The 72,089-nt window shown below is 46.5% G+C and overlaps 2 protein-coding genes across 4 annotated transcripts in view; both read left to right on the forward strand.

Moving 5' to 3' along the window:
* Positions 1-2,216, forward strand: part of kif1aa (kinesin family member 1Aa) — a 219,331-nt gene extending 217,115 nt beyond the window's left edge. Inside the window, 1 exon segment of the mRNA XM_065009343.1 lies at positions 1,177-2,216. Within this exon segment, the coding sequence (XP_064865415.1) occupies positions 1,177-1,210 (34 nt within the window). The 3' untranslated portion in view covers positions 1,211-2,216.
* Positions 2,217-18,918: 16,702 nt separating this feature from the next.
* On the forward strand, positions 18,919-38,543 carry scly (selenocysteine lyase). Of its 3 annotated transcripts, XM_065009344.1 has the most exons (13): positions 18,934-19,046; positions 19,663-19,910; positions 20,130-20,239; positions 20,989-21,089; positions 21,250-21,445; positions 21,713-21,840; positions 23,340-23,492; positions 23,743-23,849; positions 25,855-25,891; positions 30,521-30,604; positions 30,900-31,002; positions 33,930-34,005; positions 37,758-38,543. In XM_065009344.1, exons 2-13 carry the CDS (start codon positions 19,666-19,668, stop codon positions 37,909-37,911), a joined length of 1,494 nt encoding a protein of 497 aa, XP_064865416.1. In that variant the 5' UTR covers positions 18,934-19,046; positions 19,663-19,665; the 3' UTR covers positions 37,912-38,543. The 3 variants fall into 3 exon arrangements, with proteins under 3 accessions (XP_064865418.1, XP_064865417.1, XP_064865416.1); XM_065009345.1 differs by lacking the exon at positions 33,930-34,005 and having other exon boundaries at positions 18,929-19,046; positions 37,758-37,879; XM_065009346.1 differs by lacking the exons at positions 25,855-25,891; positions 30,521-30,604; positions 30,900-31,002; positions 33,930-34,005; positions 37,758-38,543 and adding an exon at positions 25,294-25,831 and having other exon boundaries at positions 18,919-19,046.
* Positions 38,544-72,089: the final 33,546 nt, after the last annotated feature.

Here is a 72,089-nt window from a genome sequence, read left to right on the forward strand (position 1 = left end):
AAGAATGAAAGTGGACCTCCTCGATTTTAGCCGCTGAAAAACGCATAGACGTCATATTCCACCTTCTTTCACTTTTACTACTACCCCGTGGTCCCTAGCGTATCGGTGGACTGTGCTCTACCAGTGTTTTTCAGGTTAATTACCTAACCTCGTTTTTTTTATCCCGGGTCGACTTTTTTCCCATTGACGCACCTTGGAGAATATGTTTTTTTTACCCTGTTGCTTTTCCCCTAGAAGGACATCCCTGTTGTTGTTCAGTGTGTGCAAAGCTGTCATACTCTTCGCTCATTGGGCTACCACCCTCGAGTTGGACTTTCTCTTTTCGACTGTATCCTGACGATTCATGGGGGATCAAAAAAGGAAAGGAGGACCAAGGCACTCTTCATATAATTCATTTAAATGCCTTTATTTATTAGGGCATGTTCAATGGAAACAAAGTTTTTTTTTTTTTTTTAACTCAGACGTGTTTCGGCTGCACGGTCTTCGTCAGGGAGTACAACGAAAAAATGATAAAACCATTGTATTTATCTTAGGAAGGACCCTCTACTACACAGGAGGTGACCACATGGGACATGTCTAATTATGCTGAGACTGGAGCTTTGTACTGGGCTGTCCCTCACTTAGTTATGAGGTTTTTCCTTGGGGGGTGGGGTTGTCTTTGCACCTTGGTGCTTACTCTTCTGAGGGTTGCTACGTTGGGACTTCCCTGGCTTCGGAGAGAATATTTATTGCGATCATGGTGTTTGCCATATCCCTACATGATACATCTTAACAAGAGTATTTGAAAGAGAACTTGCGTAATCCCAGTTCTCTGATAATCTGAGTGAGACGTATCACCGCATTCCCCATGCTTGCAAGAGCTTGAGGAAGAGAAGCATGCTTGAGAATAACCATGAGGGTGGGAGGGTGGCTCCTTTTAATGGAAGTGAGCGTCTCTACCTATCTGTCTCAAACAAAAAAATTTGATTGGTACTTCCAAGAGTAGGCGGTTCTTAGCAAACCCCCCCCGCATGTGATCAGAGAACCGGGGTTACGCAAGTAACCTTACCTTTTATTTACTGTATGTTATTATGCAGTATGTTTCGATGCTGTAAATATGAAGAAAACCCAAATGGTTGGTAATTTTGAATCAATATACAATATATTCTCTCTTCCCCCCTTTTTTGTCTCCACCAGATCAAAGCTCTCCAGAAGGAGAGGAAGGATGTGAAACAAACAATCGAACAACAACACGTCTTATAAAGAAGATAGAAAACATTAGAACGCAAAGAGACTAACCTGTACATAAATCCCTGATTACTCCTATGCTTATCACACCGCCCCGCCTTCCATCCTACACTAGTAACCTGCTCTTCTTCCTTCTGCACACGCTCACTTTATCACAAGCTGACCACCTGTGTATCTGAGGCCTCCATCATCGTTGTGTGTCTGTTAGGCCTGTACTGCTGTCTGTCTGTGTAGGCTTTATCATCTGGTTAACCCCTCTCCAAGGCTGTGACCCAAATGGCACCCTATTCCCTATACAGTGCACTAGTTTTGGCCCAAATGGCACCCTATTCCCTATATAGGGAATAGGGTACCATATGGGTCAAAACTAGTGCACTGTATAGGGAATAGGGTACCATATGGGTCAAAACTAGTGCACTATATAGGGAATATGGTACCATATGGGTCAAAACTAGTGCACTGAATAGGGTACCATATGGGTCAAAACTAGTGCCCTATATAGGGAATAGGGTACCATATGGGTCAAAACTAGTGCCCTATATAGGGAATAGGGTGCCATATGGGATGCTTCCTGAACCTCGTCCTTCCCTTTCGGAGCTGGTGGAACAGAGTAATGGGTAGTCATCTACCAGTTCCTTATTTTATCGACTTACATTGTGATGTACTCTGTATGGTAGTCAGCAGTAACACGTCAATTATTAAACAACACACATTTATTTCCTTTGAGAAAAATAAAATAAAATAAAATCAGGAGTGTTGCCAGTAAATGGTTCTGTCTGAAACAGCGCTGTTCACATCACTACATTACTGCACCTCAGCTTACCTTAAGGGGACGAGAAACAGAGATGGAAGTATTACCATGGAAATAAGACTACTGTTGACTCCAGATATGTGGTCTTGGTTATATTGCTGCTCTTATTGTTACTCATACAATGTTAAAAAAACAACAACAACAGGTTCGTATTCATAGTAAACACATTTTCACCAAACTAGGGTTTCGGCAGTTCTGCTCAAATATATAAGGCAGAAAAAAATTACAATTGACAGTTAAGTTTAATGTAACTCTTCTGTTTACTTTTCTCTTTCTGTCCCTATTCTCTTTCCATACCAGCTCAACTCTGTTCAGCTCTGTTGGGCAGGACAGAGAAACTCTTTTTGTCCCTATTCTCTTTCCATACCAGCTAGGCTCTGTTGGGCAGGCAGAGAAACTCTTTTTGTCCCTATTCTCTTTCCATACCAGCTCAACTCTGTTCAGCTCTGTTGGGCAGGACAGTGTAACTATTTCTGTCCCTATTCTCTTTCCATACCAGCTCGACTCTGTTCAGCTCTGTTGGGCAGGACAGAGAAACTCTTTTTGTCCCTATTCTCTTTCCATATGATCTCAGCTCTGTTGGGCAGGACAGAGAAACTATTTTTGTCCCTATTCTCTTTCCATATGATCTCAGCTCTGTTGGGCAGGACAGAGAAACTATTTTTGTCCCTATTCTCTTTTCATATGATCTCAGCTCTGTTGGGCAGGACAGAGAAACTATTTTTGTCCCTATTCTCTTTCCATATGAACTCAGCTCTGTTGGGCAGGACAGAGTAACTCTTTCTGAGTCTTGACATAATTTAATCTCCAAGTCCTGAGATGTCAACACACACACTTTACATCCCACGTGGCACCCTATTCCCCATATAGTGCACTACTTTTGATCAGGACCCTATGGGCTCTCGTCAATAGTAGTGCGCTATAAAAGGAATAGGGTGCCATGGGAGGATGCACCTACAGCTGGGCTACAAGAGAGAAGGGTTGGCATTGATCAAGTGACCACATGTTCATGCTGGTGTTCTGATAAAAGCACTTCCCAAAGTAGCTGTGAAGGAATCTACAGTAACTATGAAGGTATCTACAGTAGCTCTGAAGGTATCTACAGTAACTCTGAAGGTATCTACAGTAGCAATGAAGGTATCTACAGTAGCAATGAAGGTATCTACAATAGCTATGAAGGTATCTACAGTAACTTTGTAGGTATTTTAAGTAGCTATGAAGGTATCTACAGTAGCTATGAAGGTATCTACAGTAGCTATGAAGGTATCTACAGTAACTATGAATGTATGAAGGTATCTACAGTAGCTATGATGGTATCTACAGTTGCTATGAAGGTATTTACAGTAGTTCTGAAGGTATCTACAGTAACTATGAAGGCATCTACAGTAGCTATGAAGGCATCTACAGTAGCTCTGAAGGTAACTACAGTAACTGAAGGCCTCTACAGTAACTATGAAGGTATCTACAGTAACTATGAAGGTATTTACAGTAACTATGAAGGTATCTACAGTAGCTCTGACAGTAACTACAGTAACTATGAAGGCATCTATGGTAACTATGAAGGTATCTATGGTAGCTATAAAGGTACCTACAGTAGCTACGTCCTCCCAAATTTAACCTTGATTCATCTCTAAAGTCTAATGATTTTTCTTTGTATTAATATGGGGATATATTTAAATATTTAACAACATGATTATTTATTTCTGCGTGTATTTATTTACAAATACATTTATATTTCTAAAGTAGTTACAGTGCAACTTCTGCACACAGCACCTTTTAAGTTTTGATAACATGACCTATGACCCATGACCTCTACCCCCTAGCCCTTCTTACTGTGGTCAGTTGTGAATAGTGCTAACCCCCCAAAAAAAAACTAGACAAATTGATACAGGGTCATCTCCTATGTGCTATAGTATAACAGCTACATGTTACTTGAATTAAACCATCAACATCACATAGATAGATTTTGAAGTGTTGTACCTGAGCTATTTGCAACCCGATTTCACTCACGATACAATATTTTAGAAGCTCGAGAGAGATTGTGAACATAATGGAAATGAATTATACTTCAAAGCTGGGAGATGGGAAACAGATGGGTGCGTGAACAGAACGATCCCGATCCCTTACATCGTGAACAGAACGAGGGAAAATGAAAACGAGCTGTTTGTAGCGCTCTAGGGATAAGACAAGAAACAAGGTTTCTGAACAAGGATTTGTACATATCCTCTGGTCAAACAGTATATCTGCAGTCCCTCAGTTGCTTTGGATCTACTTCATCATGTCCCAAATGATTCCATATTCCCTGTGTAGTGCACTACTTTTGACCAGAGTCCTATGGGCTCTTGTTAAAAGTAGTGCAACTACATAAGGACTAGGGTTCTATTTTGTGACTCTGTCTTCATCACGTGGCTGTTTTTGTCTAGCTAATCATCATCTATTTATGTACACAGTAGGCTAATATACAGTGAGCTGCAAACCTATTGGTACAGTGGACATTTCGTTTGCTGTTGTTGTTGTTTTAGCTCTGTACTCCAGCACCTTGGATTTGAAATCATAAAGTGAATTTATCCCAATACTTTTGGTCCCCTAAAACGGAGGGACTATGAACCAAGAAAAAAGTGCTGTAATTTCTAAACATTTCGCCCGATATGGATGATAATACCCTCATATTAAAGCTGACAGTCCTGCACTTTGACCTCATAGTCATTTATCATTTCACATCCAAAGTGCTGGGAGTACAGAGCCAAAAAAAACAACAACAAAAATTGTCGGAGATCGATATGAGCGTATATGCACTTAAAGACAATGAATATGAGTTTTCATATACCGTACGCCATTTTATAAACTATAAACATATTATCGAGTGATAGCACAGGATGATCCATTATCTATAGAAATATACTACTGATATTCCATTGTAGACATTTTCTGTATAATAACCAGATTGAATCCGGCAAATTATATGGCGCTCACGTCCTCTTCGATTGCTCCTTTTCTAGTTCATCTCATGTGAAGTTCAATTATGTGAGTCTTTAGTCCCTTTTTGTTTTTCCGTTCAACAGCACTCATTGTGTACACGTGGATGTATACATCAGTGTTGCAGCTACTCTACGTGAATGAATCGTGATCAATGGTAAATGTATGGGCTGTATGTTTTGTATCGAGCAAACATTAGTCATCGTAGTGGGTCCAGTCCAGACAACAGGGAAGCAGAATGATGTTTTGTATCGAGCAAACATTAGTTAGTCATCAACAGGGAAGCAGAATAGTGGGTCCAGTCCAGACAACAGGGAAGCAGAATGATGTTTTGTATCGAGCAAACATTAGTCATCGTAGTGGGTCCAGTCCAGACAACAGGGAAGCAGAATGATGTTTTGTATCGAGCAAACATTAGTCATCGTCCAGTCCAGGGTCCAGTCCAGACAGACAACAGGGAAGCAGGATGTTTTGTATCGCAGAATGATGTTTTGTATGTTTTGTATCGAGCAAACATTAGTCATCGTAGTGGGTCCAGTCCAGACAACAGGGAAGCAGAATGATGTTTTGTATCGAGCAAACATTAGTCATCGTAGTGGGTCCAGTCCAGACAACAGGGAAGCAGAATGATGTTTTGTATCGAGCAAACATTAGTCATCGTAGTGGGTCCAGTCCAGACAACAGGGAAGCAGAATGATGTTTTGTATCGAGCAAACATTAGTCATCGTAGTGGGTCCAGTCCAGACAACAGGGAAGCAGAATGATGTTTTGTATCGAGCAAACATTAGTCATCGTAGTGGGTCCAGTCCAGACAACAGGGAAGCAGAATGATGTTTTGTATCGAGCAAACATTAGTCATCGTAGTGGGTCCAGTCCAGACAACAGGGAAGCAGAATGATGTTTTGTATCGAGCAAACATTAGTCATCGTATTCCAGTCCAGACAACAGGAAGCAGAATGATGTTTTGTATCGAGCAAACATTAGTCATCAGTGGGTCCAGAGACAACAGGGAAGCAGAATGATGTTTTGTATCGAGCAAACATTAGTCATCGGGAGTGGGTCCAGTCCAGACAACAGGGAAGCAGAATGATGTTTTGTATCGAGCAAACATTAGTCATCGTAGTGGGTCCAGTCCAGACAACAGAATGATGAAGCAGAATGATGTTTTGTATCGAGCAAACATTAGTCATCGTAGTGGGTCCAGTCCAGACAACAGGGAAGCAGAATGATGTTTTGTATCGAGCAAACATCAGTCATCGTAGTGGGTCCAGTCCAGACAACAGGGAAGCAGAATGATGTTTTGTATCGAGCAAACATTAGTCATCGTAGTGGGTCCAGTCCAGACAACAGGGAAGCAGAATGATGTTTTGTATCATCATTAGTCATCGTAGTGGGTCCAGTCCAGACAACAGGGAAGCAGAATGATGTTTTGTATCGAGCAAACATTAGTCATCGTAGTGGGTCCAGTGGGTCCAGTCCAGACAACAGGGAAGCAGAATGATGTTTTGTGAGCAAACATTAGTCATCGAGTGGGTCCAGTCCAGACAACAGGGAAGCAGAATGATGTTTTGTATCATCAGTCATCGTAGGGTCCAGTCCAGACAACAGGGAAGCAGAATGATGTTTTGTATCGTCCAGCAAACATCAGTCATCGTAGTGGGTCCAGTCCAGACAACAGGAAGCAGAATGATGTTTTGTATCGAGCAAACATCAGTCATCGTCCAGTCCAGACAACAGGAAGCAGAATGATGTTTTGTATCGAGCAAACATCAGTCATCGTAGTGGGTCCAGTCCAGACAACAGGAAGCAGAATGATGTTTTGTATCGAGCAAACATCAGTCATCGTAGTGGGTCCAGTCCAGACAACAGGAAGCAGAATGATGTTTTGTATCGAGCAAACATCAGTCATCGTAGTGGGTCCAGTCCAGACAACAGGGAAGCAGAATGATGTTTTGTATCGAGCAAACACATTAGTCATCCAGTCCAGACAACAGGGAAGCAGAATGATGTTTTGTGGGTCCAGTCATCGTAGTGGGTCCAGAGACAACAGGGAAGCAGAATGATGTTTTGTATCGAGCAAACATTAGTCATCGTAGTGGGTCCAGTCCAGACAACAGGGAAGCAGAATGATGTTTTGTATCGAGCAAACATTAGTCATCGTAGTGGGTCCAGTCCAGACAACAGGGAAGCAGAATGATGTTTTTGTATCGAGCAAACATTAGTCATCGTAGTGGGTCCAGTCCAGACAACAGGAAGCAGAATGATGTTTTGTATCGAGCAAACATCAGTCATCGTAGTGGGTCCAGTCCAGACAACAGGGAAGCAGAATGATGTTTTGCAAACATCAGTCATCGTAGCAAGACATTGAGTCATCGACAACAGGGAAGCAGAATGATGTTTTGTATCGAGTTAGTCATCGGGTGGGTCCAGTCCAGACAACAGGGAAGCAGAATGATGTTTTGTATCGAGCAAACATTAGTCATCGTAGTGGGTCCAGTCCAGACAACAGGGAAGCAGAATGATGTTTTGTATCGAGCAAACATTAGTCATCGTTTCCAGTCCAGACAACAGGGAAGCAGAATGATGTTTTGTATCGAGCAAACATCAGTCATCGTAGTGGGTCCAGTCCAGACAACAGGGAAGCAGAATGATGTTTTGTATCGAGCAAACATCAGTCATCGTAGTGGGTCCAGTCCAGACAACAGGGAAGCAGAATGATGTTTTGTATCGAGCAAACATTAGTCATCGTAGTGGGTCCAGTCCAGACAACAGGGAAGCAGAATGATGTTTTGTATCGAGCAAACATTAGTCATCGTAGTGGGTCCAGTCCAGACAACAGGGAAGCAGAATGATGTTTTGTATCGAGCAAACATTAGTCATCGTAGTGGGTCCAGTCCAGACAACAGGGAAGCAGAATGATGACTGAGGAGCCTGTTTTGTGCTTTTTTTTTTTTTTTACAAGTTGGTCATCAGTTGTATTGTGTATTTACTATGCTATTACCCTGCTATATGTTTCACTCACAGTGGGAAGAGTACAGGACAGCTGTCAATATGCCCAGTAGTCACTACTCACAGTTGGAAGAGTACAGGACAGCTGTCAGTGTGCCCAGTAGTCACTACTCACAGTGGGAAGAGTACAGGACAGCTGTCAGTGTGCCCAGTAGTCACTACTCACAGTGGGAAGAGTACAGGACAGCTGTCAATATGCCCAGTAGTCACTACTCACAGTTGGAAGAGTACAGGACAGCTGTCAGTATACCCAGTAGACACTACTCACAGTGGGAAGAGTACAGGACAGCTGTCAGTGTGCCCAGTAGTCACTACTCACAGTGGGAAGAGTACAGGACAGCTGTCAGTGTGCCCAGTAGTCACTACTCACAGTTGGAAGAGTACAGGACAGCTGTCAGTATACCCAGTAGACACTACTCACAGTGGGAAGAGTACAGGACAGCTGTCAGTGTGCCCAGTAGTCACTACTCACAGTGGGAAGAGTACAGGACAGCTGTCAGTATGCCCAGTAGTCACTACTCACAGTTGTAAGAGAACAGGACAGCTGTCAGTATACCCAGGAGTCACTACTCACAGTTGTAAGAGTACAAGACAGCTGTCAGTATACCCAGTAGTCACTACTCACAGTTGGAAGAGAACAGGACAGCTGTCAGTATACCCAGTAGTCACTACTCACAGTGGGAAGAGTACAGGACAGCTGTCAGTGTGCCCAGTAGTCACTACTCACAGTGGGAAGAGTACAGGACAGCTGTCAGTGTGCCCAGTAGTCACTACTCACAGTGGGAAGAGTACAGGACAGCTGTCAGTATGCCCAGTAGTCACTACTCACAGTTGTAAGAGAACAGGACAGCTGTCAGTATACCCAGTAGTCACTACTCACAGTTGGAAGAGAACAGGACAGCTGTCAGTATACCCAGTAGTCACTACTCACAGTGGGAAGAGTACAGGACAGCTGTCAGTGTGCCCAGTAGTCACTACTCACAGTGGGAAGAGTACAGGACAGCTGTCAGTGTGCCCAGTAGTCACTACTCACAGTGGGAAGAGTACAGGACAGCTGTCAGTATGCCCAGTAGTCACTACTCACAGTTGTAAGAGAACAGGACAGCTGTCAGTATACCCAGGAGTCACTACTCACAGTTGTAAGAGTACAAGACAGCTGTCAGTATACCCAGTAGTCACTACTCACAGTTGGAAGAGAACAGGACAGCTGTCAGTATACCCAGTAGTCACTACTCACAGTTGGAAGAGAACAGGACAGCCTTCAGTATGCCCAGTAGTCACTACTCACAGTTGGAAGAGAACAGGACGGCTGTCAGTATGCCCAGTAGTCACTACTCACAGTTGTAAGAGAACAGGACGGCTGTCAGTATGTCCAGTAGTCACTACTCACAGTTGGAAGAGAACAGGACAGCTGTCAGTATACCCAGTAGACACTACTCACAGTGGGAAGAGTACAGGACAGCTGTCAGTATACCCAGTAGACACTACTCACAGTTGGAAGAGTACAGGACAGCTGTCAGTATACCCAGTAGACACTACTCACAGTTGGAAGAGTACAGGACAGCTGTCAGTATACCCAGTAGTCACTACTCACAGTTGGAAGAGAACAGGACAGCTGTCAGTATACCCAGTAGTCACTACTCACAGTTGGAAGAGAACAGGACAGCCTTCAGTATGCCCAGTAGTCACTACTCACAGTTGGAAGAGAACAGGACGGCTGTCAGTATGCCCAGTAGTCACTACTCACAGTTGTAAGAGAACAGGACGGCTGTCAGTATGTCCAGTAGTCACTACTCACAGTTGGAAGAGAACAGGACAGCTGTCAGTATACCCAGTAGTCACTACTCACAGTTGTAAGAGTACAGGACAGCTGTCAGTATACCCAATAGACACTTATTTCATGGCATGCAGGGTTCTTCTTGTCCTTCTTTATGTGAGTCTCAGGAAGTATAGCATACCTAGGGACATGGTGTTTAACGGGCTCATTTACCAGCCATTAATGTAGTGACAGAGACCAAATTGATTGATTGACACACTGCTACCTGTAGCTTTTGATAAGAAGCATGCCTGAGGCCAGCCAACCTACAGAGCATGCTCAGTATGAGCAGGAAATGGCATAGCACTTATAGGTTATGTCTCAAAGGGCACCCTATTCCTTATATAGTTAAGCAGTAAGGCCCGAGGAGGTGTGGTATATGGCCAATATACCACGGCTAAGGGCTGTTCTTATGCACGACACAACGCGGAGTGCCTGGACACAGCCCTTAGCCGTGGTATATTGGCCATATGTCACAAACTCCCGAGGAGCCTAATTGCTATTATAAACTGGTTACAGTCGTAATTAGGGCAGTAAAACTAATTGTTTTGTCATAACTCTGGTATACGGTCTGATATACCATGGCTTTCAGCCAATCAAAATTCAGGGCTCAAACCACCTAGTTTATAATTCCTTATGTACTGCTCTACAGTGTATAGGGAATAGGGTGCCATAGGGTCCTGGTCTAAAGTAGTGCACTATATAGGGAATAGGGTGTCATTTGAGATGCACAATATTATTAAGAGAAGGAAGAACTGTAATGCCAATACTTGTATTGCTGTGGCTCTGCTGTTCAATACAACGGAACACAGCTGTGGCTCTGCTGTTCAATACACGGAACACAGCTGTGGCTCTGCTGTTCAATACAACGGAACACAGCTGTGGCTCTGCTGTTCAATACAAAGGAACACAGCTGTGGCTCTGCTGTTCAATACAACGGAACACAGCTGTGGCTCTGCTGTTCAATACAACGGAACACAGCTGTGGCTCTGCTGTTCAATAACGGAACACAGCTGTGGCTCTGCTGTTCAATACAACGGAACACAGCTGTGGCTCTGCTGTTCAATACAACGGAACACAGCTGTGGCTCTGCTGTTCAATACAACGGAACACAGCTGTGGCTCTGCTGTTCAATACAACGGAACACAGCTGTGGCTCTGCTGTTCAATACAACGGAACACAGCTGTGGCTCTGCTGTTCAATACAACGGAACACAGCTGTGGCTCTGCTGTTCAATACAACGGAACACAGCTGTGGCTCTGCTGTTCAATACAACGGAACACAGCTGTGGCTCTGCTGTTCAATACAACGGAACACAGCTGTGGCTCTGCTGTTCAATACAACGGAACACAGCTGTGGCTCTGCTGTTCAATACAACGGAACACAGCTGTGGCTCTGCTGTTCAATACAACGGAACACAGCTGTGGCTCTGCTGTTCAATACAACGGAACAGCTGTGGCTCTGCTGTTCAGCTGTGGCTCTGCTGTTCAATACAACGGAACACAGCTGTGGCTCTGCTGTTCAATACAAAGGAACACAGCTGTGGCTCTGCTGTTCAATACAACGGAACACAGCTGTGGCTCTGCTGTTCAATACAACGGAACACAGCTGTGGCTCTGCTGTTCAATACAACGGAACACAGCTGTGGCTCTGCTGTTCAATACAACGGAACACAGCTGTGGCTCTGCTGTTCAATACAACGGAACACAGCTGTGGCTCTGCTGTTCAATACAACGGAACACAGCTGTGGCTCTGCTGTTCAATACAACGGAACACAGCTGTGGCTCTGCTGTTCAATACAACGGAACACAGCTGTGGCTCTGCTGTTCAATACAACGGAACACAGCTGTGGCTCTGCTGTTCAATACAACGGAACACAGCTGTGGCTCTGCTGTTCAATACAACGGAACACAGCTGTGGCTCTGCTGTTCAATACAACGGAACACAGCTGTGGCTCTGCTGTTCACACAGCTGTGGCTCTGCTGTTCAATAAACGGAACACAGCTGTGGCTCTGCTGTTCAATACACACAGCTGTGGCTCTGCTGTTCAATACAACGGAACACAGCTGTGGCTCTGCTGTTCAATACAACGGAACACAGCTGTGGCTCTGCTGTTCAACACAACGGAACACAGCTGTGGCTCTGCTGTTCAATACAAAGGAACACAGCTGTGGCTCTGCTGTTCAATACAACGGAACACAGCTGTGGCTCTGCTGTTCAATACAACGGAACACAGCTGTGACTGTGGCTCTGCTGTTCAATACAACGGAACACAGCTGTGGCTCTGCTGTTCAATACAACGGAACACAGCTGTGGCTCTGCTGTTCAATACAACGGAACACAGCTGTGACTCTGCTGTTCAATACAACGGAACACAGCTGTGGCTCTGCTGTTCAATACAACGGAACACAGCTGTGGCTCTGCTGTTCAATACAACGGAACACAGCTGTGGCTCTGCTGTTCAACACAACGGAACACAGCTGTGGCTCTGCTGTTCAATACAACACAACGGAACACAGCTGTGGCTCTGCTGTTCAATACAACGGAACACAGCTGTGGCTCTGCTGTTCAATACAACGGAACACAGCTGTGGCTCTGCTGTTCAATACAACGGAACACAGCTGTGGCTCTGCTGTTCAATACAACGGAACACAGCTGTGGCTCTGCTGTTCAATACAACGGAACACAGCTGTGGCTCTGCTGTTCAATACAACACAGCTGTGACTCGCTGTTCAGCTGGAACACAGCTGTGGCTCTGCTGTTCAATACAACGGAACACAGCTGTGGCTCTGCTGTTCAATACAACGGAACACAGCTGTGGCTCTGCTGTTCAATACAACGGAACACAGCTGTGGCTCTGCTGTTCAATACAACGGAACACAGCTGTGACTCGGCTGTTCAATACAACGGAACACAGCTGTGGCTCTGCTGTTCAATACAACGGAACACAGCTGTGGCTCTGCTGTTCAATACAACGGAACACAGCTGTGGCTCTGCTGTTCAATACAACGGAACACAGCTGTGGCTCTGCTGTTCAATACAACGGAACACAGCTGTGGCTCTGCTGTTCAATACAACGGAACACAGCTGTGGCTCTGCTGTTCAATACAACGGAACACAGCTGTGGCTCTGCTTTCAATACAACGGAACACAGCTGTGGCTCTGCTGTTCAATACAACGGAACACAGCTGTGGCTCTGCTGTTCAATACAACGGAACACAGCTGTGACTCGGCTGTTCAATACAACGGAACACAGCTGTGGCTCTGCTGTTCAATACAACGGAACACAGCTGTGGCTCTGCTGTTCAATACAACGGAACACAGCTGTGGCTCTGCTGTTCAATACAACGGAACACAGCTGTGGCTCTGCTGTTCAATACAACGGAACACAGCTGTGGCTCTGCTGTTCAATACAACGGAACACAGCTGTCTGCTCTGCGGAACACAGCTGTGGCTCTGCTGTTCAACACAACGGAACACAGCTGTGGCTCTGCTGTTCAATACAAAGGAACACAGCTGTGGCTCTGCTGTTCAATACAACGGAACACAGCTGTGGCTCTGCTGTTCAATACAACGGTCATCCCTACTGCCTCTGATCTGGCAGACTCAATAAAAACATATGCTTTGTTTGAAAATGATGTCTGAGTGCCCCTGGCTCTCCGTAAAAATAAAAAGCAAGAAAATTGTGCTGCCTGGTTTGCTTAATATAAAGGAATTTGAAATGATTTATACTTTTACTTTTGATACTTTTAAGTATATTTTAGCAATTACATTTATTTTTGATACTTAAGTACATTTTAAAACTAAATACTTTTAGTCAAGTAGTATTTTACAGGGTGAATTTCACTTTTACCCGAGTCATTTTCTTTAAAGGTATCTTTACTTTTTCTCAAGTATGACAATTGAGTACTTTTTCCACCACTGCCTACATGCGTATCTCTTCACATACTGTACCATGTTGAAAGGGCTCTGTGTGTAAATGATATTAGATTTGACAGTAATGATTCAATCTAATGAAGGTTGTGATATAAGGTCATTTTACCCACATCAATGTATCTTACTGTATAACTACAGGGTATACACTGCTTGCAGTAAATGCGCATTTTAAAACCGTTATCATTCCTTTGGCGTTCCAGGGGAAGTCAGGTCTACCCTTTACCAGTGGGTCAGAGGTCTAGCCTGTACCAACGGGTCAGAGGTCTAGCCTGTCAGAGGTCTACCCTGTACCAGTGTGTCAGAGGTCTACCCTGTACCAGTGTGTCAGAGGTCTACCCTGTACCAGTGTGTCAGAGGTCTACCCTGTACCAATGGGTCAGAGGTCTACCCTGTACCAGTGTGTCAGAGGTCTACCCTGTACCAGTGTGTCAGAGGTCTACCCTGTACCAGTGGGTCAGAGGTCTACCCTGTACCAATGGGTTCTACACCTGTTGGGTCTAGCTAATTTCCTCACAGTTTGTCTTGTTCCATTGATTGAATCAGAAAACCCAAATAGTCATGGATGGTGGTGGTGCATCACTGAAATCTCACATACAGTCTGGTAGAATGTAAATTATTATTATCATACTATATTGGATTGCAGTGTGTGGGCCTATTGAGCAGGTTATGGTTGTCTCCTTCCCAGTTTACAATATTAAGGGCACTACACTGTATATGACATAAAAGACCCTTACCTACGAGGAGATGTGTTCATATGGCCTTTTGAATGTAGCCAGGAGATCATGTAGACTGGGTCATTAGTCCCAAATGGCACCCTATTCCCTTAATAGTGCACTACTTTTTATGGGATCTGGTCATAACTAGTGCACTGCATAGGGAATAGTGTACCGTTTGGGACTCGGACAATGTCTGTCTGTCTGTCAATCCTATTTCACTGTCTGGCCACAAACATCCACATCCCCTCTTAGTCATCACCATCACAGAATTCACAAAGTAGCTTTTGAACCATCAAGTGTGCTTCCATATTTAATCAGAACTGATTGTGTTGTTTCTATAGCTCTGTCAAACTGCACCCATTAAAGCCTTTTTCTATTTGGTTTTCTTCATGTTCTTTTTGTTGTTGTTGCATTGTATATAAAACAACATGATTGCTGTGAGCAGTACACCATACAGCTGTAACCTGTTGAAACACCATCTTAAATGTTCAGTAGTTAAATCAATGTCTCTATTTGAGTGTTGGAGTTGAAGCATAAACAGTTGGTGTACATTAAAACACATTGTCAATTGATATGAAATAAACGTGGAACTTATGAAACACGACCCAAAGTACATGTCTATTTTTTGTGTTGATATTGTTCCCTGCAAGCTGGAGATTATCGGCCTCTTTTTATTGATCTATTAAATTCTATTCTGATAGATTATAGTTTAGGATTTGATAGAATACGTAGGATTTAGTATGAAATATAGGTTCGAAGAAACCACCCAGCAAACCAGGAACATTCCCAGAACATTAGCTGAGAATCCCATTAAGTTGTAGTTAGGGTTTTATCTAACATTAGGATGATAACATCCCCAAAACACACAATGTTCCCGCAACCTAGAAAAATGTTTTTGCAATATTAGGCAAATATTTTTTGCGACCTAATAGAAACATTGTAATAATCAGCACAAATGAACAGTTTTTTGTGTTCTGGGAACCTTCAAAGAACCAAATTTGATTGGCTGGCCAGCAACTTTCGATTTGTATTTTTTTAGATGTATTTTTAAATGAACAAATATCAACAAACAAAAGAAGAATGGTCACATACAAACTATTTACATTGTCAGGAATCCTAAACAAACAAATCATATTCATTAACAATACAAGAAGTTTTAGTTGCCTTTTTGCTTTTCATTTTAGTTAAAGTAGTGACATATTGATCACCCTGTGGCAGGGTCTACAGTCAATCACGGACTACAAGAAGAAACGCAGCCCAGTCACGGACCAGGATGTCTTGCTCCCAGGCAGACTAAATAACTTTTTTGCCCGCTTTGAGGACAATACAGTGCCACTGACACGGCCTGCAACGAAAACATGCGGTCTCTCCTTCACTGCAGCCGAGGTGAGTAAGACATTTAAACGTGTTAACCCTCGCAAGGCTGCAGGCCCAGACGGCATCCCCAGCCGCGCCCTCAGAGCATGCGCAGACCAGCTGGCCGGTGTGTTTACGGACATATTCAATCAATCCCTATACCAGTCTGCTGTTCCCACATGCTTCAAGAGGGCCACCATTGTTCCTGTTCCCAAGAAAGCTAAGGTAACTGAGCTAAACGACTACCGCCCGTAGCACTCACTTCCGTCATCATGAAGTGCTTTGAGAGACTAGTCAAGGACCATATCACCTCCACCCTACCTGACACCCTAGACCCACTCCAATTTGCTTACCGCCCAAATAGGTCCACAGACGATGCAATCTCAACCACACTGCACACTGCCCTAACCCACCTGGACAAGAGGAATACCTATGTGAGAATGCTGTTCATCGACTACAGCTCGGCATTCAACACCATAGTACCCTCCAAGCTCGTCATCAAGCTCGAGACCCTGGGTCTCGACCCCGCCCTGTGCAACTGGGTACTGGACTTCCTGACGGGCCGCCCCCAGGTGGTGAGGGTAGGCAACAACATCTCCTCCCCCCTGATCCTCAACACGGGGCCCCACAAGGGTGCGTTCTGAGCCCTCTCCTGTACTCCCTGTTCACCCACGACTGCGTGGCCACGCACGCCTCCAACTCAATCATCAAGTTTGCGGACGACACAACAGTGGTAGGCTTGATTACCAACAACGACGAGACGGCCTACAGGGAGGAGGTGAGGGCCCTCGGAGTGTGGTGTCAGGAAAATAACCTCACACTCAACGTCAACAAAACTAAGGAGATGATTGTGGACTTCAGGAAACAGCAGAGGGAACACCCCCTATCCACATCGATGGAACAGTAGTGGAGAGGGTAGCAAGTTTTAAGTTCCTCGGCATACACATCACAGACAAACTGAATTGGTCCACTCACACTGACAGCGTCGTGAAGAAGGCGCAGCAGCGCCTCTTCAACCTCAGGAGGCTGAAGAAATTCGGCTTGTCACCAAAAGCACTCACAAACTTCTACAGATGCACAATCGAGAGCATCCTGGCGGGCTGTATCACCGCCTGGTACGGCAACTGCTCCGCCCTCAACCGTAAGGCTCTCCAGAGGGTAGTGAGGTCTGCACAACGCATCACCGGGGCAAACTACCTGCCCTCCAGGACACCTACACCACCCGATGTTACAGGAAGGCCATAAAGATCATCAAGGACATCAACCACCCGAACCACTGCCTGTTCACCCCGCTATCATCCAGAAGGCGAGGTCAGTACAGGTGCATCAAAGCTGGGACTGAGAGACTGAAAAACAGCTTCTATCTCAAGGCTATCAGACTGTTAAACAGCCACCATTGAGTGGCTGCTGCCAACACACTGTCATTGACACTGACCCAACTCCAGCCACTTTAATAATGGGAATTGATGGGAAATGATGTAAATATATCACTAGCCACTTTAAACAATGCTACCTTATATAATGTTACTTACCCTACATTATTCATCTCATATGCATACGTATATACTGTACTCTACATCATCGACTGCATCCTTATGTAATACATGTATCACTAGCCACTTTAACTATGCCACTTTGTTTACTTTGTCTACATACTCATCTCATATGTATATACTGTACTCGATACCATCTACTGTATGCTGCTCTGTACCATCACTCACTCATATATCCTTATGTACATATTCTTTATCCCCTTACACTGTGTATAAGACAGTAGTTTTAGAATTTTTAGTTAGATTACTTGTTGGTTATCACTGCATTGTCGGAACTAGAAGCACAAGCATTTCGCTACACTCGCATTAACATCTGATAACCATGTGTATGTGACAAATAATATTCGATTTGATTTGATTTGATTAAATTAATTTATAAAGTTAAAAAAAGTTAGGTTTTGAATTAGACCATTTGCATTTTTGAATATGAAATTTACCTAATATTATTAGCAGTTGAATTAAATATACCATAATCTTGCTGAGGGAATTGTAGTATCACAAACAATATTCCTAATCTGTTTATTACTACATTTATCTTTGATGTTAATATTGCCAATTAATATATTTTCATGTAAATCTGTTACTTACATCAACCACAGATTAATTTTAAAAAAGACACAACCCCTCTTGGAATCGCATAAAAAAATATTGTATATTATTTCGGGGTTATTAGAATTTTTAATTTATGAAGAAATTCCGTAATATGAGAGTAGATATCCATCGTCATTCAGTAACTGACCAACCAAAATAATTGTATTCTCAAACCAGTTACGAAAAAAAGAGACTCAATTTTAAATCGTATATATCTTTGTTGTTCCATAGAAAGTATATGTGAGGGGAAAATATTGTGTTTATGCACTTAACATCAAAGCTAAAGGCTGTTAATGGAATTTGGCCAATTTTACTGGGATTTTACCAACATCAAAATTACACCCAAAGCAGAAATTCTAAAACAAAAACAGAGTCAAATAAATACTTAGGATAAGACATTCCAAATACGGTTCTGTTTCTTAACATACTTCAGAATCCAATTTATTTTAAAAGTATTATTTAGAGTATTGAAATCTAAAACGTCAAGACCTCCGTGTTTTTTTAGTGAGAATATCTTTCTGTAGATAGTGAGGCTTGTTCCTCCAAATAAAATGATAAAGAATCTTATCTAAATCCTTTACAATTCTAAGGGATAATTCAAGTGATAACGAGACATAAAACCGATCTGGATAACCCTTCAGCTTTGGACAATAAAACCCGACCATTTATCTCTCTCAGCAACCTTTCAACAATGAGGTTAAAGTTTAAGTCACTCCTTTGTTTTTCATCCTTGCCTATAACAATTCCAAGATAAGTAACCTTATCTTTAATTGTGATACCATATACTTCCTGTAAAACACAATCTAAGACTGACTTATTGATATTCATTTTCAAAACCCGAAACTAAGGAAAAGTCTTCAATACAGGAGTGTGTTTTTTCAGACTCTGCAACATGCACTACAGGCGTCACACTAAACAAGGAAGGAACGGGTTCATTCATGGACGGAACCGGAAACCTGGTATTTCCTGGTTGAGGAAGAAGAATCGACTTTTGGGAGTCGTTGACAGTAGAGCTATCTTCTTCAGTCTCATCCTCCTTCGCCTATCTAGCCAAGGTATTTAGCTAACTACAGTGACGTTCAAATTGATGAAAGAAACAATATATTTTGTTTTATACCAACATAGCCAGCCAGCCAGCCAGCCACAGTAAATGACGTTAGCTAGCTTAGCAAGCTTTTTTTTTTTAGCTTGTTCTACAGCCACGTATTAGCTAAAGTTATGTCACTCAACGAATGATGCAACGAATGTTGTCTACTAGCTGGTTATCAAGATTAATGCTGTTCTGGATGAAATGGGGTTCATTTTAAGAAACGACACGGCTGGTTAGCTTTCTTTAGAGCTAGCTAGGTCATTATACGTGTCCTTGGAAAGTCTACATATTAGCTAGTTAGCTAGGCATGACACGTTAGATTGTATCTGACTGTGTCGGTGACATAGTAGATAACAGGTGGCTAACAGACTGACGTTTTTAGCTTCATGAGTTTGTTTACAAACCCATCCTTGACCCTATAGGACCGTTGCCCTATATAAATAGGACGTGTATCCCATTTATATAGGACAACGCCAACCCTATAGAATGACTTAACATTATGTTACACACTTTACCTGCAGGTATTTTTTTTTGTGGGGGGACTTAATCTAAAGTCATATAAACCTTGGCTTTTCCATAAGGTCATGTCTGAACCAGTGAAGGCCAGCTCCGGCACAAGGGACCCGAGGGACCACAGTCACCGCTTAGTAGACGGTCGTCCATTCTCTCACCATTCAGCTGCATCCGATGGCCATACGGTCACTTCCTTGGATGACCACCACGCACTCTCACATCATTCAGACACAGGTGGTGCCAATGGACATACGCACTCAGATCTTCCATTTGACGGCCATATACACACGTATATTCCAGACATGGACGAGGACAGGTAAGTGTTATCACTGTTTGTCACAGAGGGGTCGATGGGAGATCACTACAACCCATTGAGTTCCTGTGGTTCCTCATGCTCTTATCTATTTGGCTTCGAACGATTCCACGGGATTCCCTCCCTGTAGACATATTGTTTTACTAGGCCTATTTCATGGCACATCCTGTCTTCTCCCAACTCCTTACTAATGGGTTAATGTACTACCTCTCTGTAATACAGGATCTACATGGACTATAACGCCACCACCCCACTGGAGCCACAGGTGATCCAGGCTGTTACTGAAGCCCTGCACGAGGCCTGGGGAAACCCCAGTAGTACCTACACACCAGGTGAGGGGTTGGCACGAGGCCTGGGGAAACCCCAGTAGTACCTACACACCAGGTGAGGGGTTGGCACGAGGCCTGGGGAAACCCCAGTAGTACCTACACACCAGGTGAGGGGTTGGCACGAGGCCTGGGGAAACCCCAGTAGTACCTACACACCAGGTGAGGGGTTGGCACGAGGCCTGGGGAAACCCCAGTAGTACCTACACACCAGGTGAGGGGTTGGCACGAGGCCTGGGGAAACCCCAGTAGTACCTACACACCAGGTAAGGGGTTGGCACGAGGCCTGGGGAAACCCCAGTAGTACCTACATACCAGGTGAGGGGTTGGCACCGGGTGAGGGGTTGGCACCGGGTGAGGGGTTGGCACCGGGTGAGGGGTTGGTACCGGGTGAGGGGTTGGTACCGGGTGAGGGGTTGGCACCGGGTGAGGGGTTGGCACCGGGTGAGGGGTTGGTACCAGGTGATGGGGTTGTTACCAGGTGAGGGGTTGGTACCGGGTAAGGGGTTGGCAGGCACCGGGTAAGGGGTTGGCAGGCACCGGGTGAGGGGTTGGCAGGCACCGGGTGAGGGGTTGGCAGGCACCGGGTGAGGGGTTGGCACCAGGTGAGGGGTTGGCACCAGGTGAGGGGTTGGCACCAACCTTGGAAGTATGTTTTTTTAATGTTCTGTTTTGTCCATCTTGTCACCCCCGCTGATTTTATTAACGTCTTTAGCTTTGTGTGTTTGAATTTAGTCGTCTCTTCCTTGTTCCAGGAGTGAAAGCAAAGAAGATCATTACCCAGGCGAGAGAGAATGTGGCTAGAATGGTGGGGGGGAAAGCAGATGACATCATCTTCACCTCTGGTGGGACTGAGGTAGACTGACAGTCTCGTTATACTGTACATGAACACAACATGACATCTGGCTTATTGTCTGGCTCAAAACAACACAATGTGATTGGTGCGCGCTCTATCAGCGATTTATAACCTACCGTTGGAATTGCCAGCGATCTTTACTTTCCTCCGTTCTCTTCAGGCCAATAACCTGGTGTTCCACAGTGCCCTGGAGGCCTACAGAGAGAGCTGCAGGACAGCAGAGCAGAGAGGGGAGAGACGTCGCCATGAGAACAGCGGAACCTCAGCCTGGCCTCTACCTCATATCCTCGTCTCTAACGTAGAGCATGACTCTGTCAGACTGACTGCTGAACACCTGCTGAAGGACGCCACGGCAGGTAGGGTTTAACACTGTTCTGGATTTATATTTATTTAACTATTTAACTATTTAACTTTATGAAGATGATGATGATCAATCATATATATTGTTTTATTAACGTATAACACTGAAGTTGAACGAGAACTTTAGTCACTCAGTACTGTACGTACATATATCATTATACTGTAATAAGGATCGTTTGTATTTCCAGTAACTGATAAATACACCAAATGTTGTCCTTAACAGTCAATGACTTGACATAGGCCTATCTGGGTTGTTGTCTTAGACGTGACGTCAGTGGCGGTTTCCAAGGTGACGGGGAGGGTGGAGGTGGAGGATGTGTTGGCTGCTGTCCGCCCCTCCACCTGTCTCATCTCTATCATGATGGCTAACAACGAGACAGGAGTCCTAATGGTGAGGGACACACACACTCGGACGGACAGACGGACGGGCAGCATGGCCTCGGTTTTCACACTTAAATGGTCCTAACACACACACACACCACACACACACACACACACACACACACACTTGTCCACAGATCCTAAGTCATCGTAGTAGATGTGAGTTTCTCCTTCAAACAATTCCCTGGCCTTGTACACAGCTAATATCTAACATTCGCCAAAGCAAGCTACTGATAGTGCAACCCTAGTAACAGTACATACGCCGATGAACAATGATCAGGCCTACTGTTCATTTTACTGTAGAAACTATTGTTGAAAACTAGTCTAGCTTGGAACTGTTGCTGTTAAAACAGAATAATAATTGTTATTCTGAACTGGAATAAACTGATGAAAGCAAGATGCTTTTTGAGGTGAACCCCCTCACACAGTTCTGGGTTGTTCCATCTACAACAGGAAGTTGTCTCCTGCCTGACTGAGAACCCCCCTCACACAGTTCTGGGTTGTTCATCTACAACAGGAAGTGGTCTCCTGTCTGACTGAGAACCCCCTCACACAGTTCTGGGTTGTTCCATCTACAACAGGAAGTGGTCTCCTGCCTGACTGAGAACCCCCCTCACACAGTTCTGGGTTGTTCATCTACAACAGGAAGTGGTCTCCTGTCTGACTGAGAACCCCCCTCACACAGTTCTGGGTTGTTCATCTACAACAGGAAGTGGTCTCCTGTCTGACTGAGAAAGCAGTAGATGTTCTGGTCCAGTTTGGTACCACATACCTGTGTGAGTCAGGGTTCTCAACTCTGGCATACTTAAGAACAAGTACAGAAACAGACTCAATGCTGAGCATCACCTCTGGGTTGCAGTGTCCAAAACTGAGCCCAGAATAGACATGGACAGAATAGACCTCTCATTAGGTGTGTGTGTTTTCTGGTCCACATCATGTGACAATGGTGTGGAGCTGGTTTAGGCTAGGCCCCTTAGTTCCAGTGAAGGGAAATGTTAACACTACAGCATACAATGACATTGTAGACAATTCTGTAAGTTCTGTCTTCTCCAAACTGTGAGGCAACTGTTCAGGGAAGGCCCTTTCCTGTTTCAGCATGACGGTGCCCCCGTGCATAAAGCGATGTCCATACATCGATGGTTTGTCGAGATCGATGTGGAAGAACTTGACTGGCCTGCACAGAGCCCTGACCTCAACCCCTTTGGGATGAATTAAAACTCAGACTGCGAGCCAGGCCTAATCGCCCAACATCAGTGCCCGACCTCACTAATGCTCTTGTGGCTGAATGGATGCAAATCCCTGCAGCAATGTTCCAACATCCAGTGGAAAGTATTCCGAGAAGTGGAGACTGTTATAGCAGCAAAATGGAGACCAATTCCGTATTCATGCTTTTGGAATGAGATGTTGGATGAGCAAGTGTCTACATACTTTTGGTTATGTAGTGTATCTTAATCACAAATATTACTAACAGAATTATTACTTGACTACCTTGTGTGTTTTTCCTGACAGCCAATCAGAGAGCTCTGTCAGAGGGTCAGCTTTGTCAACAGACAGCGTCAACATAGAATCCTCCTGCACACTGACGCGGCCCAGGCCATAGGCAAGGTGCGGGTCGACGCCCGTGACCTGGGAGTGGATTACCTCACCATTGTAGGACACAAGGTCAGGACTCTTCTGGACTTTAGGCAAATCTGAAATGTGTTTCCTTGATTCCTCGTGTGTTTCTTAAAGCGTATTGGAGGAGAGGGGAGACACCTAAGATCTTTTACATCCAAATGCATTTTGAGAAGGAGTCAAGATGCGAGGAAGCAAAGGAAATAAAATTTAGAATCACCCGTGGGATACTGTGATTATCTTCTATTGCATTCTGGGAAGATGAGTTCTTATATAATTTTCCTATTCCGTCACACAGTTCTATGCACCGAGGATGGGAGCGTTGTATGTGAACGGCCCAGGAACAACCACACCCCTCTACCCCATGTTGTTTGGAGGGGGACAGGAGAGGAACTTCAGACCAGGGTATCGTTCAAGTAATTATGTCTAATTATGTTGTCTTCCTCAATGGCAACCCTATTCCCTATGTAGTGCACTACTTTTGATTAGAGCTTATAAGGCTCGGGTCAGAACTAGTGCACTCACTATATAGGGAATAGGGTGCCGTTAATAATCAATTACTTGCCACACTGAAATATTTTGACAATTTTTAAATGGCTATTATGTTTAGTACCAGTCAACAGTCTGGACGCACCTACTCATTCAAGGGTTTTTCTTTATTTTTACTAGTTTCTACATTGTAGAATAATTGTGAAGACGTCAAAGCTATGAAATAACACATATGGAATCGTCTAGTAACCAATAAAGTGTTAAACAAATTAAATTAGATTCTTCAAAGTAGCCACCTTTTGCCTTGATGACAACTTTGCACACTCTTGGCATTCTCTCAACCAGCTTCATGAGGTGCATTTCAATGCATTTCAATTAACAGGTGTGCCTTGTTAAAAGTTAATTTGTGGAATTTCTTTCCTTCTTAATGCTTTTGAGCCAATCAGTTGTGTTGTAGGGGTGGTATACAGAAGATAGTCCTATTTGGTATAAGACCAAGTCCATATTATGGCAAGAACAGCTCAAACAAGCAAAGAGAAACGACAGTCCAGCATTACTTTAAGACATGAAGGTCAGTAAATGCTGAACATTTTTAAAAAGTGCAGTCGCAAAAATCATCAAGCGCTATGACGAAACTGGCTCTCATGAGGACCGCCACAGGAAAGGAAGATCCAGAGTTACCTCGGCTGCAGAGGAAAAGTTCATTAGAGTTCGGTTTCTCTAGGTTTCTTCCTAGGTTCTGGCCTTTCTAGGGAGTTTTTCCTAGCCACCGTGCTTCTACACCTACATTGCTTGCTGTTTGGGGTTTTAGTCTGAGTTTCTGTACAGCACTTTGTGACATTAGCTGATGTAAGAAAGGATTTATAAATACATTTGATTGAGTTACCAGCCTCAGAAATTGCAGCCAAAATAAATGCTTTACAGAGTTCAAGTAACACACACATCAAAACTTCAACCCCTCAGAGGAGACTGCGTGAATCAAGCCTTCATGGTCGAATTGCTACAAAGAAACCACTACCAAAGGACACCAATGAGAAGAAGAGACTTGCTTGGGCCAAGAAACTTGAGCAATGGACATTAGACCAGTAGAAATCTGTCCTTTGTTCTGATGAGTCTAAATTTGAGATTTTTGGGGTCTTTGTGAGATGAGTAGATGAACGGATGATCTCCATGTGTAGTTCCCACCGTGAAGCATGGAGGAGGAGGTGTGATGGTGTGGGGGTTCTTTGCTGGTGACACTGTCAGTGATTTATTTAGAATTCAAGGCACACTTAACCAGCATGGCTACCACAGCATTCTGTAGCGATACGCCATCCCATCTAGTTTGCGCTTAGTGGGACTATCATTTGTTTTTCAACAGGACAGTGACCCAACACACCTCCAGGCTGTGTAAGGGCTATTTGACCAAGAAGGAGAGTGATGGAGTGCTGCATCAGATGACCTGGCCTCCACAATCACCCGACCTCAACCCAATTGAGATGGTTTGGGATGAGTTGGACCGCGGAGTGAAGGAAAAGCAGCCAACAAGTGCTCAGCATATGTGGGAATTCCTTCAAGACGGTTGGAAAACCATTCCAGGTGAAGCTGGTTGAGAGAATGCCATGAGTGTCTCAAGCTGTCATCAAGGCAAAGGGTGGCTCCTACAATGAAGAATCTAACATCTAAAATATATTTTGATTTGTTTAACACTGTTTTTTGTTGGTATGATTGTTATCTGTTGTTAAGTAGTTTTTATGTCTTCACTATTATTCTACAATGTAGAAAATAGTAAAAATAAAGAAAAACCCATGAATGAGTAGGTGTTTTAAAAATTTTGACTGGTCCTGTATTAAACACCCTCTGAAGTTATAATGAACAACAGATGAAGATGTTACAAGTAATAAAGGAAAAGCACTGTATTTTCATGTTTGTTTTGTTTTAGCACTGAGAACACACCAATGATCGCTGGCCTTGGAAAGGTACAGTCTTGAATCATTACAGTATTAATTAGCCTATTTGTGTAACAAAACATTGACCCTTAATCCTACCGTGTATATTTAGCTAAAACTGGTGGCCAAATACAGTTACAGTGGCTTGCGAAAGTATTCACCCCCCTTGGCATTTTTCCTATTTTGTTGCTTTACAATCTGAAATTAAAATGGAGTTTTGGGGGGGATTGTATCATTTACAACACGCCTACCACTTTGAAGGTGCAAAATATGTTTTATTGTGAAACAAACAAGAAATAACAAAAAAAACTGAAACCTTGAGTGTGCATAACTATTCACCCCCCCAAAGTCAATAATTTGTAGAGCCACCTTTTGCAGCAATTACAGCCACAAGACTCTTGGGGTATGTCTCTATAAGCTTGGCACATCTAAGCCACTGGTTTTTTGCCCCCATTCTTCAAGGCAAAACTGCACCAGCTCCTTCAAGTTGGATGGGTTCCTTCAGTGTACAGCCATCTTCAGGTCCTAACACAGATTCTCAATTGGGTTTAGGTCCTGGCTTTGACTAGGCCATTCCAAGATATTTAAACGTTTCCCCTTAAACCACTCGAGTGTTGCTTTAGCAGTATGCTTAGGGTCATTGTCCTGCTGGAAGGTGAACCTCTGTCCCAGTCTCAAATCTCTGATGACAAACAGGTTTCCATCAAGAATTTCCCTGTATTTAGCACCATCCATCATTCCTTCAATTCTGACCAGTTTCTAAGTCCCTGCAGATGAAAAAACATCCCCGCAGCATGATGCTGCCACCACCATGCTTCACTGTGAGGATGGTGTTCTTGGGGTGATGAGAGCTGTTGGGTTTGTGCCAGACATAGTGTTTACCTTGACGGCCAAAAAGCTCACTTTTAGTCTCATCTGACCAGATTACCTTCTTCCATATGTTTTGGGAGTCTCCCACATGCCTTTTGGCGAACACCAACTGTGTTTGCTTTTTTTCAGGCCACTCTTCCAAAAAGCCCAGCTCTGTGGAGTGTACGGCTTAAAGTGGTCCTATGGACAGATACTCCAATCTCCGCTGTGGAGCTTTGCAGCTCCTTCAGACTTATCTTTGGTCTCTTTGTTGCCTCTCTGATTAATGCCCTCCTTGCCTGGTCCGTGAGTTTGGGTGGGCGGCCATCACTTGGCAGGTTTGTTGTGGTGCCATAATCTTTCCATTTTTAATAATGGATTTAATGGTTCTCCTTGGGATGGTCAAAGTTTTGTATATTTTTTTCTTAACTCAACCCTGATCTGTACTTCTCCACAACATGGTGCCCCTTGGTCTTCATGGTGCCCCTTGGTCTTCATGGTGCCCCTTGGTCTTCATGGTGCCCCTTGGTCTTCATGGTGCCCCTTGGTCTTCATGGTGCTCCTTGGTCTTCATGGTGCCCCTTGGTCTTCATGGTGCTCCTTGGTCTTCATGGTGCCCCTTGCTTAGTGGTGTTGCAGACTCTGGGGCTTTTCATAACAGGTGTATATATACTGAGATCATATGACATGAGATTGCACACAGGTGGACTTTATTTAACTAATGATGTGACTTCTGAAGGTGATTGGTTGCACCAGATGTTATTTAGGGGCTTCATAGCAGAGGGGGTGAATACACACACACACCACTTTTATGTTTTTATTTGTTTTCACATTTCTTTGAAACAAGTTTTTTTTTTTTTTCACTTCACCAATTACATACACTATTTTGTGTTTGTCCATTACATGAAATCCAAATAAAAATCCATTTTAATTACAGGTTGTAATGCAACAAAATAGGAAAAAAGGGGGATGAATACTTTTGCAAGGCCCTGTATTGTCAATGGGAACATTTACTGTATATAAGTATTGTTAAAGCAGACCATATTCATGGTGTCTATATGGCGGGATGATGCAGAGCCTGTAGCTGAACTAAAGAGTTGTCTCTCTACCAGGCAGCAGAGCAGGTGAACTAACGGCAGCAGAGCAGGTGAACTAACTTATTGTCTCTACTAGGCAGCAGAGCAGGTGAACTAACTAGTTGTCTCTCTACTAGGCAGCAGAGCAGGTGAACTAACTAGTTGTCTCTACTAGGCAGCAGAGCAGGTGAACTAACTAGTTGTCTCTACTAGGCAGCAGAGCAGGTGAACTAACGGCAGCAGAGCAGGTGAACTAACTTATTGTCTCTACTAGGCAGCAGAGCAGGTGAACTAACTAGTTGTCTGTACTAGGCAGCAGAGCAGGTGAACTAACGGCAGCAGAGCAGGTGAACTAACTTATTGTCTCTACTAGGCAGCAGAGCAGGTGAACTAACTAGTTGTCTCTACTAGGCAGCAGAGCAGGTGAACTAACTAGTTGTCTCTCTACTAGGCAGCAGAGCAGGTGAACTAACTTATTGTCTCTACTAGGCAGCAGAGCAGGTGAACTAACTAGTTGTCTCTCAGCAGAGCAGGTGAACTAACTTATTGTCTCTACTAGGCAGCAGAGCAGGTGAACTAACTAGTTGTCTCTCTACTAGGCAGCAGAGCAGGTGAACTAACTAGTTGTCTCTACTAGGCAGCAGAGCAGGTGAACTAACTAGTTGTCTCTCTACTAGGCAGCAGAGCAGGTGAACTAACTAGTTGTCTCTCTACTAGGCAGCAGAGCAGGTGAACTAACTAGTTGTCTCTACTAGGCAGCAGAGCAGGTGAACTAACTAGTTGTCTCTCTACTAGGCAGCAGAGCTGGTGAACTAACTAACAGAGCTGGTGAACTAACTAGTTGTCTGTCTAGGCAGCAGAGCTGGTGAACTACTAGGCAGCAGCAGAGCAGAGCTGAACTAACTAGTTGTCTCTCTACTAGGCAGCAGAGCAGGTGAACTAACTAGTTGTCTCTACTAGGCAGCAGAGCAGGTGAACTAACTAGTTGTCTGTTCTACCAGCAGAGCAGGTGAACTAACTGAACTAACTAGTTGTCTCTACTAGGCAGCAGCTGGTGAACTAACTAGTTGTCTCTGTACTAGGCAGCAGAGCAGGTGAACTAACTAGTTGTCTGTACAGCAGAGCTAGGCAGCAGAGCTGGAACTAACTAGTTGTCTCTACTAGGCAGCAGAGCTAACTAACTAGTTGTCTCTCTACTAGGCAGCAGAGCTGGTGAACTAAAACTAGTTGCAGCAGAGCTGGTGAACTAACTAGTTGTCTGTCTATTAGGCAGCAGAGCAGGTGAACTAGTTGTCTCTACTAGGCAGCAGAGCTGGTGAACTAACTAGTTGTCTCTCTACTAGGCAGCAGAGCAGGTGAACTAACTAGTTGTCTCTCTACTAGGCAGCAGAGCTGGTGAACTAACTAGTTGTCTCTCTACTAGGCAGCAGAGCTGGTGAACTAACTTATTGTCTGTACTAAGCACTAAAGCCTAGTGAACTAACTAGTTGTCTCTACTAGGCAGCAGAGCTGGTGAACTAACTAGTTGTCTCTCTACTAGGCAGCAGAGCTGGTGAAATAACTTATTGTCTCTACTAGGCAGCAGAGCAGGTGAATAACTAGTTGTCTCTACTAGGCAGCAGAGCTGGTGAACTAACTAGTTGTCTCTCTACTAGGCAGCAGAGTAGGTGAACTAACTAGTTGTCTGTACTAGGCAGCAGAGCTGGTGAACTAACTTATTGTCTGTACTAGGCAGCAGAGCCTAGCCTAGTGAACTAACTTATTGTCTGTACTAGGCAGCAGAGCTGGTGAACTAACTAGTTGTCTCTCTACTAGGCAGCAGAGCTGGTGAACTAACTAGTTGTCTGTACTAGGCAGCAGAGCTGGTGAACTAACTAGTTGTCTGTACTAGGCAGCAGAGCAGGTGAACTAACTTATTGTCTGTACTAGGCAGCAGAGCAGGTGAACTAACGCAGGCAGCAGAGCTGGTGAGAGGCTGGTGAACTAACTAGTTGCCTCTGTACTAGGCAGCAGAGCTGGTGAACTAACTAGTTGTCTCTCTACTAGGCAGCAGAGCTGGTGAACTAACTAGTTGTCTCTCGACTAGGCAGCAGAGCTGGTGAACTAACTAGTTGTCTTTACTAGGCAGCAGAGCTGGTGAACTAACTAGTTGTCTGTACTAGGCAGCAGAGCTGGTGAACTAACTAGTTGTCTCTACTAGGCAGCAGAGCAGGTGAACTAACTTATTGTCTGTACTAGGCAGCAGATCTGGTGAACTAACGTATTGTCTGTACTAGGCAGCAGAGCTGGTGAACTAACTAGTTGTCTCTGTACTAGGCAGCAGAGCTGGTGAACTAACTAGTTGTCTCTGTACTAGGCAGCAGAGCTGGTGAACTAACTAGTTGTTTCTGTACTAGGCAGCAGAGCTGGTGAACTAACTAGTTGTCTCTCGACTAGGCAGCAGAGCTGGTGAACTAACTAGTTGTCTCTGTACTAGGCAGCAGAGCTGGTGAACTAACTAGTTGTCTCTGTACTAGGCAGCAGAGCTGGTGAACTCTTTACTAGGCAGCAGAGCTGGTGAACTAACTAGTTGTCTGTACTAGGCAGCAGAGCAGGTGAACTAACTAGTTGTCTCTACTAGGCAGCAGAGCTGGTGAACTAACTAGTTGTCTCTACTAGGCAGCAGAGCAGGTGAACTAACTAGTTGTCTCGACTAGGCAGCAGAGCTGGTGAACTAACTAGTTGTCTCTACTAGGCAGCAGAGCTGGTGAACTCTAACCTGACGGAGTATGAAACTCATATGCTGGATATAAGGGACTACCTGGAGGAACAACTAGAGGTACAGTAACAGGATATTAGTCTGCTAATCCGTCAACAAGCATCAATGTTTTGTTTTTTTGGGTCTTTCAGAATATATTTATAGCCTGTGTTGACACAGTGACACTGTTTTGGGATATTTGTTCAGTAGTTTCAATGTAGAACCAACATTTTGTTTGTTTTCCTTTTAGATTGTTGCCATGTTTTCCTTAAAATGTACTGTTTCGTGAGTGAAGAAGTCGATGTACAAGTATAGTACCTGTCCAATAGCTATGTCTTCTGTGTCCAACAAGTGTTTGCTGTTGTGTGTTGCCAAGGCGATCTTCGGGAGGGAGAGGATCCATTTCAACAGTCATTTCCCTGACTCCGAGACCCTACCCAATACCTGTAATGTGTCTATTCTGGGTGCTGGACTACAGGGTGAGTAAAAATGTGCCATTGAGTTGCGCAGTATTTATGTTACACACTTCAGCCACTCGATAACAGCCAATGAAACTACATTGGCCAATTATTACATATTTATTTATTTATGATTTTATTTATTACATATTTACCAGTGGACGATCACATCTCTGTGGATGTGGACATCTGAATTGATCTGTAGAGTCATACCTACGCCCCCGTTCTTCCTTCCTGCTACTAGGCAGCAGAGCTGGTGAACCTGCTACTAGGCAGCAGAGCTGGTGAACTAACTAGTTGTCTCTCTACTAGAACTGGTGAACTAGTTGTCTCTGTACTAGGCAGCAGAGCTGGTGAACTAACTAGTTGTCTGTACTAGGCAGCAGAGCAGGTGAACTACCTTATTGTCTCTCTACTAGGCAGCAGAGCAGGTGAACTAACTAGTTGTCTGTACTAGGCAGCAGAGCAGGTGAACTAACTAGTTGTCTGTACTAGGCAGCAGAGCAGGTGAACTAACTAGTTGTTTCTCTACTAGGCAGCAGAGCTGGTGAACTAACTAGTTGTCTGTACTAGGCAGCAGAGCAGGTGAACTAACTAGTTGTCTCTCTACTAGGCAGCAGAGCTGGTGAACTAACTAGTTGTCTCTCTACTAGGCAGCAGAGCTGGTGAACTAACTAGTTGTCTGTACTAGGCAGCAGAGCAGGTGAACTAACTAGTTGTCTCTCTAGTAGGCAGCAGAGCAGGTGAACTAACTAGTTGTCTCTACTAGGCAGCAGAGCAGGTGAACTACCTTATTGTCTCTACTAGTCTCTGTCAATCTGCCACTCGGTACAACAGCCGTTCTTTAAGTATGGGTTGGGTTGCGGAAATGTAACTATTCCCCAGGTCGTAGTCCCTCCTCCTCTCTCCCCTGTAACTATTCCCCAGGTCGTAGTCCCTCCTCCTCTCTCCCCTGTAACTATTCCCCAGGTCGTAGTCCCTCCTCCTCTCTCCCCTGTAACTATTCCCCAGGTCGTAGTCCCTCCTCCTCTCTCCCCTGTAACTATTCCCCAGGTCGTAGTCCCTCCTCCTCTCCCCCTGTAACTATTCCCAGGTCGTAGTCCCTCCTCCTCTCCCCTGTAACTATTCCCCAGGTCGTAGTCCCTCCTCCTCTCTCCCCTCCCCTGTAAACTATTCCCCAGGTCCCCTCCTCCTCTCCCCTGTAAGTCCCTCCTCCTCCTCCCCTGTAACTATTCCCCAGGTCTCCCTCCTCCTCTCTCCCCTGTAACTATTCCCCAGGTCTTAGTCCCTCCTCCTCTCTCCCCTGTAACTATTCCCCAGGTCGTAGTCCCTCCTCCTCTCTCCCCTGTAACTATTCCCCAGGTCGTAGTCCCTCCTCTCTCCCCTGTAATTATTCCCCAGGTCGTAGTCCCTCCTCCTCTCTCCCCTGTAACTATTCCCCAGGTCGTAGTCCCTCCTCCTCTCCCCTGTAACTATTCCCCAGGTGTAACTCCTCTCTCCCCTGTAACTATTCCCCAGGTCGTAGTCGCTCCTCCTCTTTCCCCTGTAACTATTCCCCAGGTCGTAGTCCCTCCTCCTCTCTCCCCTGTAACTATTCCCCAGGTCGTAGTCCCTCCTCCTCTCTCCCCTGTAACTATTCCCCAGGTCGTAGTCCCTCCTCTCTCCCCTGTAACTATTCCCCAGGTCGTAGTCCCTCCTCTCTCCCCTGTAACTATTCCCCAGGTCGTTGTCCCCCCTCCTCTCTCCCCTGTAACTATTCCCCAGGTCGTCGCTGTAACTGATAATGTGTTCTCTGTCAAAACGAGCCATGTTTTCATGAGCTTGGGTCCCAGGAAAACAGTGAATTTCTCATTTAGGTCCCAGGCAGAAAAAGGTTAGGAACCCCTGCTGTGCAGTATCTCTAACCGTACATCGCCGCGAGGTCACAACCCACGTTGCTGTGGCTATTTATAAACTACGGTGGCTGTTAATGATTCATGTCTCCTCTGTCCCCTGTACTGTAGGGAGGAAGGTATTCATGTCTCCTCTGTCCCCTGTACTGTAGGGAGGAAGGTATTCATGTCTCCTCTGTCCCCTGTACTGTAGGGAGGAAGGTATTCATGTCTCCTCTGTCCCCTGTACTGTAGGGAGGAAGGTATTCATGTCTCCTCTGTCCCCTGTACTGTAGGGAGGAAGGTATTCATGTCTCTTCTGTCCCCTGTACTGTAGGGATGAAGGTATTCATGTCTCCTCTGTCCCCTGTACTGTAGGGAGGAAGGTATTCATGTCTCTTATTGTCCCTGTACTGTAGGGAGGAAGGTATTCATGTCTCTTCTGTCCCCTGTACTGTAGGGAGGAAGGTATTCATGTCTCCTCTGTCCCCTGTACTGTAGGGAGGAAGGTATTCATGTCTCTTCTGTCCCCTGTACTGTAGGGAGGAAGGTATTCATGTCTCTTCTGTCCCCTGTACTGTAGGGAGGAAGGTATTCATGTCTCTTATTGTCCCCTGTACTGTAGGGAGGAAGGTATTCATGTCTCCTCTGTCCCCTGTACTGTAGGGAGGAAGGTATTCATGTCTCTTATTGTCCCCTGTACTGTAGGGAGGAAGGTATTCATGTCTCTTCTGTCCCCTGTACTGTAGGGATGAAGGTATTCATGTCTCCTCTGTCCCCTGTACTGTAGGGAGGAAGGTATTCATGTCTCTTATTGTCCCTGTACTGTAGGGAGGAAGGTATTCATGTCTCTTCTGTCCCCTGTACTGTAGGGAGGAAGGTATTCATGTCTCCTCTGTCCCCTGTACTGTAGGGAGGAAGGTATTCATGTCTCTTCTGTCCCCTGTACTGTAGGGAGGAAGGTATTCATGTCTCCTCTGTACCCTGTACTGTAGGGAGGAAGGTATTCATGTCTCTTCTGTCCCCTGTACTGTAGGGAGGAAGGTATTCATGTCTCTTCTGTCCCCTGTACTGTAGGGAGGAAGGTGTTGTCCAGCTGTAGAAGACTGCTGGCCAGTGTTGGGGCTGCATGCCATTCACACAGAGGAGACAGGTGAGGACCTGACACATACAGTTACTAGATACTGTATATAATAGACCTATAGTAACTAGCTACGTCATAGACCTATAGTAACTAGCTACGTCATAGACCTATAGTAACTAGATACGTCATAGACCTATAGTAACTAGATACGTCATAGGCCTATAGTAACTAGCTACGTCATAGACCTATAGTAACTAGATACATCATAGACCTATAGTAACTAGATACGTCATAGACCTATAGTAACTAGATACATCATAGACCTATAGTAACTAGATACGTCATAGACCTATAGTAACTAGATACGTCATAGTCCTATAGTAACTAGATACGTCATAGTCCTATAGTAACTAGATACGTCATAGTCCTATAGTAACTAGCTACTGTATATAATATACCTATAGTAACTAGATACCTCATAGGCCTATAGTAACTAGATACCTCATAGGCCTATAGTAACTAGATACCTCATAGGCCTATAGTAACTAGATACGTCATAGACCTATAGTAACTAGCTACGTCATAGACCTATAGTAACTAGATACGTCATAGGCCTATAGTAACTAGATACGTCATAGACCTATAGTAACTAGATACTGTATATAATAGGCCTATAGTAACTAGATAGGTCATAGACCTATAGTAACTAGATACGTCATAGACCTATAGTAACTAGATACGTCATAGTCCTACAGTAACTAGCTACGTCATAGACCTATAGTAACTAGATACGTCATAGACCTACTGTTACTAGATACGTCATAGACCTATAGTAACTAGATACGTCATAGACCTATAGTAACTAGATACGTCATAGACCTATAGTAACTAGATACGTCATAGACCTATAGTAACTAGATACGTCATAGACCTATAGTAACTAGATACATCATAGTCCTATAGTAACTAGATACATCATAGACCTATAGTAACTAGATACGTCATAGACCTACAGTAACTAGATACGTCATAGGCCTATAGTAACTAGATACGTCATAGACCTATAGTAACTAGATACATCATAGACCTATAGTAACTAGCTACTGTATATAATAGACCTATAGTAACTAGATACGTCATAGACCTATAGTAACTAGATACGTCATAGACCTACTGTTACTAGATACGTCATAGGCCTATAGTAACTAGATACGTCATAGGCCTATAGTAACTAGATACGTCGTAGTCCTATAGTAACTAGCTACATCATAGACCTACTGTTACTAGATACGTCCTAGACCTACTGTTACTAGATACTGTATATAATAGACCTATAGTAACTAGATACGTCATAGACCTATAGTAACTAGATACGTCATAGACCTATAGTAACTAGATACGTCATAGACCTATAGTAACTAGATACGTCATAGACCTATAGTAACTAGATACGTCATAGACCTATAGTAACTAGATACTGTATATAATAGGCCTATAGTAACTAGCTACGTCATAGACCTACTGTTACTAGATACTGTATATAATAGACCTATAGTAACTAGATACGTCATAGGCCTATAGTAACTAGATACGTCATAGGCCTATAGTAACTAGATACATCATAGACCTATAGTAACTAGATACGTCATAGACCTATAGTAACTAGATACTGTATATAATATACCTATAGTAACTAGCTACGTCATAGACCTATAGTAACTAGATACGTCATAGACCTATAGTAACTAGATACCTCATAGGCCTATAGTAACTAGATACCTCATAGGCCTATAGTAACTAGATACGTCATAGACCTATAGTAACTAGATACGTCATAGACCTATAGTAACTAGATACGTCATAGGCCTATAGTAACTAGATACGTCATAGACCTATAGTAACTAGATACTGTATATAATAGACCTATAGTAACTAGATAGGTCATAGACCTATAGTAACTAGATACGTCATAGACCTATAGTAACTAGATACGTCATAGACCTATAGTAACTAGATACGTCATAGTACTACAGTAACTAGATACGTCATAGTCCTACAGTAACTAGCTACGTCATAGACCTACTGTTACTAGATACGTCATAGACCTATAGTAACTAGATACGTCATAGACCTATAGTAACTAGATACGTCATAGACCTATAGTAACTAGATACGTCATAGACCTATAGTAACTAGATACGTCATAGACCTATAGTAACTAGATACATCATAGTCCTATAGTAACTAGATACATCATAGACCTATAGTAACTAGATACGTCATAGACCTACAGTAACTAGATACGTCATAGGCCTATAGTAACTAGATACGTCATAGACCTATAGTAACTAGATACATCATAGACCTATAGTAACTAGCTACTGTATATAATAGACCTATAGTAACTAGATACGTCATAGACCTATAGTAACTAGATACGTCATAGACCTACTGTTACTAGATACGTCATAGGCCTATAGTAACTAGATACGTCATAGGCCTATAGTAACTAGATACGTCATAGTCCTATAGTAACTAGCTACATCATAGACCTACTGTTACTAGATACTGTATATAATACCTACTGTTACTAGATACTGTCATAATAGACCTATAGTAACTAGATACGTATATAGACCTATAGTAACTAGATACGTCATAGACCTATAGTAACTAGATACGTCATAGGCCTATAGTAACTAGATACGTCATAGACCTATAGTAACTAGATACGTCATAGACCTATAGTAACTAGATACTGTATATAATAGGCCTATAGTAACTAGCTACGTCATAGACCTACTGTTACTAGATACTGTATATAATAGACCTATAGTAACTAGATACGTCATAGGCCTATAGTAACTAGATACGTCATAGGCCTATAGTAACTAGATACATCATAGACCTATAGTAACTAGATACGTCATAGACCTATAGTAACTAGATACTGTATATAATATACCTATAGTAACTAGCTACGTCATAGACCTATAGTAACTAGATACGTCATAGACCTATAGTAACTAGATACGTCATAGACCTATAGTAACTAGATACATCATAGACCTATAGTTACTAGACCTACAGTCACTAGCTACAGTAGCTAGACCTACAGTCACTAGCTACAGTAGCTAGACCTACAGTCAGTAGCTACAGTAGTTAGACCTACAGTAGCTAGACCTACAGTTACTAGCTACATCATTGACCTACAGTTACTAGCTACAGTAGCTAGACCTACAGTAGCTAGACCTACAGTTACTAGCTACAGTAGCTAGACCTACAGTTACTAGCTACAGTAGCTAGACCTACAGTCACTAGCTACAGTAGCTAGACCTACAGTCACTAGCTACAGTAGCTAGACCTGCAGTCACTAGCTACAGTAGCTAGACCTGCAGTCACTAGCTACAGTAGCTAGACCTGCAGTCACTAGCTACAGTAGCTAGACCTGCAGTCACTAGCTACATCATTGACCTACAGTAACTTTACAGTCACAATATCTGCCCTCAGCCAAACTTAAGATCGTTACTCTATATTTTATTTTACCTTTATTTAACTAGGAAAGTCAGTTATTAAGAACAAATTCTTATTTTCAATGGCGGCCTAGGAACAGTGGGTTGCCTTGTTTACGTGTGTGTGTAGTGTGTGTGTATATATATATATATATACTGCCGCTATATATATATATTAGACATATAGACATTATATATTGAAACTATGCGTATTAATTACAGACGACAAAATAAATCACCCTTGTTTAGTGGAACTATATTGTTATCCCTATTAGTTATCCCTGTTATTTTTCACTCTTTGTCCCTCAGGCCCTCCCATATTCTGCTGAGCTGTGGCATCCCTGAAGAGGTGGCAGCTAATGCCCTGAGGCTGAGTGTGGGAAGAGGGACCAGCCGGGCTGAGGTAGGCCTGGTGGTGGAGGATCTGAAGAATGCTGTCGAGAGACTGGAGGGACTCAACTGATCAACGTTGATTTGTAATTGTTTGACCTATCGGTTGATTGATCTACAGGATATACACCTTTTCATAGTGTCGTGTATTGCAAACAGTTAATAATTGAAAGAGATATCTTGTCGATTCTGCAGTGAGAATGTACACCTTTGTGAAAGGTGTTTTGTAATTTGTTATTTGTTTGTAGCATGCGTGTAGACCAATTTTATACTTTTAGTACTTTTTATTAATTTAATTCAGGAGAAAATGTTTCCAATGTTTAAGACTGAAAAAATGTACTCAAACTTGACTTGAATGATGTGAAATAGATGGATGGCTTTTACTGGGGCGGCAGGTTAGCCTAGCAGTTAGAGCGTTGGACTAGTAACCGAAAGGTTGCAAGTTCAAACCCCGAGCTGACAAGGTATAAATCTGTCGTTCTGCCCCTGAACAAGGCAGTTAAACACACTGTTCCTAGGTTGCCATTGAAAATAAGAATTTCTTCTTTAACTGACTTGCCGAGTTAAATAAAGGTAAAATAAATGTTTTTAAAAAATGGTGCTTGCTGTCAGTTGTTAGCTTCGCTGGCTAATCAGAGGAGCTAACAGAAACTCCATGCGTATCAGCTGTTTAAAGTTGTCAAAATAAAGCATTGGTATATCTGACTTATACTTCACGTTCATTGTTTTACGATGGAGGGGTTGAATGCGTGTGTTATCTAATCAAGCTGTCTAAATCCCATGATGGCTGTTATCAAATCGACACCTGGGGCTATTTACACTGCTGTTTATTATCTACATAGTCACTTTACCCTACAAATTAACTCAACTAACCGGTACCCCCTGTATACAGTCTCCACATTAACTCTGTACCATAACTCCCTGTATATAGATTCCACATTGACTCTGTACCGGTACCCCCTGTATATAGCCTCCACATTGACTCTGTACCAGTACCCCCTGTATACAGTCTCCACATTAACTCTGTACCATAACTCCCTGTATATAGATTCCACATTGACTCTGTACCGGTACCCCCTGTATATAGCCTCCACATTGACTCTGTACCGGTACCCCCTGTATATAGCCTGCACATTGACTCTGTACTGGTACCCCCTGTATATAGCCTCCACATTAACTCTTTACCGGTACCCCCTGTATATAGCCTCCACATTAACTCTGTACCGGTACCCCCTGTATATAGCCTCCACATTAACTCTGTACCGGTACCCCCTGTATATAGCCTCCACATTGACTCGGTACCGATACCCCCTGTATATAGCCTCCACATTGACTCTGTACCGTAATACCCTGTATATAGCCTCCACATTAACTCTTTACCGGTACCCCCTGTATATAGCCTCCACATTAACTCTGTACCGGTACCCCCTGTATATAGCCTCCACATTGACTCGGTACCGATACCCCCTGTATATAGCCTCCACATTAACTCTGTACCGGTACCCCCTGTATATAGCCTCCACATTGACTCTGTACCGTAATACCCTGTATATAGCCTCCACATTAACTCTTTACCGGTACCCCCTGTATATAGCCTCCACATTAACTCTGTACCGGTACCCCCTGTATATAGCCTCCACATTAACTCTGTACCGGTACCCCCTGTATATAGCCTCCACATTGACTCTGTACCGTAATACCCTGTATATAGCCTCCACATTAACTCTTTACCGGTACCCCCTGTATATAGCCTCCACATTAACTCTGTACCGGTACCCCCTGTATATAGCCTCCACATTGACTCTGTACCGGTACCCCCTGTATATAGCCTCCACATTAACTCTGTACCATAACTCCCTGTATATAGATTCCACATTGACTCTGTACCGGTACCCCCTGTATATAGCCTCCACATTGACTCTGTACCGGTACCCCCTGTATATAGCCTGCACATTGACTCTGTACTGGTACCCCCTGTATATAGCCTCCACATTAACTCTTTACCGGTACCCCCTGTATATAGCCTCCACATTAACTCTGTACCGGTACCCCCTGTATATAGCCTCCACATTAACTCTGTACCGGTACCCCCTGTATATAGCCTCCACATTGACTCGGTACCGATACCCCCTGTATATAGCCTCCACATTGACTCTGTACCGTAATACCCTGTATATAGCCTCCACATTAACTCTTTACCGGTACCCCCTGTATATAGCCTCCACATTAACTCTGTACCGGTACCCCCTGTATATAGCCTCCACATTGACTCGGTACCGATACCCCCTGTATATAGCCTCCACATTAACTCTGTACCGGTACCCCCTGTATATAGCCTCCACATTGACTCTGTACCGTAATACCCTGTATATAGCCTCCACATTAACTCTTTACCGGTACCCCCTGTATATAGCCTCCACATTAACTCTGTACCGGTACCCCCTGTATATAGCCTCCACATTAACTCTGTACCGGTACCCCCTGTATATAGCCTCCACATTGACTCTGTACCGTAATACCCTGTATATAGCCTCCACATTAACTCTTTACCGGTACCCCCTGTATATAGCCTCCACATTGACTCTGTACCGATACCCCCTGTATATAGCCTCCACATTAACTCTGTACCGATACCCCCTGTATATAGCCTCCACATTGACTCTGTACCGATACCCCTGTATATAGCCTCCACATTGACTCTGTACCGGTACCCCTGTATATAGCCTCCACATTGACTCTTTACCGATACCCCCTGTATATAGCCTCCACATTGACTCTGTACCGATACCCCTGTATATAGCCTCCACATTGACTCTGTACCGGTACCCCTGTATATAGCCTCCACATTGACTCTGTACCGATACCCCCTGTATATAGCCTCCACATTGACTCTGTACCGGTACCCCCTGTATATAGCCTCCACATTGACTCTGTACCGATACCCCTGTATATAGCCTCCACATTGACTCGGTACCGATACCCCCTGTATATAGCCTCCACATTGACTCGTGCCGAACCCCTGTATATAGCCTCCACATTGACTCTGTACCGATACCCCTGTATATAGCCTCCACATTAACTCTGTACCAGTACCCCCTGTATATAGCCTCCACATTGACTCTGTACCGGTACCCCTGTATATAGCCTCCACATTGACTCGGTACCGATACCCCCTGTATATAGCCTCCACATTGACTCTGTACCGGTACCCCCTGTATATAGCCTCCACATTGACTCGGTGCCGATACCCCTGTATATAGCCTCCACATTGACTCGGTGCCGATACCCCTGTATATAGCCTCCACATTGACTCGGTACCGATACCCCTGTATATAGCCTCCACATTGACTCGGTACCGATACCCCCTGTATATAGCCTCCACATTGACTCGGTACCGATACCCCCTGTATATAGCCTCCACATTGACTCGGTACCGATACCCCCTGTATATAGCCTCCACATTGACTCTGTACCGATACCCCCTGTATATAGCCTCCACATTGACTCTGTACCGGTACCCCCTGTATATAGCCTCCACATTAACTCTGTACCGGTACCCCCTGTATATAGCCTCCACATTGACTCGGTACCGATACCCCCTGTATATAGCCTCCACATTGACTCTGTACCAGTACCCCCTGTATATAGCCTCCACATTGACTCGGTACCGATACCCCCTGTATATAGCCTCCACATTGACTCGGTACCGATACCCCCTGTATATAGCCTCCACATTGACTCGGTACCGGTACCCCCTGTATATAGCCTCCACATTGACTCTGTACTGGTACCCCCTGTATATAGCCTCCACATTGACTCTGTACTGGTACCCCCTGTATATAGCCTCCACATTGACTCTGTACCGGTACCCCCTGTATATAGCCTCCACACTGACTCTGTACCGGTACCCCCTGTATATAGCCTCCACATTGACTCTGTACCATAACACCCTGTATATAGCCTCCACATTGACTCTGTACCGGTACCCCTGTATATAGCCTCCACATTGACTCTGTACCATAACCCCTGTATATAGCCTCCACATTGACTCTGTACCAGTACCCCTGTATATAGCCTCCACATTGACTCTGTACCATAACCCCTGTATATAGCCTCCACATTGACTCTGTGCCGGTACCCCTGTATATAGCCTCCACATTGACTCTGTACCATAACCCCTGTATATAGCCTCCACATTGACTCTGTACCGATACCCCTGTATATAGCCTCCACATTGACTCGGTACCGATACCCCCTGTATATAGCCTCCACATTAACTCTGTACCGATACCCCCTGTATATAGCCTCCACATTGACTCTGTACCGATACCCCCTGTATATAGCCTCCACATTGACTCTGTACCGATACCCCCTGTATATAACCTCCACATTGACTCTGTACCGATACCCCCTGTATATAGCCTCCACATTGACTCTGGTACCGATACCCCCTGTATATAGCCTCCACATTGACTCGGTGCCGGTACCCCCTGTATATAGCCTCCACATTGACTCTGTACCGATACCCCCTGTATATAGCCTCCACATTGACTCTGTACCGGTGCCCCCTGTATATAGCCTCCACATTGACTCTGTACCGGTGCCCCCTGTATATAGCCTCCACATTGACTCTGTACCGATACCCCTGTATATAGCCTCCACATTGACTCTGTACCGGTACCCCCTGTATATAGCCTCCACATTGACTCTGTACCGATACCCCCTGTATATAGCCTCCACATTGACTCTGTGCCGATACCCCTGTATATAGCCTCCACATTGACTCTGTACCGATACCCCCTGTATATAGCCTCCACATTGACTCTGTACCGGTACCCCCTGTATATAGCCTCCACATTGACTCTGTACCAGTACCCCCTGTATATAGCCTCCACATTGACTCTGTACCGGTACCCCCTGTATATAGCCTCCACATTGACTCTGTACCGATACCCCCTGTATATAGCCTCCACATTGACTCTGTACTGATACCCCTGTATATAGCCTCCACATTGACTCTGTACCGATACCCCCTGTATATAGCCTCCACATTGACTCTGTGCCGGTGCCCCCTGTATATAGCCTCCACATTGACTCTGTACCGGACTACCCCCTGTATATAGCCTCCACATTGACTCTGTACCGATACCCCCTGTATATAGCCTCCACATTGACTCTGTACCGATACCCCCTGTATATAGCCTCCACATTGACTCTGTACCGATACCCCTGTATATAGCCTCCACATTGACTCTGTACCGATACCCCCTGTATATAGCCTCCACATTGACTCTGTACCAGTACCCCCTGTATATAGCCTCCACATTGACTCTGTACCAGTACCCCCTGTATATAGCCTCCACATTGACTCTGTACCGGTACCCCCTGTATATAGCCTCCACATTGACTCTGTACCGATACCCCCTGTATATAGCCTCCACATTGACTCTGTACTTGACTCTGTGACTCTGATACCCCTGTATATAGCCTCCACATTGACTCTGTACCGATACCCCTGTATATAGCCTCCACATTGACTCGGTACCGATACCCCCTGTATATAGCCTCCACATTGACTCGGTACCGATACCCCCTGTATATAGCCTCCACATTGACTCGGTACCGATACCCCCTGTATATAGCCTCCACATTGACTCTGTACCGATACCCCCTGTATATAGCCTCCACATTGACTCGGTACCGATACCCCCTGTATATAGCCTCCACATTGACTCTGTACCGATACCCCCTGTATATAGCCTCCACATTGACTCGGTACCGATACCCCCTGTATATAGCCTCCACATTGACTCGGTACCGGTACCCCCTGTATATAGCCTCCACATTGACTCGGTACCGATACCCCCTGTATATAGCCTCCACATTGACTCTGTACCGATACCCCCTGTATATAGCCTCCACATTGACTCGGTGCCGATGCCCCTGTATATAGCCTCCACATTGACTCGGTACCGGTACCCCCTGTATATAGCCTCCACATTGACTCGGTACCGGTACCCCTGTATATAGCCTCCACATTGACTCTGTACTGGTACCCCCTGTATATAGCCTCCACATTGACTCTGTACTGGTACCCCCTGTATATAGCCTCCACATTGACTCTGTACCGGGGTACCCCTGTATATAGCCTCCACATTGACTCTGTACCGGTACCCCCTGTATATAGCCTCCACATTGACTCTGTACCATAACCCCTGTATATAGCCTCCACATTGACTCTGTGCCATACCCCCTGTATATAGCCTCCACATTGACTCTGTACCAGTACCCCCTGTATATAGCCTCCACATTGACTCTGTACCAGTAACCCCTGTATATAGCCTCCACTCTGTATTGACTCTGTGCCGGTACCCCCTGTATATAGCCTCCACATTGACTCTGTACCATAACACCCTGTATATAGCCTCCACATTGACTCTGTACAGTACCCCTGTATATAGCCTCCACATTGACTCTGTACCGATACCCCCTGTATATAGCCTCCACATTGACTCGGTACCAGTACCCCCTGTATATAGCCTCCACATTGACTCTGTGCCGATACCCCCTGTATATAGCCTACACATTGACTCTGTACCAGTACCCCCTGTATATAGCCTCCACATTGACTCTGTACCGATACCCCTGTATATAGCCTCCACATTGACTCTGTGCCGGTACCCCCTGTATATAGCCTCCACATTGACTCTGTACGGTACCCCCTGTATATAGCCTCCACATTGACTCTGTGCCGATACCCCCTGTATATAGCCTCCACATTGACTCTGTACCGGTACCCCCTGTATATAGCCTCCACATTGACTCTGTACCGGTGCCCCCTGTATATAGCCTCCACATTGACTCTGTGATACCCCTGTATATAGCCCCCTGTATATAGCCTCCACATTGACTCTGTGCCGATACCCCTGTATATAGCCTCCACATTGACTCTGTGCCGATACCCCTGTATATAGCCTCCACATTGACTCTGTACCGATACCCCCTGTATATAGCCTCCACATTGACTCTGTACCGATACCCCCTGTATATAGCCTCCACATTGACTCTGTACCGATACCCCCTGTATATAGCCTCCACATTGACTCTGTACCGGTACCCCCTGTATATAGCCTCCACATTGACTCTGTACCGATACCCCCTGTATATAGCCTCCACATTGACTCTGTACCGGTACCCCCTGTATATAGCCTCCACATTGACTCTGTACCGATACCCCCTGTATATAGCCTCCACATTGACTCTGTACCGATACCCCCTGTATATAGCCTCCACATTGACTCTGTACCAGTACCCCCTGTATATAGCCTCCACATTGACTCTGTACCAGTACTCCCTGTATATAGCCTCCACATTGACTCTGTACCAGTACCCCCTGTATATAGCCTCCACATTGACTCTGTACCGACTCTGTACCCCCTGTATATAGCCTCCACACTGACTCTGACTCGGTGTACCGATACCCCTGTATATAGCCTCCACATTGACTCTGTGCCGATACCCCCTGTATATAGCCTCCACATTGACTCTGTACCGATACCCCCTGTATATAGCCTCCACATTGACTCTGTACCGATACCCCTGTATATAGCCTCCACATTGACTCTGTACCGATACCCCCTGTATATAGCCTCCACATTGACTCTGTACTGATACCCCCTGTATATAGCCTCCACATTGACTCTGTACCGATACCCCCTGTATATAGCCTCCACATTGACTCTGTACTGATACCCCCTGTATATAGCCTCCACATTGACTCTGTACCGGTACCCCCTGTATATAGCCTCCACATTGACTCTGTACCAATGCCCCCTGTATATAGCCTCCACATTGACTCTGTACCGGTACCCCTGTATATAGCCTCCACACTGACTCTGTACCGATACCCCCTGTATATAGCCTCCACATTGACTCTGTACCGATACCCCCTGTATATAGCCTCCACATTGACTCTGTACCGATACCCCCTGTATATAGCCTCCACATTGACTCTGTGCCGATACCCCCTGTATATAGCCTCCACATTGACTCTGTACCGGTGCCCCCTGTATATAGCCTCCACATTGACTCTGTACCAGTACCCCCCCTGTATATAGCCTCCACATTGACTCTGTACCGATACCCCCTGTATATAGCCTCCACATTGACTCTGTACCGGTACCCCCTGTATATAGCCTCCACATTGACTCTGTACTGGTACCCCCTGTATATAGCCTCCACATTGACTCTGTACCGGTACCCCCTGTATATAGCCTCCACATTGACTCTGTACCAGTACCCCCTGTATATAGCCTCCACATTGACTCTGTACTGGTACCCCCTGTATATAGCCTCCACACTGACTCTGTACCAGTACCCCTGTATATAGCCTCCACACTGACTCTGTACCAGTACCCCCTGTATATAGCCTCCACACTGACTCTGTACCGGTACCCCCTGTATATAGCCTCCACACTGACTCTGTACCGGTACCCCCTGTATATAGCCTCCACACTGACTCTGTACTGATACCCCCTGTATATAGCCTCCACATTGACTCTGTACCGATACCCCCTGTATATAGCCTCCACATTGACTCTGTACTGATACCCCCTGTATATAGTCTCCACATTGACTCTGTACCGGTACCCCCTGTATATAGCCTCCACATTGACTCTGTACTGATACCCCCTGTATATAGTCTCCACATTGACTCTGTACTGATACCCCCTGTATATAGCCTCCACATTGACTCTGTACTGATACCCCCTGTATATAGTCTCCACACTGACTCTGTACCGATACCCTCTGTATATAGCCTCCACACTGACTCTGTACCGGTACCCCCTGTATATAGCCTCCACATTGACTCTGTACCGGTACCCCCTGTATATAGCCTCCACATTGACTCTGTACCGGTACCCCTGTATATAGCCTCCACATTGACTCTGTACCGGTACCCCCTGTATATAGCCTCCACATTGACTCTGTACCGGTGCCCCTGTATATAGCCTCCACATTGACTCTGTACCAGTACCCCCTGTATATAGCCTCCACATTGACTCTGTGCCGATACCCCCTGTATATAGCCTCCACACTGACTCTGTACCAGTACCCCTGTATATAGCCTCCACATTGACTCTGTACCGATATACCCCTGTATATAGCCTCCACATTGACTCTGTACCAGTACCCCCTGTATATAGCCTCCACATTGACTCTGTACCGATACCCCCTGTATATAGCCTCCACATTAACTCTGTACTGATACCCCCTGTATATAGCCTCCACATTGACTCTGTACCGATACCCCTGTATATAGCCTCCACATTAACTCTGTACTGATACCCCTGATATACCCCCTGTATATAGCCTCCACATTGACTCTGTACCGGTGCCCCCTGTATATAGCCTCCACATTGACTCTGTACCGATTTGCCCCCTGTATATAGCCTCCACATTGACTCTGTGCCGGTACCCCCTGTATATAGCCTCCACATTGACTCTGTACCGGTACCCCCTGTATATAGCCTCCACATTGACTCTGTACCGGTACCCCTGTATATAGCCTCCACATTGACTCTGTACCAGTGCCCCTGTATATAGCCTCCACATTGACTCTGTACCGGTACCCCCTGTATATAGCCTCCACATTGACTCTGTACCGGTACCCCCTGTATATAGCCTCCACATGACTCTGTACCGTTACCCCCTGTATATAGCCTCCACACTGACTCTGTACCAGTACCCCCTGTATATAGCCTCCACATTGACTCTGTACCGATACCCCCTGTATATAGCCTCCACATTGACTCTGTACCGATACCCCCTGTATATAGCCTCCACATTGACTCTGTACCGTACCCCCTGTATATAGCCTCCACATTGACTCTGTACCAGTACCCCTGTATATAGCCTCCACATTGACTCTGTACTGATACCCCCTGTATATAGCCTCCACATTGACTCTGTACCGATACCCCCTGTATATAGCCTCCACATTAACTCTGTACTGGTACCCCCTGTATATAGCCTCCACATTGACTCTGTACCGGTACCCCCTGTATATAGCCTCCACATTGACTCTGTACCGGTACCCCCTGTATATAGCCTCCACATTGACTCTGTACCGGTACCCCCTGTATATAGCCTCCACATTGACTCTGTACCGGTACCCCCTGTATATAGCCTCCACATTGACTCTGTACCGGTACCCCCTGTATATAGCCTCCACATTGACTCTGTACCGGTACCCCCTGTATATAGCCTCCACATTGACTCGGTACTGATACCCCCTGTATATAGCCTCCACATTAACTCTGTACTGATACCCCCTGTATATAGCCTCCACATTAACTCTGTACCGATACCCCCTGTATATAGCCTCCACATTAACTCTGTACCGGTACCCCCTGTATATAGCCTCCACATTAACTCTGTACCAGTACCCCCTGTATATAGCCTCCACATTAACTCTGTACCGGTACCCCTGTATATAGCCTCCACATTAACTCTGTACCAGTACCCCTGTATATAGCCTCCACATTAACTCTGTACCGGTACCCCCTGTATATAGCCTCCACATTGACTCTGTGCCGTGCCCCCTGTATATAGCCTCCACATTGACTCTGTACCGATACCCCCTGTATATAGCCTCCACATTGACTCTGTACCGTACCCCCTGTATATAGCCTCCACATTGACTCTGTACCGGTACCCCCTGTATATAGCCTCCACATTGACTCTGTACCGGTACCCCCTGTATATAGCCTCCACATTGACTCTGTACCGATACCCCCTGTATATAGCCTCCACATTGACTCTGTACCGGTACCCCCTGTATATAGCCTCCACATTGACTCTGTACCAGTACCCCTGTATATAGCCTCCACATTGACTCTGTACTGATACCCCCTGTATATAGCCTCCACATGACTCTGTACCAGTACCCCCTGTATATAGCCTCCACATGACTCTGTACCAGATACCCCCTGTATATAGCCTCCACATTGACTCTGTACCGATACCCCCTGTATATAGCCTCCACATTGACTCTGTACCAGTACCCCCTGTATATAGCCTCCACATTGACTCTGTACCGATACCCCCTGTATATAGCCTCCACATTGACTCTGTACCGGTACCCCTGTATATAGCCTCCACATTGACTCTGTACCGGTACCCCCTGTATATAGCCTCCACATTGACTCTGTACCGGTACCCCCTGTATATAGCCTCCACATTGACTCTGTACCGGTACCCCCTGTATATAGCCTCCACATTGACTCTGTACCGGTACCCCCTGTATATAGCCTCCACATTGACTCTGTACCGGTACCCCCTGTATATAGCCTCCACATTGACTCTGTACCGGTACCCCCTGTATATAGCCTCCACATTGACTCTGTACCGGTACCCCTGTATATAGCCTCCACATTGACTCTGTACCGGTACCCCTGTATATAGCCTCCACATTGACTCTGTACCGGTACCCCTGTATATAGCCTCCACATTGACTCTGTACCGGTACCCCCTGTATATAGCCTCCACATTGACTCTGTACCGGTACCCCCTGTATATAGCCTCCACATTGACTCTGTACCGGTACCCCCTGTATATAGCCTCCACATTGACTCTGTACCGGTACCCCCTGTATATAGCCTCCACATTGACTCTGTACCGGTACCCCCTGTATATAGCCTCCACATTGACTCTGTACCGGTACCCCCTGTATATAGCCTCCACATTGACTCTGTACCGGTACCCCCTGTATATAGCCTCCACATTGACTCTGTACCGGTACCCCCTGTATATAGCCTCCACATTGACTCTGTACCGGTACTCCCTGTATATAGCCTCCACATTGACTCTGTACCGGTACCCCCTGTATATAGCCTCCACATTGACTCTGTACCGGTACCCCCTGTATATAGCCTCCACATTGACTCTGTACCGGTACCCCTGTATATAGCCTCCACATTGACTCTGTACCGGTACCCCCTGTATATAGCCTCCACATTGACTCTGTACCGGTACCCCCTGTATATAGCCTCCACATTGACTCTGTACCGGTACCCCTGTATATAGCCTCCACATTGACTCTGTACCGGTACCCCTGTATATAGCCTCCACATTGACTCTGTACCGGTACCCCCTGTATATAGCCTCCACATTGACTCTGTACCGGTACCCCCTGTATATAGCCTCCACATTGACTCTGTACCGGTACCCCTGTATATAGCCTCCACATTGACTCTGTACCGGTACCCCTGTATATAGCCTCCACATTGACTCTGTACCGGTACCCCCTGTATATAGCCTCCACATTGACTCTGTACCGGTACCCCCTGTATATAGCCTCCACATTGACTCTGTACCGGTACCCCCTGTATATAGCCTCCACATTGACTCTGTACCGGTACCCCCTGTATATAGCCTCCACATTGACTCTGTACCGGTACCCCCTGTATATAGCCTCCACATTGACTCTGTACCGGTACCCCTGTATATAGCCTCCACATTGACTCTGTACCGGTACCCCCTGTATATAGCCTCCACATTGACTCTGTACCGGTACCCCCTGTATATAGCCTCCACATTGACTCTGTACCGGTACCCCTGTATATAGCCTCCACATTGACTCTGTACCGGTACCCCTGTATATAGCCTCCACATTGACTCTGTACCGGTACCCCTGTATATAGCCTCCACATTGACTCTGTACCGGTACCCCTGTATATAGCCTCCACATTGACTCTGTACCGGTACCCCCTGTATATAGCCTCCACATTGACTCTGTACCGGTACCCCTGTATATAGCCTCCACATTGACTCTGTACCGGTACCCCCTGTATATAGCCTCCACATTGACTCTGTACCGGTACCCCCTGTATATAGCCTCCACATTGACTCTGTACCGGTACCCCCTGTATATAGCCTCCACATTGACTCTGTACCGGTACCCCTGTATATAGCCTCCACATTGACTCTGTACCGGTACCCCCTGTATATAGCCTCCACATTGACTCTGTACCGGTACCCCTGTATATAGCCTCCACATTGACTCTGTACCGGTACCCCTGTATATAGCCTCCACATTGACTCTGTACCGGTACCCCCTGTATATAGCCTCCACATTGACTCTGTACCGGTACCCCTGTATATAGCCTCCACATTGACTCTGTACCGGTACCCCCTGTATATAGCCTCCACATTGACTCTGTACCGGTACCCCCTGTATATAGCCTCCACATTGACTCTGTACCGGTACCCCCTGTATATAGCCTCCACATTGACTCTGTACCGGTACCCCCTGTATATAGCCTCCACATTGACTCTGTACCGGTACCCCTGTATATAGCCTCCACATTGACTCTGTACCGGTACCCCCTGTATATAGCCTCCACATTGACTCTGTACCGGTACCCCCTGTATATAGCCTCCACATTGACTCTGTACCGGTACCCCCTGTATATAGCCTCCACATTGACTCTGTACCGGTACCCCCTGTATATAGCCTCCACATTGACTCTGTACCGGTACCCCCTGTATATAGCCTCCACATTGACTCTGTACCGGTACCCCCTGTATATAGCCTCCACATTGACTCTGTACCGGTACCCCTGTATATAGCCTCCACATTGACTCTGTACCGGTACCCCCTGTATATAGCCTCCACATTGACTCTGTACCGGTACCCCTGTATATAGCCTCCACATTGACTCTGTACCGGTACCCCTGTATATAGCCTCCACATTGACTCTGTACCGGTACCCCCTGTATATAGCCTCCACATTGACTCTGTACCGGTACCCCTGTATATAGCCTCCACATTGACTCTGTACCGGTACCCCCTGTATATAGCCTCCACATTGACTCTGTACCGGTACCCCTGTATATAGCCTCCACATTGACTCTGTACCGGTACCCCCTGTATATAGCCTCCACATTGACTCTGTACCGGTACCCCTGTATATAGCCTCCACATTGACTCTGTACCGGTACCCCCTGTATATAGCCTCCACATTGACTCTGTACCGGTACCCCCTGTATATAGCCTCCACATTGACTCTGTACCGGTACCCCCTGTATATAGCCTCCACATTGACTCTGTACCGGTACCCCTGTATATAGCCTCCACATTGACTCTGTACCGGTACCCCCTGTATATAGCCTCCACATTGACTCTGTACCGGTACCCCTGTATATAGCCTCCACATTGACTCTGTACCGGTACCCCTGTATATAGCCTCCACATTGACTCTGTACCGGTACCCCCTGTATATAGCCTCCACATTGACTCTGTACCGGTACCCCCTGTATATAGCCTCCACATTGACTCTGTACCGGTACCCCCTGTATATAGCCTCCACATTGACTCTGTACCGGTACCCCCTGTATATAGCCTCCACATTGACTCTGTACCGGTACCCCCTGTATATAGCCTCCACATTGACTCTGTACCGGTACCCCCTGTATATAGCCTCCACATTGACTCTGTACCGGTACCCCTGTATATAGCCTCCACATTGACTCTGTACCGGTACCCCCTGTATATAGCCTCCACATTGACTCTGTACCGGTACCCCCTGTATATAGCCTCCACATTGACTCTGTACCGGTACCCCCTGTATATAGCCTCCACATTGACTCTGTACCGGTACCCCCTGTATATAGCCTCCACATTGACTCTGTACCGGTACCCCCTGTATATAGCCTCCACATTGACTCTGTACCGGTACCCCCTGTATATAGCCTCCACATTGACTCTGTACCGGTACCCCCTGTATATAGCCTCCACATTGACTCTGTACCGGTACCCCTGTATATAGCCTCCACATTGACTCTGTACCGGTACCCCCTGTATATAGCCTCCACATTGACTCTGTACCGGTACCCCTGTATATAGCCTCCACATTGACTCTGTACCGGTACCCCCTGTATATAGCCTCCACATTGACTCTGTACCGGTACCCCCTGTATATAGCCTCCACATTGACTCTGTACCGGTACCCCCTGTATATAGCCTCCACATTGACTCTGTACCGGTACCCCCTGTATATAGCCTCCACATTGACTCTGTACCGGTACCCCCTGTATATAGCCTCCACATTGACTCTGTACCGGTACCCCCTGTATATAGCCTCCACATTGACTCTGTACCGGTACCCCCTGTATATAGCCTCCACATTGACTCTGTACCGGTACCCCCTGTATATAGCCTCCACATTGACTCTGTACCGGTACCCCCTGTATATAGCCTCCACATTGACTCTGTACCGGTACCCCCTGTATATAGCCTCCACATTGACTCTGTACCGGTACCCCCTGTATATAGCCTCCACATTGACTCTGTACCGGTACCCCCTGTATATAGCCTCCACATTGACTCTGTACCGGTACCCCCTGTATATAGCCTCCACATTGACTCTGTACCGGTACCCCCTGTATATAGCCTCCACATTGACTCTGTACCGGTACCCCCTGTATATAGCCTCCACATTGACTCTGTACCGGTACCCCTGTATATAGCCTCCACATTGACTCTGTACCGGTACCCCTGTATATAGCCTCCACATTGACTCTGTACCGGTACCCCCTGTATATAGCCTCCACATTGACTCTGTACCGGTACCCCCTGTATATAGCCTCCACATTGACTCTGTACCGGTACCCCCTGTATATAGCCTCCACATTGACTCTGTACCGGTACCCCTGTATATAGCCTCCACATTGACTCTGTACCGGTACCCCCTGTATATAGCCTCCACATTGACTCTGTACCGGTACCCCCTGTATATAGCCTCCACATTGACTCTGTACCGGTACCCCCTGTATATAGCCTCCACATTGACTCTGTACCGGTACCCCCTGTATATAGCCTCCACATTGACTCTGTACCGGTACCCCCTGTATATAGCCTCCACATTGACTCTGTACCGGTACCCCCTGTATATAGCCTCCACATTGACTCTGTACCGGTACCCCCTGTATATAGCCTCCACATTGACTCTGTACCGGTACCCCCTGTATATAGCCTCCACATTGACTCTGTACCGGTACCCCCTGTATATAGCCTCCACATTGACTCTGTACCGGTACCCCCTGTATATAGCCTCCACATTGACTCTGTACCGGTACCCCCTGTATATAGCCTCCACATTGACTCTGTACCGGTACCCCCTGTATATAGCCTCCACATTGACTCTGTACCGGTACCCCCTGTATATAGCCTCCACATTGACTCTGTACCGGTACCCCCTGTATATAGCCTCCACATTGACTCTGTACCGGTACCCCCTGTATATAGCCTCCACATTGACTCTGTACCGGTACCCCCTGTATATAGCCTCCACATTGACTCTGTACCGGTACCCCCTGTATATAGCCTCCACATTGACTCTGTACCGGTACCCCTGTATATAGCCTCCACATTGACTCTGTACCGGTACCCCCTGTATATAGCCTCCACATTGACTCTGTACCGGTACCCCCTGTATATAGCCTCCACATTGACTCTGTACCGGTACCCCCTGTATATAGCCTCCACATTGACTCTGTACCGGTACCCCTGTATATAGCCTCCACATTGACTCTGTACCGGTACCCCCTGTATATAGCCTCCACATTGACTCTGTACCGGTACCCCCTGTATATAGCCTCCACATTGACTCTGTACCGGTACCCCCTGTATATAGCCTCCACATTGACTCTGTACCGGTACCCCCTGTATATAGCCTCCACATTGACTCTGTACCGGTACCCCCTGTATATAGCCTCCACATTGACTCTGTACCGGTACCCCCTGTATATAGCCTCCACATTGACTCTGTACCGGTACCCCCTGTATATAGCCTCCACATTGACTCTGTACCGGTACCCCCTGTATATAGCCTCCACATTGACTCTGTACCGGTACCCCCTGTATATAGCCTCCACATTGACTCTGTACCGGTACCCCCTGTATATAGCCTCCACATTGACTCTGTACCGGTACCCCCTGTATATAGCCTCCACATTGACTCTGTACCGGTACCCCCTGTATATAGCCTCCACATTGACTCTGTACCGGTACCCCCTGTATATAGCCTCCACATTGACTCTGTACCGGTACCCCCTGTATATAGCCTCCACATTGACTCTGTACCGGTACCCCCTGTATATAGCCTCCACATTGACTCTGTACCGGTACCCCCTGTATATAGCCTCCACATTGACTCTGTACCGGTACCCCTGTATATAGCCTCCACATTGACTCTGTACCGGTACCCCCTGTATATAGCCTCCACATTGACTCTGTACCGGTACCCCCTGTATATAGCCTCCACATTGACTCTGTACCGGTACCCCCTGTATATAGCCTCCACATTGACTCTGTACCGGTACCCCCTGTATATAGCCTCCACATTGACTCTGTACCGGTACCCCCTGTATATAGCCTCCACATTGACTCTGTACCGGTACCCCCTGTATATAGCCTCCACATTGACTCTGTACCGGTACCCCCTGTATATAGCCTCCACATTGACTCTGTACCGGTACCCCTGTATATAGCCTCCACATTGACTCTGTACCGGTACCCCCTGTATATAGCCTCCACATTGACTCTGTACCGGTACCCCCTGTATATAGCCTCCACATTGACTCTGTACCGGTACCCCTGTATATAGCCTCCACATTGACTCTGTACCGGTACCCCCTGTATATAGCCTCCACATTGACTCTGTACCGGTACCCCCTGTATATAGCCTCCACATTGACTCTGTACCGGTACCCCCTGTATATAGCCTCCACATTGACTCTGTACCGGTACCCCCTGTATATAGCCTCCACATTGACTCTGTACCGGTACCCCCTGTATATAGCCTCCACATTGACTCTGTACCGGTACCCCCTGTATATAGCCTCCACATTGACTCTGTACCGGTACCCCCTGTATATAGCCTCCACATTGACTCTGTACCGGTACCCCCTGTATATAGCCTCCACATTGACTCTGTACCGGTACCCCCTGTATATAGCCTCCACATTGACTCTGTACCGGTACCCCTGTATATAGCCTCCACATTGACTCTGTACCGGTACCCCCTGTATATAGCCTCCACATTGACTCTGTACCGGTACCCCCTGTATATAGCCTCCACATTGACTCTGTACCGGTACCCCCTGTATATAGCCTCCACATTGACTCTGTACCGGTACCCCCTGTATATAGCCTCCACATTGACTCTGTACCGGTACCCCTGTATATAGCCTCCACATTGACTCTGTACCGGTACCCCCTGTATATAGCCTCCACATTGACTCTGTACCGGTACCCCCTGTATATAGCCTCCACATTGACTCTGTACCGGTACCCCTGTATATAGCCTCCACATTGACTCTGTACCGGTACCCCCTGTATATAGCCTCCACATTGACTCTGTACCGGTACCCCTGTATATAGCCTCCACATTGACTCTGTACCGGTACCCCCTGTATATAGCCTCCACATTGACTCTGTACCGGTACCCCCTGTATATAGCCTCCACATTGACTCTGTACCGGTACCCCCTGTATATAGCCTCCACATTGACTCTGTACCGGTACCCCCTGTATATAGCCTCCACATTGACTCTGTACCGGTACCCCCTGTATATAGCCTCCACATTGACTCTGTACCGGTACCCCTGTATATAGCCTCCACATTGACTCTGTACCGGTACCCCCTGTATATAGCCTCCACATTGACTCTGTACCGGTACCCCCTGTATATAGCCTCCACATTGACTCTGTACCGGTACCCCCTGTATATAGCCTCCACATTGACTCTGTACCGGTACCCCCTGTATATAGCCTCCACATTGACTCTGTACCGGTACCCCCTGTATATAGCCTCCACATTGACTCTGTACCGGTACCCCCTGTATATAGCCTCCACATTGACTCTGTACCGGTACCCCCTGTATATAGCCTCCACATTGACTCTGTACCGGTACCCCCTGTATATAGCCTCCACATTGACTCTGTACCGGTACCCCTGTATATAGCCTCCACATTGACTCTGTACCGGTACCCCCTGTATATAGCCTCCACATTGACTCTGTACCGGTACCCCTGTATATAGCCTCCACATTGACTCTGTACCGGTACCCCCTGTATATAGCCTCCACATTGACTCTGTACCGGTACCCCTGTATATAGCCTCCACATTGACTCTGTACCGGTACCCCCTGTATATAGCCTCCACATTGACTCTGTACCGGTACCCCCTGTATATAGCCTCCACATTGACTCTGTACCGGTACCCCCTGTATATAGCCTCCACATTGACTCTGTACCGGTACCCCCTGTATATAGCCTCCACATTGACTCTGTACCGGTACCCCCTGTATATAGCCTCCACATTGACTCTGTACCGGTACCCCCTGTATATAGCCTCCACATTGACTCTGTACCGGTACCCCCTGTATATAGCCTCCACATTGACTCTGTACCGGTACCCCTGTATATAGCCTCCACATTGACTCTGTACCGGTACCCCCTGTATATAGCCTCCACATTGACTCTGTACCGGTACCCCCTGTATATAGCCTCCACATTGACTCTGTACCGGTACCCCTGTATATAGCCTCCACATTGACTCTGTACCGGTACCCCTGTATATAGCCTCCACATTGACTCTGTACCGGTACCCCTGTATATAGCCTCCACATTGACTCTGTACCGGTACCCCCTGTATATAGCCTCCACATTGACTCTGTACCGGTACCCCCTGTATATAGCCTCCACATTGACTCTGTACCGGTACCCCCTGTATATAGCCTCCACATTGACTCTGTACCGGTACCCCCTGTATATAGCCTCCACATTGACTCTGTACCGGTACCCCTGTATATAGCCTCCACATTGACTCTGTACCGGTACCCCTGTATATAGCCTCCACATTGACTCTGTACCGGTACCCCTGTATATAGCCTCCACATTGACTCTGTACCGGTACCCCCTGTATATAGCCTCCACATTGACTCTGTACCGGTACCCCCTGTATATAGCCTCCACATTGACTCTGTACCAGTACCCCTGTATATAGCCTCCACATTGACTCTGTACCGGTACCCCCTGTATATAGCCTCCACATTGACTCTGTACCGGTACCCCCTGTATATAGCCTCCACATTGACTCTGTACCGGTACCCCCTGTATATAGCCTCCACATTGACTCTGTACCGGTACCCCTGTATATAGCCTCCACATTGACTCTGTACCGGTACCCCCTGTATATAGCCTCCACATTGACTCTGTACCGGTACCCCTGTATATAGCCTCCACATTGACTCTGTACCGGTACCCCCTGTATATAGCCTCCACATTGACTCTGTACCGGTACCCCTGTATATAGCCTCCACATTGACTCTGTACCGGTACCCCTGTATATAGCCTCCACATTGACTCTGTACCGGTACCCCCTGTATATAGCCTCCACATTGACTCTGTACCGGTACCCCCTGTATATAGCCTCCACATTGACTCTGTACCGGTACCCCCTGTATATAGCCTCCACATTGACTCTGTACCGGTACCCCCTGTATATAGCCTCCACATTGACTCTGTACCGGTACCCCCTGTATATAGCCTCCACATTGACTCTGTACCGGTACCCCCTGTATATAGCCTCCACATTGACTCTGTACCGGTACCCCCTGTATATAGCCTCCACATTGACTCTGTACCGGTACCCCCTGTATATAGCCTCCACATTGACTCTGTACCGGTACCCCTGTATATAGCCTCCACATTGACTCTGTACCGGTACCCCCTGTATATAGCCTCCACATTGACTCTGTACCGGTACCCCCTGTATATAGCCTCCACATTGACTCTGTACCGGTACCCCCTGTATATAGCCTCCACATTGACTCTGTACCGGTACCCCCTGTATATAGCCTCCACATTGACTCTGTACCGGTACCCCTGTATATAGCCTCCACATTGACTCTGTACCGGTACCCCTGTATATAGCCTCCACATTGACTCTGTACCGGTACCCCCTGTATATAGCCTCCACATTGACTCTGTACCGGTACCCCTGTATATAGCCTCCACATTGACTCTGTACCGGTACCCCCTGTATATAGCCTCCACATTGACTCTGTACCGGTACCCCCTGTATATAGCCTCCACATTGACTCTGTACCGGTACCCCCTGTATATAGCCTCCACATTGACTCTGTACCGGTACCCCCTGTATATAGCCTCCACATTGACTCTGTACCGGTACCCCTGTATATAGCCTCCACATTGACTCTGTACCGGTACCCCCTGTATATAGCCTCCACATTGACTCTGTACCGGTACCCCCTGTATATAGCCTCCACATTGACTCTGTACCGGTACCCCTGTATATAGCCTCCACATTGACTCTGTACCGGTACCCCCTGTATATAGCCTCCACATTGACTCTGTACCGGTACCCCTGTATATAGCCTCCACATTGACTCTGTACCGGTACCCCCTGTATATAGCCTCCACATTGACTCTGTACCGGTACCCCCTGTATATAGCCTCCACATTGACTCTGTACCGGTACCCCTGTATATAGCCTCCACATTGACTCTGTACCGGTACCCCCTGTATATAGCCTCCACATTGACTCTGTACCGGTACCCCCTGTATATAGCCTCCACATTGACTCTGTACCGGTACCCCCTGTATATAGCCTCCACATTGACTCTGTACCGGTACCCCCTGTATATAGCCTCCACATTGACTCTGTACCGGTACCCCTGTATATAGCCTCCACATTGACTCTGTACCGGTACCCCCTGTATATAGCCTCCACATTGACTCTGTACCGGTACCCCCTGTATATAGCCTCCACATTGACTCTGTACCGGTACCCCCTGTATATAGCCTCCACATTGACTCTGTACCGGTACCCCCTGTATATAGCCTCCACATTGACTCTGTACCGGTACCCCTGTATATAGCCTCCACATTGACTCTGTACCGGTACCCCTGTATATAGCCTCCACATTGACTCTGTACCGGTACCCCCTGTATATAGCCTCCACATTGACTCTGTACCGGTACCCCCTGTATATAGCCTCCACATTGACTCTGTACCGGTACCCCCTGTATATAGCCTCCACATTGACTCTGTACCGGTACCCCCTGTATATAGCCTCCACATTGACTCTGTACCGGTACCCCCTGTATATAGCCTCCACATTGACTCTGTACCGGTACCCCCTGTATATAGCCTCCACATTGACTCTGTACCGGTACCCCTGTATATAGCCTCCACATTGACTCTGTACCGGTACCCCCTGTATATAGCCTCCACATTGACTCTGTACCGGTACCCCTGTATATAGCCTCCACATTGACTCTGTACCGGTACCCCTGTATATAGCCTCCACATTGACTCTGTACCGGTACCCCCTGTATATAGCCTCCACATTGACTCTGTACCGGTACCCCTGTATATAGCCTCCACATTGACTCTGTACCGGTACCCCCTGTATATAGCCTCCACATTGACTCTGTACCGGTACCCCCTGTATATAGCCTCCACATTGACTCTGTACCGGTACCCCTGTATATAGCCTCCACATTGACTCTGTACCGGTACCCCCTGTATATAGCCTCCACATTGACTCTGTACCGGTACCCCCTGTATATAGCCTCCACATTGACTCTGTACCGGTACCCCCTGTATATAGCCTCCACATTGACTCTGTACCGGTACCCCCTGTATATAGCCTCCACATTGACTCTGTACCGGTACCCCCTGTATATAGCCTCCACATTGACTCTGTACCGGTACCCCCTGTATATAGCCTCCACATTGACTCTGTACCGGTACCCCCTGTATATAGCCTCCACATTGACTCTGTACCGGTACCCCTGTATATAGCCTCCACATTGACTCTGTACCGGTACCCCTGTATATAGCCTCCACATTGACTCTGTACCGGTACCCCCTGTATATAGCCTCCACATTGACTCTGTACCGGTACCCCCTGTATATAGCCTCCACATTGACTCTGTACCGGTACCCCTGTATATAGCCTCCACATTGACTCTGTACCGGTACCCCCTGTATATAGCCTCCACATTGACTCTGTACCGGTACCCCCTGTATATAGCCTCCACATTGACTCTGTACCGGTACCCCCTGTATATAGCCTCCACATTGACTCTGTACCGGTACCCCCTGTATATAGCCTCCACATTGACTCTGTACCGGTACCCCCTGTATATAGCCTCCACATTGACTCTGTACCGGTACCCCCTGTATATAGCCTCCACATTGACTCTGTACCGGTACCCCCTGTATATAGCCTCCACATTGACTCTGTACCGGTACCCCCTGTATATAGCCTCCACATTGACTCTGTACCAGTACCCCCTGTATATAGCCTCCACATTGACTCTGTACCGGTACCCCCTGTATATAGCCTCCACATTGACTCTGTACCGGTACCCCTGTATATAGCCTCCACATTGACTCTGTACCGGTACCCCTGTATATAGCCTCCACATTGACTCTGTACCGGTACCCCCTGTATATAGCCTCCACATTGACTCTGTACCGGTACCCCTGTATATAGCCTCCACATTGACTCTGTACCGGTACCCCCTGTATATAGCCTCCACATTGACTCTGTACCGGTACCCCTGTATATAGCCTCCACATTGACTCTGTACCGGTACCCCTGTATATAGCCTCCACATTGACTCTGTACCGGTACCCCTGTATATAGCCTCCACATTGACTCTGTACCGGTACCCCCTGTATATAGCCTCCACATTGACTCTGTACCGGTACCCCTGTATATAGCCTCCACATTGACTCTGTACCGGTACCCCCTGTATATAGCCTCCACATTGACTCTGTACCGGTACCCCTGTATATAGCCTCCACATTGACTCTGTACCAGTACCCCTGTATATAGCCTCCACATTGACTCTGTACCGGTACCCCTGTATATAGCCTCCACATTGACTCTGTACCGGTACCCCTGTATATAGCCTCCACATTGACTCTGTACCGGTACCCCTGTATATAGCCTCCACATTGACTCTGTACCGGTACCCCCTGTATATAGCCTCCACATTGACTCTGTACCGGTACCCCCTGTATATAGCCTCCACATTGACTCTGTACCGGTACCCCCTGTATATAGCCTCCACATTGACTCTGTACCGGTACCCCTGTATATACCCTCCACATTGACTCTGTACCGGTACCCCCTGTATATAGCCTCCACATTGACTCTGTACCGGTACCCCCTGTATATAGCCTCCACATTGACTCTGTACCGGTACCCCCTGTATATAGCCTCCACATTGACTCTGTACCGGTACCCCTGTATATAGCCTCCACATTGACTCTGTACCGGTACCCCTGTATATAGCCTCCACATTGACTCTGTACCGGTACCCCCTGTATATAGCCTCCACATTGACTCTGTACCGGTACCCCCTGTATATAGCCTCCACATTGACTCTGTACCAGTACCCCTGTATATAGCCTCCACATTGACTCTGTACCGGTACCCCCTGTATATAGCCTCCACATTGACTCTGTACCGGTACCCCCTGTATATAGCCTCCACATTGACTCTGTACCGGTACCCCTGTATATAGCCTCCACATTGACTCTGTACCGGTACCCCCTGTATATAGCCTCCACATTGACTCTGTACCGGTACCCCTGTATATAGCCTCCACATTGACTCTGTACCGGTACCCCCTGTATATAGCCTCCACATTGACTCTGTACCGGTACCCCTGTATATAGCCTCCACATTGACTCTGTACCGGTACCCCTGTATATAGCCTCCACATTGACTCTGTACCGGTACCCCTGTATATAGCCTCCACATTGACTCTGTACCGGTACCCCCTGTATATAGCCTCCACATTGACTCTGTACCGGTACCCCTGTATATAGCCTCCACATTGACTCTGTACCGGTACCCCCTGTATATAGCCTCCACATTGACTCTGTACCGGTACCCCTGTATATAGCCTCCACATTGACTCTGTACCGGTACCCCCTGTATATAGCCTCCACATTGACTCTGTACCGGTACCCCTGTATATAGCCTCCACATTGACTCTGTACCGGTACCCCTGTATATAGCCTCCACATTGACTCTGTACCGGTACCCCTGTATATAGCCTCCACATTGACTCTGTACCGGTACCCCTGTATATAGCCTCCACATTGACTCTGTACCGGTACCCCTGTATATAGCCTCCACATTGACTCTGTACCGGTACCCCCTGTATATAGCCTCCACATTGACTCTGTACCGGTACCCCTGTATATAGCCTCCACATTGACTCTGTACCGATACCCCCTGTATATAGCCTCCACATTGACTCTGTACCGGTACCCCTGTATATAGCCTCCACATTGACTCTGTACCGGTACCCCCTGTATATAGCCTCCACATTGACTCTGTACCGGTACCCCCTGTATATAGCCTCCACATTGACTCTGTACCGGTACCCCCTGTATATAGCCTCCACATTGACTCTGTACCGGTACCCCCTGTATATAGCCTCCACATTGACTCTGTACCGGTACCCCTGTATATAGCCTCCACATTGACTCTGTACCGGTACCCCTGTATATAGCCTCCACATTGACTCTGTACCGGTACCCCTGTATATAGCCTCCACATTGACTCTGTACCGGTACCCCCTGTATATAGCCTCCACATTGACTCTGTACCGGTACCCCCTGTATATAGCCTCCACATTGACTCTGTACCGGTACCCCCTGTATATAGCCTCCACATTGACTCTGTACCGGTACCCCTGTATATAGCCTCCACATTGACTCTGTACCGGTACCCCCTGTATATAGCCTCCACATTGACTCTGTACCGGTACCCCCTGTATATAGCCTCCACATTGACTCTGTACCGGTACCCCTGTATATAGCCTCCACATTGACTCTGTACCGGTACCCCCTGTATATAGCCTCCACATTGACTCTGTACCGGTACCCCTGTATATAGCCTCCACATTGACTCTGTACCGGTACCCCCTGTATATAGCCTCCACATTGACTCTGTACCGGTACCCCCTGTATATAGCCTCCACATTGACTCTGTACCGGTACCCCCTGTATATAGCCTCCACATTGACTCTGTACCGGTACCCCCTGTATATAGCCTCCACATTGACTCTGTACCGGTACCCCTGTATATAGCCTCCACATTGACTCTGTACCGGTACCCCCTGTATATAGCCTCCACATTGACTCTGTACCGGTACCCCCTGTATATAGCCTCCACATTGACTCTGTACCGGTACCCCTGTATATAGCCTCCACATTGACTCTGTACCGGTACCCCCTGTATATAGCCTCCACATTGACTCTGTACCGGTACCCCTGTATATAGCCTCCACATTGACTCTGTACCGGTACCCCCTGTATATAGCCTCCACATTGACTCTGTACCGGTACCCCCTGTATATAGCCTCCACATTGACTCTGTACCGGTACCCCCTGTATATAGCCTCCACATTGACTCTGTACCGGTACCCCTGTATATAGCCTCCACATTGACTCTGTACCGGTACCCCCTGTATATAGCCTCCACATTGACTCTGTACCGGTACCCCCTGTATATAGCCTCCACATTGACTCTGTACCGGTACCCCCTGTATATAGCCTCCACATTGACTCTGTACCGGTACCCCCTGTATATAGCCTCCACATTGACTCTGTACCGGTACCCCCTGTATATAGCCTCCACATTGACTCTGTACCGGTACCCCTGTATATAGCCTCCACATTGACTCTGTACCGGTACCCCCTGTATATAGCCTCCACATTGACTCTGTACCGGTACCCCCTGTATATAGCCTCCACATTGACTCTGTACCGGTACCCCCTGTATATAGCCTCCACATTGACTCTGTACCGGTACCCCTGTATATAGCCTCCACATTGACTCTGTACCGGTACCCCCTGTATATAGCCTCCACATTGACTCTGTACCGGTACCCCCTGTATATAGCCTCCACATTGACTCTGTACCGGTACCCCTGTATATAGCCTCCACATTGACTCTGTACCGGTACCCCCTGTATATAGCCTCCACATTGACTCTGTACCGGTACCCCCTGTATATAGCCTCCACATTGACTCTGTACCGGTACCCCTGTATATAGCCTCCACATTGACTCTGTACCGGTACCCCTGTATATAGCCTCCACATTGACTCTGTACCGGTACCCCCTGTATATAGCCTCCACATTGACTCTGTACCGGTACCCCTGTATATAGCCTCCACATTGACTCTGTACCGGTACCCCTGTATATAGCCTCCACATTGACTCTGTACCGGTACCCCCTGTATATAGCCTCCACATTGACTCTGTACCGGTACCCCCTGTATATAGCCTCCACATTGACTCTGTACCGGTACCCCTGTATATAGCCTCCACATTGACTCTGTACCGGTACCCCTGTATATAGCCTCCACATTGACTCTGTACCGGTACTCCCTGTATATAGCCTCCACATTGACTCTGTACCGGTACCCCTGTATATAGCCTCCACATTGACTCTGTACCGGTACCCCCTGTATATAGCCTCCACATTGACTCTGTACCGGTACCCCCTGTATATAGCCTCCACATTGACTCTGTACCGGTACCCCTGTATATAGCCTCCACATTGACTCTGTACCGGTACCCCTGTATATAGCCTCCACATTGACTCTGTACCGGTACCCCCTGTATATAGCCTCCACATTGACTCTGTACCGGTACCCCTGTATATAGCCTCCACATTGACTCTGTACCGGTACCCCTGTATATAGCCTCCACATTGACTCTGTACCGGTACCCCTGTATATAGCCTCCACATTGACTCTGTACCGGTACCCCTGTATATAGCCTCCACATTGACTCTGTACCGGTACCCCCTGTATATAGCCTCCACATTGACTCTGTACCGGTACCCCTGTATATAGCCTCCACATTGACTCTGTACCGGTACCCCTGTATATAGCCTCCACATTGACTCTGTACCGGTACCCCTGTATATAGCCTCCACATTGACTCTGTACCGGTACCCCTGTATATAGCCTCCACATTGACTCTGTACCGGTACCCCCTGTATATAGCCTCCACATTGACTCTGTACCGGTACCCCTGTATATAGCCTCCACATTGACTCTGTACCGGTACCCCCTGTATATAGCCTCCACATTGACTCTGTACCGGTACCCCCTGTATATAGCCTCCACATTGACTCTGTACCGGTACCCCCTGTATATAGCCTCCACATTGACTCTGTACCGGTACCCCTGTATATAGCCTCCACATTGACTCTGTACCGGTACCCCTGTATATAGCCTCCACATTGACTCTGTACCGGTACCCCTGTATATAGCCTCCACATTGACTCTGTACCGGTACCCCCTGTATATAGCCTCCACATTGACTCTGTACCGGTACCCCCTGTATATAGCCTCCACATTGACTCTGTACCGGTACCCCTGTATATAGCCTCCACATTGACTCTGTACCGGTACCCCCTGTATATAGCCTCCACATTGACTCTGTACCGGTACCCCCTGTATATAGCCTCCACATTGACTCTGTACCGGTACCCCTGTATATAGCCTCCACATTGACTCTGTACCGGTACCCCTGTATATAGCCTCCACATTGACTCTGTACCGGTACCCCCTGTATATAGCCTCCACATTGACTCTGTACCGGTACCCCTGTATATAGCCTCCACATTGACTCTGTACCGGTACCCCTGTATATAGCCTCCACATTGACTCTGTACCGGTACCCCTGTATATAGCCTCCACATTGACTCTGTACCGGTACCCCTGTATATAGCCTCCACATTGACTCTGTACCGGTACCCCCTGTATATAGCCTCCACATTGACTCTGTACCGGTACCCCTGTATATAGCCTCCACATTGACTCTGTACCGGTACCCCCTGTATATAGCCTCCACATTGACTCTGTACCGGTACCCCCTGTATATAGCCTCCACATTGACTCTGTACCGGTACCCCTGTATATAGCCTCCACATTGACTCTGTACCGGTACCCCCTGTATATAGCCTCCACATTGACTCTGTACCGGTACCCCTGTATATAGCCTCCACATTGACTCTGTACCGGTACCCCCTGTATATAGCCTCCACATTGACTCTGTACCGGTACCCCCTGTATATAGCCTCCACATTGACTCTGTACCGGTACCCCTGTATATAGCCTCCACATTGACTCTGTACCGGTACCCCCTGTATATAGCCTCCACATTGACTCTGTACCGGTACTCCCTGTATATAGCCTCCACATTGACTCTGTACCGGTACCCCTGTATATAGCCTCCACATTGACTCTGTACCGGTACCCCTGTATATAGCCTCCACATTGACTCTGTACCGGTACCCCCTGTATATAGCCTCCACATTGACTCTGTACCGTACCCCTGTATATAGCCTCCACATTGACTCTGTACCGTACCCCTGTATATAGCCTCCACATTGACTCTGTACCGGTACCCCTGTATATAGCCTCCACATTGACTCTGTACCGGTACCCCCTGTATATAGCCTCCACATTGACTCTGTACCGGTACCCCCTGTATATAGCCTCCACATTGACTCTGTACCGGTACCCCCTGTATATAGCCTCCACATTGACTCTGTACCGGTACCCCTGTATATAGCCTCCACATTGACTCTGTACCGGTACCCCTGTATATAGCCTCCACATTGACTCTGTACCGGTACCCCCTGTATATAGCCTCCACATTGACTCTGTACCGGTACCCCTGTATATAGCCTCCACATTGACTCTGTACCGGTACCCCTGTATATAGCCTCCACATTGACTCTGTACCGGTACCCCCTGTATATAGCCTCCACATTGACTCTGTACCGGTACCCCTGTATATAGCCTCCACATTGACTCTGTACCGGTACCCCCTGTATATAGCCTCCACATTGACTCTGTACCGGTACCCCCTGTATATAGCCTCCACATTGACTCTGTACCGGTACCCCCTGTATATAGCCTCCACATTGACTCTGTACCGGTACCCCTGTATATAGCCTCCACATTGACTCTGTACCGGTACCCCCTGTATATAGCCTCCACATTGACTCTGTACCGGTACCCCTGTATATAGCCTCCACATTGACTCTGTACCGGTACCCCCTGTATATAGCCTCCACATTGACTCTGTACCGGTACCCCCTGTATATAGCCTCCACATTGACTCTGTACCGGTACCCCCTGTATATAGCCTCCACATTGACTCTGTACCGGTACCCCTGTATATAGCCTCCACATTGACTCTGTACCGGTACCCCTGTATATAGCCTCCACATTGACTCTGTACCGGTACCCCCTGTATATAGCCTCCACATTGACTCTGTACCGGTACCCCCTGTATATAGCCTCCACATTGACTCTGTACCGGTACCCCTGTATATAGCCTCCACATTGACTCTGTACCAGTACCCCTGTATATAGCCTCCACATTGACTCTGTACCGGTACCCCCTGTATATAGCCTCCACATTGACTCTGTACCGGTACCCCTGTATATAGCCTCCACATTGACTCTGTACCGGTACCCCCTGTATATAGCCTCCACATTGACTCTGTACCGGTACCCCCTGTATATAGCCTCCACATTGACTCTGTACCGGTACCCCTGTATATAGCCTCCACATTGACTCTGTACCGGTACCCCCTGTATATAGCCTCCACATTGACTCTGTACCGGTACCCCTGTATATAGCCTCCACATTGACTCTGTACCGGTACCCCCTGTATATAGCCTCCACATTGACTCTGTACCGGTACCCCCTGTATATAGCCTCCACATTGACTCTGTACCGGTACCCCCTGTATATAGCCTCCACATTGACTCTGTACCGGTACCCCCTGTATATAGCCTCCACATTGACTCTGTACCGGTACCCCCTGTATATAGCCTCCACATTGACTCTGTACCGGTACCCCCTGTATATAGCCTCCACATTGACTCTGTACCGGTACCCCCTGTATATAGCCTCCACATTGACTCTGTACCGGTACCCCTGTATATAGCCTCCACATTGACTCTGTACCGGTACCCCTGTATATAGCCTCCACATTGACTCTGTACCGGTACCCCCTGTATATAGCCTCCACATTGACTCTGTACCGGTACCCCTGTATATAGCCTCCACATTGACTCTGTACCGGTACCCCTGTATATAGCCTCCACATTGACTCTGTACCGGTACCCCCTGTATATAGCCTCCACATTGACTCTGTACCGGTACCCCCTGTATATAGCCTCCACATTGACTCTGTACCGGTACCCCTGTATATAGCCTCCACATTGACTCTGTACCGGTACCCCTGTATATAGCCTCCACATTGACTCTGTACCGGTACCCCCTGTATATAGCCTCCACATTGACTCTGTACCGGTACCCCTGTATATAGCCTCCACATTGACTCTGTACCGGTACCCCTGTATATAGCCTCCACATTGACTCTGTACCGATACCCCTGTATAGCAAAGCCTCCACATTGACTCTGTACCGATGGCCTACCCACATTGACTCTGTACCGATACCCTGTATAGCTCCAATATTGACTCTGTACCGATACCCCCTGTATATAGCCTCCACATTGACTCTGTACCGATACCCCTGTATATAGCCTCCACATTGACTCTGTACCGATACCCCTGTATATAGCTCTCCACATTGACTCTGTACCAGTACCCCCCTGTATATAGCCTCCACATTGACTCTGTACCAGTACCCCTGCATATAAGCCTCCACATTGACTCTGGTACCCCATACCCTGTATAGCCTCCACATTGACTCTGTACCGATACCCCCTGCATATAGCCTCCACATTAACTCTGTACAAAAACCCCTGTATATAGCCTCCACATTAACTCTGCTTTAGTACCCCTGTATATAGCCTCCACATTAACTCTGTACGATACCCCCTGTATATAGCTTCATTATTAACTCTGTACTGAGCACTGTATATAGTCTCCACATTGACTCTGTACCGATACCCCTGTATATAGCCTCCACATTGACTCTGTACCGAAATACACCCTGTATATAGCCTCCACATTGACTCTGTACCGATACCCCTGTATATAGCCTCCACATTGACTCTGTACCGATACCCCTGTATATAGCCTCCACATTGACTCTGTACCGATACCCCTGTATATAGCCTCCACATTGGACTCTGTACCCTCCCCCTGTATATAGCCTCCACATTGACTCTGTACCGATACCCCTGCATATAGCCTCCACATTGTTCTGTACCAGTACCCCTGTATATAGCCTCCACATTGACTCTGTACTGGTACCCTGTATATAGCTTCATTGACTCTGTGCCCTGGTACCCCCTGTATATAGCCCACATTAACTCTGTACCGATACCCCTGTATATAGCCTCCACATTAACTCTGTACCAGTACCCCTGTATAGCTCCACATTAACCTGGGTACCAGTACCCCTGTATATAGCCTCCACATTAACTCTGTACCGATACCCCTGTATATAGCCTCCACATTAACTCTGTACCGATACCCTGTATATAGCCTCCACATTAACTCTGTACCAGTACCCCTGTATATAGCCTCCACATTAACTCTGTACCAGTACCCCTGTATATAGCCTCCACATTAACTCTGTACCAGTACCCCCTGTATATAGCCTCCACATTAACTCTGTACCGATACCCCTGTATATAGCCTCCACATTGACTCTGTACCGATACCCCTGTATAGCCTCCACATTGACTCTGTACCAGTACCCCTGTATATAGCCTCCACATTAACTCTGTACCAGTACCCCTGTATATAGCCTCCACATTAACTCTGTACCGATACCCCCTGTATATAGCCTCCACATTAACTCTGTACCGATACCCCTGTATATAGCCTCCCACATTAACTCTGTACCAGTACCCCTGTATATAGCCTCCACATTAACTCTGTACCGATACCCCCTGTATATAGCCTCCACATTAACTCTGTACCGATACCCCTGTATATAGCCTCCACATTAACTCTGTACCGATACCCCTGTATATAGCCTCCACATTAACTCTGTACCGGTACCCCTGTATATAGCCTCCACATTGACTCTGTACCAGTACCCCCTGTATATAGCCTCCACATTAACTCTGTACCGATACCCCCTGTATATAGCCTCCACATTAACTCTGTACCGATACCCCCTGTATATAGCCTCCACATTGACTCTGTACCGGTACCCCCTGTATATAGCCTCCACATTGACTCTGTACCAGTACCCCCTGTATAAAGCCACGTTATTTTTGTGTTACTTTATATTTTTATTTTACCATTTTTACTTTAGTTTATTGAGTAAATATTTTCTCAACTCTATTCTTGAATTGTTGTTGGTTAAAGGGCTTGTAAGTAAGTATTTCACGGTAAGGTCTACACCTGTTGTATTTGGAGCAAGTGAAAAATAAAATTTGATCCGATAGATTTACACAGTAGTCTATTCACTCCCCACCGCTCCGAGATCCAAGATCATTTTTTCAAATAATGCTAGTCATCTGATGTATCATCAAATGTACTTATAAAGCACTTCTTACATCAGCTGATTTCACAATGCAGGTGTAGAAGGTGTAGAATGCAGATGTAGAAGCAATGCAGGTGTAGAATGCAGGTGTAGAAGGTGTAGAATGCAGGTGTAGAAGGTGTAGAATGCAGGTGTAGGTGGTGTAGAATGCAGGTGTAGAAGGTGTAGAATGCAGGTGTAGGTGGTGTAGAAGCAGTGAAGTTGTAGAATACAGGTGTAGGTGGTGTAGAATGCAGGTGTAGGTGGTGTAGAATGCAGGTGTAGAAGTTGTAGAATGCAGGTGTAGAACTTGTAGAATGCAGGTGTAGAAGGTGTAGAATGCAGGTGTAGGAGGTGTAGAATGCAGGTGTAGAAGCAGTGAAGGTGTAGAATGCAGGTGTAGAAGCAGTGAAGGTGTAGAATACAGGTGTAGAATACAGGTGTAGAATACAGGTGTAGAAGGTGTAGAATGCAGGTGTAGAAGCAGTGAAGGTGTAGAATACAGGTGTAGAGTGTAGGTGGTGTAGAATGCAGGTGTAGAAGTTGTAGAATGCAGGTGTAGAAGGTGTAGAATGCAGGGAAGGTGTAGAATACAGGTGTAGGAGGTGTAGAACGCAGGTGTAGAAGCAATGCAGGTGTAGA

The sequence above is a fragment of the Oncorhynchus nerka genome, linkage group LG24 (genome assembly GCF_034236695.1).
Source record: "Oncorhynchus nerka isolate Pitt River linkage group LG24, Oner_Uvic_2.0, whole genome shotgun sequence".
Taxonomy (NCBI): domain Eukaryota; kingdom Metazoa; phylum Chordata; class Actinopteri; order Salmoniformes; family Salmonidae; genus Oncorhynchus; species Oncorhynchus nerka.

Excerpts from the sequence above, each read along its gene's own strand:
- scly (XM_065009344.1), top strand. The coding sequence starts at position 19,666 with ATGTCTGAACCAGTGAAGGCCAGCTCCGGCACAAGGGACCCGAGGGAC. Across the intron at positions 19,911-20,129 it reads CCAGACATGGACGAGGACAG|GATCTACATGGACTATAACG; the intron begins GTAAGTGTTATC and ends TCTGTAATACAG. Across the intron at positions 21,841-23,339 it reads ACGAGACAGGAGTCCTAATG|CCAATCAGAGAGCTCTGTCA; the intron begins GTGAGGGACACA and ends TTTTCCTGACAG.